At 44.5% G+C, this 72089-nt stretch overlaps 2 pseudogenes; one reads left to right on the top strand and one right to left on the bottom strand.

Moving 5' to 3' along the window:
- Positions 1-711: 711 nt before the first annotated feature.
- On the bottom strand, positions 712-11051 carry LOC123850771 (ARL14 effector protein-like; annotated as a pseudogene).
- A 28701-nt stretch (positions 11052-39752) lies between these two features.
- LOC123850493 (U1 small nuclear ribonucleoprotein C-like) lies at positions 39753-40467 on the top strand (annotated as a pseudogene).
- The last annotated feature ends 31622 nt before the right edge of the window (positions 40468-72089 follow it).

Here is a 72089-nt window from a genome sequence, read left to right on the forward strand (position 1 = left end):
GACATTCGAACTGTGCCGATGAAGGACCGCCTTTACCTACTTGTGGACATTGACCCAGACAGGCTTAAATCTGACTGCTGAGTAATAGCCCATTTAAATTTACATCAACTCATGAATCTTGAAGCACCCTACATGCAACATGAGTGCACACTGAGTGCATGTTGAGGTGGTTCTCAGATTTTCATCATTTGGCAGTCGACTTTAAAATGTTAGAATGACAGTTTTAGAAATACAGAAGGGACCTTTGGGGAGCCTGGGTGGCTCTGTCAGTTGGGTGTCTGACTCTTGGTTTCAGCTCAGGTCGTGATCTTGAGGTGGTGGGATAGAGCCCACATCGGGCTTACAGTCGGTGGGAAGTCTGCTTGAGATTCTCTCCCTCTCCCTCTGCCCCTCTCCTCGCTCTCTCTCTCTAAAATAAATAAAGAAAATATAAAAAAAAAAGGGGGGGGCACCTGGGTGGCTCAGTTGGTTAAGCGACTGCCTTCGGCTCAGGTCATGATCCTGGAGTCCCGGGATCAAGTCCCGCATCGGGCTCCCTGCTCAGCAGGGAGCCTGCTTCTCCCTCTGACCCTCCCCCCTCTCATGTGTTCTCTCTTTCTGATTCTCTCTCTCTCAAATAAATAAATAAAATCTTAAAAATATATATATATATATAAAAAGAAAAGAAATAAAGAAGAGATCTTTAAAGATCCGATAATTTGATGCCACAAATTATCCAGCATGTTTGTTATGAATGATTTCTCCTCCTTTGATTTCAATTTGCTCATGTAGTCGCTTGAGGTCTCAGCAGCACGGAGCCCCACATTTGGTGGAACCCCAGGCAGGACAAACATAGAAACATCCTGAAAATCAGGAGACCCTGGCGATCACAGGCCTCACTCTTCGCTGGTATCACTTACCTGTCAGAACCAGCTGTTGCCTTCCTTGTGAGCCTATTTTTTTGTCTTGTTCCAGTTTCTGGAGCAAATTCAGTTTGCTTTCGTGGGTTTGCAAATTGTAATGACCGCAAAGCTTTAGCAGTTCTTCCATCTGAATCAGGTTTTCTTCTCTGCTATTCTTAGAATCAACATCCACACTGCCATTGATTATCTGTGTTCATTTTGGACAAAGTTTCCAGTCAAGTACAAGCTGTCTTCCAAATCTTGCACTCATCTAAGTCAATTACATGCAAATTTTTTTGGCTAATTTTTTATGTATGTTAAATGAGTCACAAACACGACTTCTGCAAATTCTCAAGTCTGCCTATGTGCTAGGTTTCCTGTCTTGCTCAGGAAAGTCTTCCTTTTCTCCTTTAAACTTATAGCCTTAAAACTTATTATAAGACAGTGATAAATAAAGCAATATAAGCAATGTAAGTTCAATATTTTCTTTATTTTACAGTTAATTCCTATGAACGTGTTTTCATGGTCAGGTACCTGGGCATGTGATTAAGTCCGGGCCCCACCACTGTGGACTTTGGGCAGATTACTTAACTTCCCTGGGTCTCAGTTTCCTCATTATTAAAATGAGGGTATTATAGCTGGAAGCTTGTACCTCTTAACCCCCTTCACCTAATTTTGCACAAGTACAGCACAGGGGATACAGTTAATAATATTGTAATAATGGTGTAGGGAGACGGATGGTAGCTACACTTACCTTGGTGAAGATGGTGTAAAGTATAGAATTGAAGTCACTATGTGTGCTCCTGAAACTAATACAACATTGTATGTCAACTATACTTCAATAATAAATTTTTTTAACTTAAAAGTTTTTAATTAAAAAACTCAGAACAATTTTTTAAGCTGTATTTATTTGAGAGAAAGAGAGAGAGAATGTGGGGAGGTGGGGAGGGAGAGGGAGAGAAGCAGACTCCCTGCTGAGCACAGAGCTGGACACAGGGCTCGATCTCACAACCCTGAGATCATGACCTGAGCCGAAATCAAGAGTCAGATACAACCAACTGAGCCACCCAGGCGCCCCCGAACAATTTTTTTAAATGAGGGTATTAACTGTACCTAACTCAGGGAGGTTTTGTGAGGCTTAAATGTATAAATTAATGCATAAAAGCTCTTAGCCCAAAGACTGGCCCATAGCAAATACTCAATAAATAGCTATCCTATTCATTATTATTAGCAATACAAACAATCTACATTACACATCTGTTTGTTTTGTTGGTGTCACCCTCATTGATCCCTGGGAATCGTGCTACATACACAAAGCAAAATCTCACTCAACACAGGTGTGTTGTGAATGCTCCCTGAAACCCATTCACGCTACCATGTCAGGTGTCTGCTCAGGGCACACGGTAGAGATGAGGGGAGCAAGCGTTCACAGGGGAGCTGGGCCAGCCAGGTTTCATCATGTCAGCTGCCTGGGAAGGGCATTCCGACGTGGGCCCCGCGACTCAGCAGTCATTGCACAAGGCACCGGGAACACACCCTCGGGGAGACGCACGTAGTCACAAAGCAGGTATAGTGTGTCTGCCAGGGCCCCCCACCCCTAAACTAGAGGGCAGTAAGAGGTGACAGACACAAAGATGAGACTCAAAGGGCATGTGACAACCTCGTTCCTGAGGGACTCTGGCAGGCCCTCCTCCCTGGGCCCCCACCCCTCCAGCTGGCCCCAGGGTCACCTGCCTCAGAGGGGACAGCTGGGGGTGGGGGGGACAGGTCAAAGCGCTAACTCTTAAAAATTGCTGCTCAGGGGCACCTGGGTGGCTCAGTCGTTAAGCGACTGCCTTCAGCTCAGGTCATGATCCCAGGGTCCTGGGATCGAGCCCCACATCGGGCTCCCTGCTTGGCGGGAAGCCTGCTTCTCCCTCTCCCACTCCCCCCTGCTTGTGTTCCCTCTCTTGCTGTCTCTCTCTCTGTCAAATAAATAAAATCTAAAAAAAAAAAAAATTTAGTGCTTTTTCTGTAGTTAAGTTTATTCCTAGATATTTTATTGTTTTGGTGCAACAGTTGTACATGGGACTTTGTTTTTTAGAGAGAGAGAGAGAATGCGTGTGTTGGGGTGGGGAGGTAGGGGCAGAGGCGGAGGGAGAGAGAGAATCTCAGGCAGAGTCTGTGCTGAGTGCAGAGCCTAACACGGGGCTTGATCCCATGACCCTGAGATCATGACCTGAGCCAAAATCAAGAGTCTAACGTGCTTTTTTTCTTAATTTATTTTTTTTTAAGATTTTATTTATTTATTTGAGAGAGAGCGCGTGCGAGAGAGCACAAGCAGGGAGAGCGGCAGAGGAAGGGGGAGAAGCAGGCTCCCCACCGAGCAGGGAGCCCGATGCGGGGCTTGATCCCAGGACCCTGGGGACATGACCTGAGCCGAAGGCAGACACTTAACCAACTGAGCCACCCAGGCGCCCCTGGGTTTCTAATTTCACTTTCTTAATTTTTTGTATAGCAGGATTGTGACTTTCATTTTCTTCTTTATGCTTTTCTGCATTTTCTGTAGTGTTCTTTTTTATCTCATTTGCCTGTTTCTCACCTAGGTCAGAATTCAGCTTCTGTCCCTCAAAGGCCCCTGCTCCTGGCTCCATCTCCCTGCATCTTCACCCCACCCCCCTGCACTCCTACCCCTAATGCCTCTACCACCAGACTCTGCTTCCCGCTGTGTGTCCTATAGTGCATACGTGCAAGAAACAAAGGGATTTTTTAAAAAAAATTTGGAGTCATGTTTCAGGCTTCTCTTGAGAAATCAGAAGACCTATCATACTGCTCCAGGATTCCCATTTGGCAACAACCACTTGGTGCCATCTATGTTCATTCCGTTTCCAGTTCACGTTCCTAGTACAGCCTGTTGTCCCTGCAACCTGGGAAAGCTGAGTATTAAGTGGTTTATTTTTCAATAGAACGGTTTTTCTTTTTCCATTCCCATAAGAAAAATGAACAATCAGGAGGTCCATCTGCATCAGGAAAAATTCTAGAGAGCAACTTTCCTCATAAAATGAAGGCTATTCCTACATGTTTATTATGCGAAGAGGGGTCTGTTTCACTCATTTACATCAGCTGCCTGACCTCTGACCTAGATGATGGCCAAGGTGCCTTCCCAGCTTGGGTGCTCATGATTTCTGGATGTGCTGGGCACTCTCTGGCTTAAGATAAGAATGAAAGAGAAGCTCCCTGACCCACGCACCAGCTCCTGACCCTCGTCTTCTCCCTCAAGCCAGCCTACGGGCTTGACCTTGGGGAAATCAGAGAAACAAACGGCACCTTCTGTGACCCCATTACTGCAAGCCAGGAAAGAGCCATCCCACCTGCGCTGGGCTACATCTCACCTGCACAATATTTTGGGCTCCTAATAACTGAAGACCCAACTAAAAGTGACCTAAATGAAATCAGGAGGAGCCTCACTGGGCATAAAGGTGAACAAATCACACCACTGCAGCAAGAAATAATGGGGACTAACTATAGGCAGATGACTCATTGAATTTTCCACATTACCTACACACACTTCAAGGCCCACCTCAAGTTCATCTGCCCGTGAAACCCCACCCTGGAAAGTCCCCCAACTCCTTTGAACCAAGAGGACTGATAGCCTGGATGTCTTCTTTGTAACTAATAACTCACAGCCTTGTGGCATTCCTTGAATGTGTTTGGTACAGAGACAAGTCAATTCTCACAGAACATCATATGAATGAATGAATGAATGAATGAATGAATGAATGAATGAATGAAATTATGATTAAATGGATGGGAGGAGGATGTGACTGGAGGAAGCCAGCAGACGGATGCATTCACTCAGGAAAGGAGGAAAGGACTTAGACTAAACCAGGGATAATAAAGATGAAAAAGCGGATCATAGGTCTTGGAGATTTGGTAGGATCTAGCCACTGGGGGAATGTGGAAGTGAGGAGTTGGAAGGAGTTGACAGTGCCTAGGTTTTCTACCTTGGACTCTAAGTCTGTTCATAGGAGAGGGCAGTCCGGGGCTCCCACAGCCTTGACAGCACCTTCCTCTTACTGCATTGTTCACTCCTGCTTTGGGTACAGAGGATGCTTTCTGAGGAATAAGCTAAGAGCCCAGTAATGAGATCAGAGTCAAGACTGTTGCAGCGAAGCAGAGACCGAGAACACACACAAGGAGGGCTGATGTTTGGGTTATATGCCATCATGGAAACTCCCTGAATGCAAAACACTTGCTCAGGTCCTGTGGAGAGAGGGGACCTCTCCGCTGCTGGGCTGAGCTGCTGTCATACTAACTCGGGTGCCAGAGTCAACATCCAGGCAGAGGACATAGCTCCATAAATGAGCCCTGAAAAGTACTGAGACCTCATGCTCCTGGGGAAGGCGGAAGAACAGTTCCAAACACTACAGTACAAAGAGCCCCAAACTTTTCATTAAATGAAATCAGGCTGACCTGACCACTGTATTTGACATTTCTCTAGCTTACAAAAAAAAAAAAAAAAAAAAAAAGGAACACAGAGGTACTTGGAAGATCATACTCCACGATTTGAAGTGGAAGGGGGACAGCATCAAAACTATCTCCCATTGAGCTGAAATGTCGCTGAGAATAGAAATGGAGACAAGGACTGGCACTTGTATTGAGAAAGAACTTCCTTAAACTGAATAAAGCCCACCTATGGAAATTCAGGTTGGTGCGCATTCTGGCAGAAAGAGTACGTACACATCACCCACCCTTCTCGAAAGACTCACCACTCAGAAATTTAAGGCTCTTTCCTTTTCATTGCCCTTTCAGGCTTGTTCTCTGGCCTCAACAATCTCTGTTCATTTTGCTCGTCTAAACCCACTCCTCTAATCAGGTTTGCTCATTTCTGTGGCTTGTTTCCTGTTTCTCCTTTTTTTTAATTGAATTTTATTTTTATTGAAGTACAAGTGACATACAGTGTTGAATTAGTTTCAGGTGTACAACATGATTCAACAATTCCAAGTATTAGTTAGGGCTCACCACAATAAGGGTAGTCACCATGTGTCACCCAACAACAGTATTACAGTGTTACTAACTATGTTCCCTATGCTGGACTTTTCATCGCTGTGACTTATTTATTATGTAACTGGAATTTTGTGCCTCTTAATCCCTTTTATCTAAGTCACCCTCTTCCCCCCACCCACCTCCCCTCTGGCAACTACCAGTTCCCTTTGTTTAAGAGTCTGTTTTTTGTTTGTCTCTTTTTTTCTTTGTTTGTTTTGTTTCTTAAATTCCACATACGAGTGAAATCATATGGTATGTGTCTTTCTCTGATTGACTTATTTCACTTAGCATTATATCCTCTAGATCGATCCATGTTGTCACAAACAACAATATCTCATTATTTTTATGGCGGAATAATATTCCTGTGTGTGTGTGTGTGTATGTATGTGTATGTATATATATATACCACATCTTCTTTATCCATTCATCTGTGTATGGACACAAGTTGCTTCCATATCTTGGCTATTGTAAATAATGCTGCAATAAACATAGGGATGCATATATCTTTTCAAATTAGTGTTTTCATTTTCTTTAGGCAAATACCTAGTAGTGGAATTCCTAGATCACAGGGTAATTCTATTTTCAGTTTTTTGAGGAACCTCCATACTGTTTTCCGCAGTGGCTGCACCAGTTTGTATTCCCACCAACAGTGAGTGAGGATTCCTTTTCCTCCACTGTCTCACCAATGCTTATTTCTTGTCTTTTTGACTTTAGCTATTCTGACAGGTGTAAGATGATATCTCACGTGGTTGTGATGTGCATTTCCCTGATGATGAGTGATGGTGAGCAGCTTTCATGTGTCTGTTGGCCATCTGGATGTCTTCTTTGGCAAAATGTTTATTCAGGTCCTCCACCCATTTTTTACTTGGATTATTTGGGGGTGTTTCTGGTGTTGAGTTGTTTCCTGTTTCTCTTCGGTGGCACCTCCAAAATGCTTCAGCAAGGTGTCAGGAGCCCAAGCTATGCCCAACGCAGTGAAGAAATTGCCATGAATTTTTCTGCCATTCCGAATTCCCTTTCCCTGAAAAACAGGCAAAGGATATAAGCAAGCATATTACAGAAAAAGAAATACAACTGGCTGATAACATACACCCAACTTTACTAATAGAGACATGCAAATTAAAATAACAACATAGAGGTGCCCTGGGTGGCTCAGTCAGTTAAGCCTCCAACTCTTAATTTCAGCTCAGGCCTTGATCTCAGGGTCCAGTTCAAGCCCTGCTTGGGCTCCACACTGGGTGTAGAGCCTACTTTAAAAAAATAAAATAAGGGGTGCCTGGGTGGCTCAGTCGGTTAAGCGTCTGCCTTCGGCTCAGGTCATGATCCCAGGGTTCTGGGATAGAGCCGCGCGTCAGGCTCCCTGCTCTGCAGGAAGCCTGCTTCTCCCTCTCCCGCTCCCCCTGCTTGTGTTCCCTCTCTCGCTGTGTCTCTCTCTGTCAAATAAATAAAATCTTTTTTAAAAATTAAAATAAAATAAAATAACAATATAGCATTTTTCACCTAACAATAAGCAAAGGTAAAAATTACACTGAATATTTGATGTTGATGAAGGATCCTTCAAATTCTACTGGTAGGAATATAATTTAGAACAGTCATATAACATCTGAAGACATGTAATCACTGTCATCCATCTATTCCACTTTGGGGAATTTATCCTTCATAATTGTTAGCACAAATGTGTAAAGATAGATGAAAAGAGCTGTACTATTGTTTGTAGTAGGAAAAAAATGGAAACAATTGAAATATTCAGTAATAGAGACTAGTTAAATAAATAATGGTACAGACATACATGGAAATCTATGCAGCCATTAAAAAGAATGATGTAGGGGCACCTGGGTGGCTCAGTCGGTTAAGCGTCTGCCTTTGGCTCAGGTCATGATCCCAGGGTTCTGGGATCGAGCCCCGCATCGGGCTCCCTGCTCAGCGGGGAGCCTGCTTCTCCCTCTCCCTCTGCAGCTCCCCCTGCTTGTGTGCTCTCTCTCTCTGTCAAAAAAATAAAATCTTTAAAAATAAATAAAATAAAAAGAATGATGTAGATCTTAATCTACAGAGTTGGAATGATGTCCAAGATATTTTGTTAAATAAAAACAAATTTCAGGGCGCCTGGGTGGCTCAGTTGGTTAAGCGACTGCCTTCGGCTCAGGTCATGATCCTGGAGTCCCAGGATCGAGTCCCGCATCGGGCTCCCTGCTCGGCGGGGAGCCTGCTTCTCCCTCTGACCCTCCCCCCTCTCATGCTCTCTCTCTCTCATTCTCTCTGTCTCAAATAAATAAATAAAATCTTTAAAAAAAAAAAAAAAAACAAATTTCAAAAGAGTTAAGTAAATGGGTTCATTTTAAATAACTGTGTTTATATACATGTAGAGCTATAGAGATATACATAGGAAAAATAAAAACACTATAAAACAGTGATTCTTAAAGTGAGGTCCCTGAACCAGCAGCATCAGCATCATTAGGAAATTTATTAGAAACAAAATTCTCAGGCCCCACCCAGACCAGCTGAATCAGAATCTCTAGGGGTGAGGCCCAGCAATCTGGTTTACAAGCCCTCCAGGTGATCATGCTCCCTAAACTTTGAGAATCGCTGTTCTAGTAAGAGCATTTATCTAGTAAAAGGTAGAAAGAGAAGAGACCTAGCTGACTTGTTTATTCATTTCTGTGCTGTTGAAAATTTTAATTATGTTCATGAGGAATGTTTCTCAAAGTCATGTACACATCTTAGGAGGTTGTGCTAACTTATCAGTTGAATCGACCTTACGCTCTCTTGAAGAATATCCAGTGTGTAAAAATTCAGATTTGTGAAAGCCAGTAACATAGGGAAATACTTCCAATACTGCATGGTTTCTGACATCACTGGAGTCAAGTAAAACACACGCATCAGGAATTGAACTTGGCTCTGCTGTGGGAGCTCAGGCTCTCTGAGCCTTGGTGGCCTCCTCTGTCACTGCGGAGTCAACAGCCACCTTGTCCCCTCGCAGGTCATGGGGAAGAGATGACAGGTGGAAAGCACACTACTAATTGTCATATCCTTAGCACCGAGGTGTCTTAAAACACCGAAGCACTCTCAAGAGCTTGATCAACTCATTCCGTTTTGCAGAAACATCATCGTTGCATAAAGCTGTCCCAGAATGACCCTCCCAGTAGCAAGGCTCTGCCAGAGAACCTTGACACAGACCTGCCAAGGTCACTTTTACTAGTGAAATGTGTGAAACCCTGATGAGCCAGTGAATAGGTGCAAATGATTTCTTCCCACCCATTCCCAAGCCCTCCACCCAGGCGCCTCAAGCGTGTGGTGTGTCTCTTTTATGGCCTGTGAAGGTCCTTCCCAGCTCTCTCACCTCCCTGTCCTCAGACAACAAAGCAGGCTTTTCTGTTCACACAAAGTGCTTGTTGCTCTCTTGATCCATGAGAAAACATGGAGCTGAAGAACAATAATGTGCTACTTCTTTTTGCTCCAATAAAAAAAGAGTTATGACACAGAAGCCTGGGGCCAAAGCAGGCTCGCCGTTGTGTGTTTTGACAAAGAAATCTTTTCTGGATGCACAGTCCACGGGCAGATGGCAGTAAGTGAGTTGGTGCGGCATAGATCATGGAGTTGGGAGGCTCCTGCCCGGTCACTGGGACCTTGGTCTCTGGGCCCCGTTATGTGCTCAGAGTAGCAGGGAGGACCCTGGCCTTCCATTTGGAAGGCCCCAAGCCCAGCCACAAGGAAGAGGGTTGCAGAGGGCAGGTGCAGCTGCATGGAATTGGAGGCCCCCGGGGCTGGCCCCAGCTCCCATCCTGTCCCACCAGCCCTGCCGGGGTGTCTGATGACAGGGAAGCTGTTGGGATGAACACAGGGGCATCCTCAGTATTCCCCACTGAGACACTGACCTGACAGGGTTGGGGAGGAGTCCAGGAATCAGCCTTTTTTTTTTTTCTTTTAACCTCTCTGGATGTTTCTGATAGGCAGCCAAATTTAAGAACATGTTTTCGAGCCATCTAAAACATTTCCCCTTTGGTAAAACCCTGACTGTCCCAGGCAAAACTGGTCTCACCACCCACCTTGGCCTTCTCCATTCTTCATGCGGGCCCCTAAGGGAGCCTGGACCAACGTGAAACAGATTACTCCCTTACACTTCTCTCTCACCTGCTAAAATGAATAGGGGTCAGGTCAGCATGGTCCAACTCCAAGCTTTGCCACTGGTGAGGATTATGTTGAAATCCCTAAATACAGGCATGTTCATAGCGGTTTGTCTCAATATGCTAGAAATGAACAAATGAAAACCCGAGGATGTCACCGTCAGCCTTCGGAGTGGTTGTAACCCCCATTCTACCCTCAAGATGCCTCACGTGCCGGGCATAAAGCGGCTAGTTTCCATCAAATACAAGTGTTCTTAATCTCTTCCCTATTTTTTAGATTAGAAAATAAATATAGGGGCGCCTGGGTGGCTCAGTTGGTTAAACGACTGCCTTCGGCTCAGGTCATGATCCTGGAGTCCCGGGATCGAGTCCCGCATCGGGCTCCCTGCTCGGCGGGGAGTCTGCTTCTCCCTCTGACCCTCCTCCCTCTCATGCTCTCTGTCTCTCATTCTCTCTCTCAAATAAATAAATAAAATCTTTAAAAAAAAAAAAAAGAAAGAAAAGAAAAGAAATATAAATAGAAGTTCTAGTATGTTCTTCCTGCTCCCCAGTGGGACATCCTTAGGGATCTCACACCCCACTTTGGAGAGCATTAGTGTAAAACACATAATGGGTGCCTCACACATAGTAGGTGCTGAGTTAATGCAAATTCTCTTCCCTGGGGGGAACATGTTTGGAAAAAAGACACTTGGGATGTCATCCAGTCCTTGTGTCTCTGGGGAGTCTTGGAAGTTTATCTCTGTAGGTAGGGGCCTCAGGGAAGATAAACGAAGGGGCCCAAGTGAGGGGGGCACTTGAGGACTCTTGAGTCTGGCTTGTGTGAGGCCAGACCCTGACAGCAAGGGGTGAAAGTCCCTGAGTCACTCTACTGGGGTCCTCACCAAGGCCATCAGCAGAAGCAGCTCACCCAGATGGTCTTGAATGCCGACTCTCCAGAAAAGACGGGAAGACTGAGAAGAGAGCCCAGGCGCCCAAGCAGGCAATCCGGCCTGCCGAACAGCTCTCTTTGACTGACAGGAGCCATGTCGGGCCCCGCAGACAGGAGCCTCCCTCAGACTCCCAGCCACATACAATGAATGTCCCTGACTCGGGCGCCTGGGTGGCTCAGTCGGTTAAGCGGCTGCCTTCGGCTCAGGTCATGATCCTGGAGTCCCGGGATCGAGTCCCACATCAGGCTCCCTGCTCAACAGGGAGTCTGCTTCTCCCTCTGACCCTCCTCCCTCTCATGCTCTCTGTCTCTCATTCTCTCTCTCGCAAATAAATCTTAAAAAATTAAAAAAAAAAAAAAAAAAAACAATGTCCCTGACTCAAAAATGCAGCTCTCCTCTTTGCTAAGGGTCGTCTTAAATACAAAGTAGATGGAGACACTGCAGCCAAAGACACCAGCTTGCACATCCCCAGGTGTGACCGTGAATATCGCGGGTCTTGCCTGCTGCTTGTGGGACCTGGACAAACGCCACAGGCCCCTTTCTCCTCCTGCATCTTCCTCCCCATGTAGGGGACGGAAGCCAGCCCTGTGGCTCCTTCGAGGGGCAGCCTGACGAGGCGTCTGTGCCCACACAGGAACAGCTCTGTGTGCCTAGCTGCCGGCCTGTGGTCTTTGATAAAGCCACACAGGGAAAAGCTCTTTCAGGCAACAGGCCTGGCTAACAGAGCGTTGCCGGGCCCGCAGCTGTCCTGTGATGGCAAGTCACGGCCCCTCCCTCCAGCCCACTTCAGAAGCACCACTTAAATAACAGCTTTCATGTGAAGTTCTGAAGCGAGCCAAGGTTTGGGAAGCTCCGGGCTTTTTAAGATGTGGCTTTCCTCCTGCTTTGAATGGTCTCCTTTGACTAACCCTAAACCAAGCTCTCAATCAACAAAAATTTATTGAGCACTTACTATATTTTATTTCACTGCAACAAAACTTTTTTAAACATGCCCAAGTGTACCCAGCTATAAGCAAAGCTTCAAATAAAGAGAGACAAGGTGGAAAACAGAGGCACGGTCCCAGAGATGTCATGCACAGCATGATGACTCTAGTTAACAGTCCTGTGGTGTGCGTTTGAAAGTTGCTGAGAGAGTAGATCTTAAAAGCTTTCCTTGCAAGAAAGAAAAACTTGCAACTATGTGTGGTGATGGGTGTTCACTGAGCTTATTCCAATAATCATCTCACAAGACACATATGTCAAATCATTATGTTGTACACCTAAGACTGAAACAGTGTTATATGTCAATTTTATCTCAATTTGTAAAATAAAAATTTTAATAAAATAAAACATTTTAAAAAGAAAAGAAAGGCATGGGACTCCAGAGCTAAGAGAGACTATAGCTTAACTTCTGTTTTAGAGATGACAAAACAGGGACGCTTGGGTGGCTCCCTCGGTTAAGCATCTGACTCTTGATTTTGGCTCAGGTCATGATCTCAGGACCGTGATCTCGGGATTGTGAGATTGAGCCCCGAGTCGGGCTCCCTGCTCAGCAGGGAGTCTGCTTCTCTCCCTCTCCCTCTCCCTCTGCCCCTCCCCTCACTCATGCGTGCTCGCTCGTGCGTGCTCTCTCTTTCAAATAAATAAATCTTTAAAAAAAGAAAAGAAATGACGGAACAGAGGCTCAAATAGTTAACTAACATGCTCAAGGGCTTCCAGCTGGTCCCAGTTAGTAAACGGCATTAGAAGTTGAATCATGGACTCCTAGAGTAGGGGTGGACATCCTAGTATGTTTTATCCAGCCAGGTTTCAACTTCAACTTGCTGATTCCTAGATCCTTCCCCAAGATACGCTGATGCAGGCGGTCTGGGAAAGGCCCAGAGGTCTGCATTTCTAACAGCCTCTCCACAAAGGCGCCCTCACACGCGTAGCTGATTCGGCTGCGGACAGCATTCTTTGAGAAACATGGGTCTAGTCCAAATTTCCAGGAAAAGCAAATTTCCAGCAAGCTATGCCACCTGAGCGAGCTCAGTGATTAGACTCTACACCCTTCCTGAGAGGCCGGCATACTCCACTGCTGGACGGCTCTCCGCATTCGAGAGTGTTTCCTCCTATAACAGTGTTCAGGAGGTGCTTTCGGGTCCTAGGAAGACATGTGCTCAGGTGACCCTCAGTGATAAGGCCACGTGCAGAAGGAAGGAGGGAGAACTTCCAAGAAAGGATTGGGAACAGGACTGTAGGGGTCCCCCATGGGGAACTGAAACAAGAGCCAATTGCCATCAGGTGCAGGAAGAATTCTCAGGGACCCAGCGGGTTGTCTACCGTCAGAAGTGGGCTTTCATTCTTCCCAAGAGAGAAAATTTGGGTTAACTTGTCGTCATCCTTGATTAATATGCATGCAATTTGTAAATAAGGATGCATTTACTAAAAAGATGCTGAAAATATTTTACTGATACAGATGAACAATTTTTAAAATTGTGCAGAGTAGAGCTTTAGAGCAATGATGAATGAAACAAATCCCTCTTTCACATGATATTTCTTAATATTTAAAGACCATAGACCATTTCTTAATATTTAAGACATAGCCTGTCCTTCCTAAGTCATTTCTGAAGATGCACCTTCAGTTACTTCAGTCAGATCGGGCTAACCCTTCACCTTCACCTGGCTAGTTGCCATGAGATGGTATTTACCTAAGAACCAGGGCCATTCACCTCTATCACAGGTTCTTAAAGAACTATGCACAGGAACATGCCAGGAAAATCCTTCTCTTTAATTCAAGTAGTCATTCGAAATAGGTTTATTGAGTACCCTCTATGTGGAGTCCCTGCTTAAGCACTGGAGATACAAGGATAGAGAAGACAGGAAAAGCCCCTGCTCTCTCTCATGAGCTTACTACATTCCAGTAGAGGAAACAGGCAAAAACAAACAAACAAACAACAAATATATAATGTTGTATACAAATGTAAGTGCTATGAGAGAAAAAAATAAAGTAGGATTAGGGGCTATAAAGCCATGGGGATGGGTGGCTATCTTAGATAGGATGGTCAAAGAAGGTCTCACTTGAAAGTTAATTCTTAATATCAGAATGCAGTGAGGGAGAGACATGAGACTATATGAGGCAAGTGTGTTACACATAGAGGAACATCCCATGCAAAGACCCTTAGGAAGGAACTAGCTTGATTTTGAAGATAACAATGAGGCCAGTTTGTTAGGGGGCAGAGCGGGGGAAGGAGATGAGATCGGGCTGCTTGAGGTCACCAACAATGCTTAATGAGAGCAGTGGTGGAGAGACAGACAGTGAGCCAACCACTAAAATCCTAGTGAAGAAGGGGGAATGACTGAAGGTAGGTCAGTGACTTTAAGAAAGAGGGACAGCCTGTGATTAGAGTCTGATGGCTCATGCTTCACCGAAATTGCAGGGTTTTGAGGAAAGAAGGAGAACCTGCCTGGAAGTGGCATGAGGAGCAAGGAGGACCCCTACGCAGCCTCTACACCCTGGTTGGCCTTAAGAAAGGTGCACAAAGGACACTGTCCTCAGGAGATAGCCAGGTTTTCCTGAAGCAAGGTCAAGTTCCATTCAAAACACAGGTTGCAGTCACAAGCAGTTTTTCTGGTGACAGACCAAGAGTTCTAGAAGGCATAGTAGGAGGACTGGGGGCAGAGAGAGGGAGGAGATTGGTCAGATTGGGAATATAGAGAGGCACCTTGCAGAGGTAGGTTTTCTGGGTAGTGATGCCCTGGGAGTCTCAGATTTCTGGTGGAGCCTGCCATAAACAGGAATGAAGACTGATCGGATTGGTCTTCATATGTTTGAGGGAAGGTGAATTTCCATCTTGGGACTGGTCTCTCCTAGACATTGTAGTAGTGAAATAGGCTTGCTAGGCTGTGGAGACAGTGGTCGTCCCCCTTACCAAGAACACACCACTCTGTCAGCCTCCCTCAAATCACCTTATTCACTTTTGCCCCAAGCTCCAGTTCGTCTCCTGCTGAGCTGGACTGAAGTGTGTGTAGCTGTGAGCCTCCAGCTGTGAGCCTGAGGCCCTGTCTTAAAACCAAATGGAAGCTGACTCCTGGGCCCTTATTCCCAAGGCCCACACTTAAACTCAGTCCTTTCCAGAGAGAAGGAGAGGGCTCAGAGTAAAGGTCAGAGTAAAACCGATCCACCTCAGGCTTTCCCAGCTTCCCAGGCAGGCAGAAGCTGCTGGAGCATCTTCTCACACAGACCCCACAAGAGAAGAACAAGCCTCCTCCATAGAGAGGCCAGGCCCCAGCAAGAAGGCCCTGTGAGTTCTTTGCCCATGAGCAACATCCCAGCGGAGGGGAGACCGAGGTGGGGGAGACCAAGAGGGGGGAGAACATCTTGAGCATGCCCTAGGGTAGGAAAGAACTGCCTTTGGCTTGTGTACTTAAAACCCTGGAATGAAATGCAGGGTCCCAGCACACAGGGTGTGGGTTACGTCAGAGCTGCCCTGCCACTGTCCGTTCAGCCCAAGATTATGAGCTGTGGGTATCTCAGTGGCCAAGCTCAAGGGTGCAAGAAGTACCCCCTCTTGATCTTTTATGACTTGGTTTCTGATTCCATGCCCCCTTCCCAACAGCATGGCAGAAAATGTAACTTGGTTATCCTTGGTGTGTTCTCAGTGTGTTATGTCAGAGTTCCAGGATACTATGTAGTCAGCTCCAGGATATCACCGGTATAAGAGTGGAGGGACCCATTGGTCTTCAGCTGTCTGTTCCCACAGGTTCCCCTGAAAGGCTCACTGCCTCCTGTTCCCATGGCTTTCTGGATCCAGGGACTCCATGCTGAGACCATGCCACACAACGGTAAGTGATCCTTTTTTGAGGATCCATGTGCGTGGAGTCCAGCTGTTCTCTGGGGTTCAACTGCTCTCTACTTCTTCCACCCCTGTCAGTCTGGAAAAATCTCTTGCTTGGGGGAGGATACCAATCTTCCCTGACTCTGCCCTGAATTACCCTCCTCCCTTTGAGCTCCTCAGATCAAGTTCTCCTAAAAGATTAGGCTTTCTGAAAACTACGTGCTTAAGTGTACAAATGGGTAGGGGGAATATACAGGGTAAAAATAATTAGTATCTGAGAATATTATCCAGCTACTATCCACTATGTTATATAGCTCACGTTCATCTTGATGTCATCAAAGTCCTTCACATCTTTTTCAAGTGTACTGTTATGAAGAGTGATCCCCCACATCATACTGATTATTTTTTAATACACTATGTGACTTAACATCTCACCCTCTTGAATTGCCTCCTGTCAGTTTCAGTCAGTTATTATCAGGATGGACTTTCAGTTTGATTCTGTGACCCAACATAGTATATAAACCACTGTTCTATTCTTCTGGCTCCATTCTAACATACAGGATTTTTCACATTTCAATGTTGTGGAAATCAAGATAGCATCTTACTATCAATGTCAAAAGAAACCTAACCAGCTACCAAGCAGAGAAATAAATTAGAATGCTGCCTTTATTTGCCGTGCACATGGGAAATTACCCAATGCTGAGAAGTGTTTATTCACCTGACTCTTACTTCAGTTGAACATTTGCATTTTTAGTGCCATTCACTCTTTTAACTGAGGTCTGTATCCCTAAATACCAATCAAAATACCTTTGAAAAATGACCACATCATGATAAAGTACTGACACAGAAAGCTGTGTCATGTAGAACTTTTCCTGCCACATTTAAGATTTTATTTATTTATTTATTTGAGAGAGAGAGAGAGAGAGCGCAAGAAGGGGTAGGGTTAGAGGGAGAAGCAGACTCCCGCCGAGCAGGGAGCCCGATGTGGGACATGATCCCAGCACTCCGGGATCATGACCTGAGCCGAAGGCAGTCGCTTAACCAACTGAGCCACCCAGGCGCCCTTCCTGCCACATTTAAAGCAGCTCGGTTAAATAGTCCCTCGGAATAGACTAGAATGTCCAAAGCTAGGAGAGATTGGGGTGATCAGGTCATACCTGTTGTGAGGAATTATCCATGAGATGATGGATATACATCAGTCAAAAGACATTTTTAATTTCCAGTAATATTAACTCAATAAAACTGAGAGTTTAACTAAACGAGGCAGCTTAATAGGCAGGCAGGTCTTCTATACTGCCCCTCACGCTTATCTTCTTAGACCTCAAGGTCCAAGATCTCCAATTATGAACAACCAGCACCACCGCCACCTTCAGGGTACGTTCTGCTCAGCCTTAAACAATTATGGTGGCCTCCAACCCCAATAGAGATTGGTTTCAGATGGGGCTGGTGACCCCATTTTTGCAATGAAAAAAGAAAAAAAAAAGTCTTGAAGCTTCTCAGAAAATTCCTCCCTCCTAAGAAAAAGACTGAGAGCCCCTTTCTCTCTGGACTTGCGGCGTCTGGATGCAGCACTGGAACTATTTCAGCCCCCTGCCGGCAGCCTGAAGAGGAAGCCGGGAGAGTCTGGATGGCGGAGCAGAAAGATGGACACAAGCTGGGACCTTGATGACATTGTCGGGGGGCTGAATCAACGAGCCCTGAAGTGTGTTTGATCTCCGAACTTCCAAATATGTAAGATAATAAATTTCCTGATTGCTTACGCTGGGGATGGGGAGAAGGAGGGAGCCTGCCACTGGGAATACTGTCCATGGAGAAAAGTGACTTCAAAGAATCATTAAATTCGGAGTGTAACAAAATATTTTGTTTGGGTTTTCAAAAACTCTGTTGTCAAATTAATGATGTGGCACTGATTCCTTTCAAATAATTTGTAAGTTTGTTTTGACACCAGTTGAAATGCACATAGAATTTTCTTGAAACTTGATGTCATGATTTGGAGGCTCAGCTGGAAGGTAACAGAGATAAAATAGCAAAGAAATATTTGAAAATACAATTCATTTAGTATTCACCTTATCAGATATTAAAATAGGCTACAAAAGTAAAAGATCGAACACAGTATAGTATGGTAGAGAAACAGACCAACAAATTGGCAATGCAGGATAGAAAGTCCAGAAACAGGCCCAAATACATACAAAAATTAGATATGTGATTGTAAATCATCTCAAGTAAATGGTATGAGGCACCTGGATAAACCTTTGGGGGCAGAGAGAAGAACTATACCCAGACCTTCTACCATATGTCAACATAAATCACAGACAAAGATTTAGATGTAGAAAATGAATTTATGAAATAGAAAGTAAATATACCTTTATCTTGGTGAAAAGTAAAGCTTTATTAACATGATACCAAAGGCAAAAACCATAAAAAGAAAACACCAATTAAATATGACTAACATCTAAAATATTTAAATGCGCCTGAGTGGCTCAGTGGGTTAAGAGTCTGACTCTGGATTTCAGCTCAGATCATAATCTCCCAGTCACAGAATCAAGCCCCACACTGGATTCCAGATTCTCTCCATTTCCCTCCCCCTCTGTTTCTCCCCCAACTCGTGCCCTTGCCCTCTCACTCTCGCTCTTTCTCAAATAAATAAATAAAATCTTTAAAAATCTCAGGGGCCTGGGTGGCTCAGTCAGTTGAGTGTCCAACTCTGTTTCGGTTTCAGTCGGGATCTCGCAGTTGTGGGATCGAGCCCTGCATAGGGCTCTGTGCTCAGTGCGGAGTCTGCTTCAGATTCTGTCTCCCTCTCCCTCTCACTCACTTTCTTTCCCTCAAATAAATAAATAAAATCTTTAAAAAAAATAAAATGTTTAAGATCTCTTCATAGGGGGAAAAACCCTTAGCTAAAATTAAAAGTTACATAACAAACTGGAGAAAATATTTCCAATATACATGGCAGTCCATCTATAAAATGTTTATACCAATCAATAAGAAAAAACTAGAAAGGGAGCAAAAAATGTAACTGACAAAAGAAAAAAATGCGAATGGTCAATAAACAGCAAACATTCCACTTCATAAATAATGAAAGAGATGCACTTTAGAGCCGTGACCAGGATGGATATGCAGCAGGTGTTTCTGCTAAAGCCATACTCTCTATTCATGCAGCATAATACCTCCAGACTGGTTAATAAAGAGGTGCTGCCCAGAGCCCCCGAGTTCCCCCACCCCGCTGGCTGCCCTGGCACCCCGTTTCACACCCCCATGATTAAGCACCTAAAGGGTAGATGTGTGACCCCCAGGACCCTGCACCCTGCCATGGCTGACATCTGCTCCCTGAGAGCCCACCCCTGCTTCTGACATATTGCATAACGAAATTTGTAAATACAGAATAACAATAGCAGCAGTAATACCGGGTGTTGGTTAGAGTGTGGGGAAATAAGTATTCCCCTACTCCACCTGAGGAAATGTAGTTTGGCACAACCTTCTTGGAGGGCAACTTGGCACCAGAATAAAAGCCATAAAAAGAGGGTATTTCCTTTGACTCTGCAATTCCACTTCTAAGAATTTTCCTGAGGAAATAGTGTAGGGCGTATATGAAAATGTAACTGCAAAGTGAAGACGGACCCAAGTGAAGATTAATCTCCAAAAACTGAAGAAATATATGTTCATTTGACAGGGAGACCGGGATTTTCCACCATCAAGCTGTCAATTTTAGGCAGAAGGCCACCCGTGGTGTGAGAGCGGGGAGCACAGAGCCTCTTACATGAGCTGCTAATAGAAATGGGAATGGACACAAGTTGCCTGAAGAGCATAAGACCTTGTTTTAAATGCACCTTCAGCTATTCCTCTTCTAGAAAGTTATCCTGAGGAAATCATGATGAATGTGGGAGGTATTTCACCGAGGAGGTTGTTTGTCAAAGTGTTTCTAATAATAATAATTTAAAAAGTGTTTCTCGGGGTGCCTGGGTGGCTCAGTCGGTTAAGCATCTGCCTTCGGCTCAGGTCATGATCCCAGGGTCCTGGGATCGAGCCCCGCATCAGGCTCCCTGCTCAGCGGGAAGCCTTCTTCTCCCTCTCCCACTGCCCCCTGCTTGTATTACTTCTCTCACTGTGTCTCTCTCTGTCAAATAAATAAATAAAATCTTAAAAAAAAATTATGAGAGATAAGAATATTTAATGACACAGACAAAATGTGCCAGTTGTTTTCCTAAATGAAAAAACATCTTTCAAAGTATTATGTATTGTACAATTTTACTTTCATAAAATAAATATTTACATGTATACAGATTTTTAAAATGAGATCATGTAAAGGACTTAGAATAATAACTGGCATGTGGTAAGAATTCAATGAATTCAACAAATGGTAGCCATTATTTTTTAATCCTCACATTCACCCTATAAGGGAGATATTATTACTACACCCATTTTACAAATGCAGAAACAGAGGCACGAAGAGATGAAGCCCTTGCTCAGGGTCACACAGCTTGCAAGTGGTGGAGAGTTAACATATTTGATGTACTGAGGATGACAGGAACATATTAAGTACCCCCATTACTTTATAAATATCGTTGGAATCCTATTTAAAAAAACACTACAGGGGCGCCTGAGTGGCTCAGTCAGTTAAGCGTCTGCCTTTGGCTCAGGTCATGATCCCAGGGTCCTGAGATCGAGCCCCACATCGGGCTGCCTGCTCAGTGGGAAGCCTGCTTCTCCCTCTCCCACTCCCCCTGCTTGTGTTCCCACTCTCGCTGTCTCTCTCTCTCTGTCAAATAAATAAATAAAATCTTAAAAAACAAAAAAAAACAAAAAAACACTACAGATGTAACTGGGTATTACCTTTTTGTGGGAATTTATGAAAATATTTTTTAACAAAAAAGCATCCCTACACTTGACCATGGAGGAACCTACCTATAATTCCTTTATTTCTTTTTTTTTAAGATTTTATTTATTTATTTATTTGAGAAACAAAGTGAGAATGAGTACTGGTAGGGGGAAGGGCAGAGGGAGAAGCAGACTCCTCACTGAGTGGGGAGCCCAACACGGGGCTCAATCCCAGGACCCTGAGATCATGACCTGAGCCTAAGTCAGATGCTGACTGAGCAACCCAGGCACCCCTATATTCCTTTTCTTTTAAGATTGATTGATTGATTGATTGATTGATTGATTGAATTAAGAGGGAGAGCATGAGTGCAAGTGGGGGGAGGGACAGAGGGAGAGGATCTCAAGCAGACTCCCCACTGAGCTCAGAGCCAGACTTGGGGCTCCACTGAGATCATGAACTGAGTGGAAACCAAGAGTCACCCAGGTGCCCCTCTTTTGTTTATTCCTGAGCCCTATATCCTCTCTCTAAACTCTCCCCAGTGCCAAGGTGACCTTTATTTTTCAGTCTTCAGAACAGAACCTCGTTAAGAATCATCTTTGAGAGTCCAGAGCCAGGTACTAGCTAACTCCAGCAGATGGGTCATCTTCTCCTCCAGTACCTGTTGCCTGGCCCAGAGCCCAGGGTTGCTTTCTGGGGACAGTTAACTTTTCCCACAGGATCCAAGCTAAATGAAAACCTACCCACTGGTGTTTCTTTATCCTCACTAATGCCTTCTTTGGGGCATCCTATGGGAATAGGATCTTAGAAGTTTCTCAGCCATCAAAAGTCTCTTTCATATTTAAAAAGCAAATATGGATGATTTAGGGGCACTTGGGTGGCTCAGTCAGTTGATTTTGGCTCAGGTCATGATCTCGGGGCCATGAGATCAAGCCCCGAGTGGGGCTCCATGCTCAGCATGGAGTCTGCTTGTCCCTCTCCCTCTGCTCCTCTCCCTCCCCTCACTCGCTCTCTCTCTCACTCTCTAAAATAAATAAATAAAACCTTAAAAAAAAAGCAAATATGGATGGTTTAAACAGAAAGTCAATCAGGAACACTCAAATGAAATAAACCAAATTAGAATATTTAAAGGAGAGGCTTATTCAACACAAATGAGTGTTTAATTTTTATAATCTAGTTCTTAAAATGGAAGATGAGGGAGAGACACTTGGAAACCTTGGATTTCTCACATTGATGCTGACTTTTTTCAGGCCAGACCTTAAAGATCAAAACCCTGCAATCTTCCAATGGGATGTGCAGGATGATACACTCAAGACACTGCGCCACTGTCTCTCTCCCTGCAGCTAGAGCTGAGTGTTGTAAGCACATTGTTGCCAAGGGCCTCCCCTACACTCAGAAAGAAATTACACAGACTTATGTATATCAGCTATATGTGTATTTATACAAATCAGCAAATAATATATACATATCACATAATGTAGTCCATGGATCTTAGGCCATCGCAGCTTGAGATCACAATAATGGATGAACCACCCCTACCTAGACAACCACTTAACCCTCCTTAGCTTCCTTTCTGGTTGGAGGCAAGCCTGTCTTCTACAGCACTCTCAGTGGTCACGTATCCCCCAGTGTCTCTTACTGTCCCTGAGGGGGCATCACTCCTGTTCTTTTGAGTTCCTTGGTATCAGCCATCCTGACTGAAAAGGACTGTTGTCACTTTTTGATGATACCCAAGTGTGTGAGGGCCTGCACCCCAACCTGTTGGTCCAGGGAAACACTCTCCTGTCCTCCAGATCAGACTCTGGTGACCTTGGACTCTCATCTATGGCAGCCTTAACTAGAACACTCTTAGGTTCACTTGATCTTCCTGTTTTAGGGCTTTATTCCCAGGGGTCTAGCCTTTGACTCTCCCCCTTAGGTGAGATTCATCAGGCCTTCATAGCAGACTAGCTCTGCCAGTCTAAAAATTATACTTACCTTCAAATTCTCTGGGCATATTGAGTTTAGGTCCTAATTTAGGAAGACTTGCTATTCAACACATCCTAAACAATGCCCATTACTTTTGAGCCAAATATTGGTTTCCAGGACCTCCTGGACATGGCTTACCATCCCATTTAGCTGAACCCAAACATCAATCTCCCTTGAGACTAATTAGGTCTGCCAGATCAAGTTGATTTGTTTAGCATTTTTACCTTTAGGAATTCACTCTCCCTCTATACTGCTTGCTTCTTTTTCTTCAATATTGTTACGCAGGTGACATGGAAAACTTCCTTGTCACTAGTATCTGATTTTTGGTGATATTGGTTTCACTGTAGCAATGCTTAAGTTGTAGGAAAAGGGGTTGGGTTTATCGTGTTTAAAGGAATGCTGATGAAAGAGACATTCCTTACTGTCTTGATGATTGCAGCTTTGTAACATAGCTTGAAGTCGGATGCCACCTGCTTTGGTTTTCTTTTTAAACATTCCTCTGGCACAAAAACAGACACATAGATCAATGGAACAGAATAGCGAACCCAGAAATGGACCCTCAACTCTATGGTCAACGAATCTTTGACAAAGCAGGAAAGAATGTCCAGTGGAAAAAAGACAGTCTCTTCAACAAATGGTGTTGGGAAAATTGGACAGCCACATGCAGAAGAATGAAACTGTACCATTTTCTTATACCATACACAAAGATAAACTCAAAATGGATGAAAGATCTAAATGTGAGACAGGAATCCATCAAAATCCTTGAGGAGAACACAGGCAGCAACCTTTTCGACCTCGGCTGCAGCAACTTCTTGCTAGACGCGTTTCCAAAGGCAAGGGAAACAAAAGCAAAAATGAACTATTGGGACTTCATCAAGATAAAAAGCTTTTGCACAGCAAAGGAAACAGTCAACAAAACTAAAAGGCAACCAACTGAATGGGAGAAGATATTTGCAAATGACATATCAGATAAAGGGCTAGTATCCAAAATCTATAAAGAACTTACAAATTCAACACCCCCCCAAAAAAAAAAAATCCAGTCAAGAAATGGGCAGAAGACATGGACAGACATTTCTCCAAAGAAGACATACAAATGGTCAACAGACACATGAAAAAATGTTCAACATCACTCGGCATCAGAGAAATACAAATCAAAACCACAATGAGATACCACCTCACACCAGTCAGAACGGCTAAATTTAACAAGTCAGGAAACAACAAATGTTGGCAAGGATGTGGAGAAAGGGGAACCCTCTTATACTCTTACACTGTTGGTGGGAATGCAAGCTGGTACAGCCACACTGGAAAACAGTATGGAGGTTCCTCAAGAAGTTAAAAATAGAACTAACCTACCACCCAGCAATTGCACTACTAGGTATTTCCCCAAAGATACAACTCTAGTGATCCGAAGGGGCACATGCATCCCAATGTTTATAGCAGCAGTGTCCACAATAGCCAAACTATGGAAAGAGCCCAGATGTCCATTGACAGATGAATGGGTAAAGAAGATGTGAGATACACACACACACACACACACACACACACGAATATTACTCAGCTATCAAAAAGGATGAAATCTTACCATTTACATTGAAGTGGATGGAACTGGAGGGTATTACGCTGAGTGAATTAAGTCAATCAGAGAAAGACAATTATCATATGGTTTCACTCATAATGGAATATAAGGAACAGTGCAGAGGATCACAGGGGAAGGGAGGGAAAACTGAGAAGAAATCAGAGAGGGAAACAAACCACGAGACACTCTTTTTTTTAAAGATTTTATTTATTTGACAGAAAGAGACACAGCAAGAGAGGGAATACAAGCAGGGGGAGTGGGAGAGGGAGAAGCAGGCTTCCCACTGAGCAGGGAGCCCGATGCGGGGCTCGATCCCAGGACCCTGGTATCATGACCTGAGCCAAAGGTAGACGCTTAAGGACTGAGCCACCCAGGTGCCCCAAACCATGAGACACTCTTAACTCTAGGAAACAAACTGAGAATTGCTGGAGGGGTGGGAGTACGGGAAGGGATGACTGAGTGATGGGCATTAGGAAGGCATGTGATGTGATGAGCACTGGGTGTTATATGCAACTGATGAATTACTAAACTCTACTAATTTTGTACTCTATGTTGGCTAATTGAATTTAAATAATAAAAAAAAGAGAGACATTCCTTTTCCTCTTCAAGACATACAGCTTCTTCTCTCTAGCATCACTGTTTTGACTTGGGTGTAATCTGTTTGCATTTCTGCTCTCTGCTCCCCATGGGAAGCACAGTCAGGTTCTGCACCCCCCTCCTAAAAGCACACTGGGACAGCTCCCTGCCTCGGCCACCAGCCTCATCCCTCCCGGGCTCCAGCCCCACCTTCACCACTCCGGCCCCACCACCACTCAGCTTCCTCTACCTGGCAGCTTCCTCTTCCTCTCATCTCTGTGTTTCCAGTAACTGATTGCTTGCTTAGTGAGCTGAAATGAACTTCAAATGCTTGTTTAAAATGATCTGTCAATAAAACATGTAGCTTGAAGTGCTTCATAAACTCTAAAAATTCCTGCATGGGCAGCATCAGCCTGTTGATTCATTTTTTGGCCTCTTAACAACCACTCCAATCTGTGGCAACAACTGAAAGATAGAAGACTCCAGTCACCAAGCACCAGGGCTTCCTCTGGGTTTGACTTCAGCCTGAGCTCTCTTGAGCTACAGAGATCTGCATCCCTTTCACTGAGGCAAGAACCTGAAGGAACTTTCTCAGTAAATTATTAAGAACCCCTCCAAGCTCCACTGGGGACAAACCAGTTTGAGAGCAGGCATCTTGTTACACGGAGACAGACTGACAGAGGTGTCAGCTGTAGGGCAGACCTACTTTATATTTCTTTGCCTTCACCTCCTGGAAACCCCACAGGCCCTAGAGAGACGGTGAATGTCCAGGATGGAGCATGAACCAGTTCATACCCCATGCCGCATATTCTTCTTACAATGTAAGATAATGTTGACACTCCTCCATCAAGAAATGGAGTCTGTATTCCCTCCCCTTGAACTTGGGCAGAACTTTGAACTCCTTGAGCAATAGAATGGGGTGGACTGATGCTACATAAATGTTGACGCTAGGTCGTAAAAGTCACCATGGTTTCCATCTGGCTCTCTCACTCTCTCCAGACCTACACCTTGGAGTCCTGAGCCGACATGTAAGAAGCCCACCTACCCTGAAGCTGCCCTACTGGAGAGACCAGACGGAGAGACCATAAGGAGAGAGAGGTTAGAGAAACCACAGCTCCTTGAATCTTCTCAGCAGCAACCACCAGGCCTGTGAGTGGGCGAGTGAGGGACGTTTCAAATGATTCTAGCCCCAAGCTTCTAAATGCCCCACTGAGGTGAGTTGGCCCCGCTGTGCCCTGAGTTCCTGACTCACAAAATCTGTGATCATAATAAATGGCAGTTTACACCACTAAGTTTTGGAGTAATTTGTTAGGCAGCCAAAGCAATTGGAACTCAACTGTATCTCAAACTATAAAGTAGAACCTACTGTTACAAGGTGACTACGAATGTCTGATTGATCCATTGTGTGTTGATTTTCTCAGTCCTTCTCTCAGAGTTATGGGATTCTCAGAAAATGCTGCATTCACCAGCAAAGCCTTGGTTACCAGCCTGGGTCAGTTCATAGTCTATATGCTCTTTAGCTGAAATGGGCTTGGGGCCTCCTAATTATTATTATATGTCACTAAGACTTCAAATAAAATAAACTGCAGATGGGTATCCTGCCAGAGATGCTGGAAGAGGGTGACCCTTTTTCAGAGGGACTTCTTTATAAATAGTTGTTTTGCTAGATAATAATTGGATGCATGCATTTTAAATGGTTCCCTTAATCAATCAACTAGGGACCCATTATGTGCCCAGTATTGGATGCTGTGGAGATGAATCATTCCAGACCTCTCTATGAGTTTTAATGTTTTCAGCTGTAAGAAATAGAAACCCCTATTAAAAATGACTTTAAACAATAGGGAAATTTGGCTTACACAACAAGAAGTCCAGCACAGGGCAGCTCCAGAGTTGATTCATTCAGTGGCACAACAATGTCATCAGAGACCCAAGTTGCTTCCACCTTTCTGCTCTATCATCCTTGGCGGGTCCTACTCAGACTAACCCCCCTCACGGTCCCAACATAGCTCCCACAGTTCCAAGCATCAACATACAGGCATCAACAGGCATCCAGACAAAGACCAGAAGGAGAAAAGGGACTATTTCTTTGGTATCTATTTCTTGACTTGGACTACTTATGGTTTACCCTGTGGAGCTGGACATGGGGCCCCTCTGAAGACATGGAAGCTGGACAGCAAGAAGTAGGACATAGGCATCATCCAACAGTGTCTGCTCCAAACTCTAAATCTGATTAGAGAAGATAGGATTAACAAATGAGACAACTAGACTCTAGTTACTCTCTCTCTCTCACAGCACTTAAGGTTTCTCTCTTGCTGCTTACTCCTTCCTAACTGTGAGGATTGCATAAGGAAGAGTGTCTGTTCAAAGTTCTTCCGACAATGTCCTCAGCTCCTTGGAGAAAATGCATGACTCAAAGAGCTAAAATCTAAGCTTTATCTTTTCTAAAGATCACCTGCTTGAGTACACTTGAACTCTCGTTCAGGATGAAGTGCATAGGTAAATAAAGTAGGATTCCTCTCTTGATTGACACTCCTTATAGGAAGAGCTGGTTTGCTGACCATTTTCAATGGAGAAATGGGAAAGCCCAGAGAGAGGAAGTGGGAAGGCCTTTGCCATTTATCAAGCTGTGAAGAGTGGCTGCCACTCGTCTCTTAGAGCAGGGAACTGGAAGGCTAAATCCAGGCCACCACTTTTTTGCATATGGTGCACAAACTAAGAATGGTTTTTACATTTTTTAATGGCTGACACAAAAAAAGACTTTCATGACATGTGAAAATTGTATAAAATGCAAATTTCAGTGTCCATAAATGAAGTTTTTTGGAATACAGCTATGCTCATGCATTTACATATTGCATATGGCTGTTTTCCCACTACAATAGCAAAATTAAGTAGCTATGACTCAGACCAAATGGCCCCTGAAACCAACATATTTCCTGTCTGGCCCTTTGCATGAAAAGTGTGCTGGCCCCTGTCTTGGAGGAAAAGTCCTGATGGGACATCCAGGCATAGGTTGGGGGGTGGGGGGGACCATGCCTAAAGCCTCCAGAGCAGCCAGCCCTCTGCCCCTTTGCAGACAAGGCTCTTCTTTCCCAACTGAGGGAGAAAGGAACATTCCATCTAATCCATTTAGAACAGGGTTCTCAGACGGGCTACACACTGGAATCACCTAGGAGCTTTTTAAAAATACCAATCATGGTCCCCACCCAGACCAATTAAAGCAAAATCCCCAGGATGGGCCCAGGTATCCGTGTCTCTCAAAAGCTCCCAGGTGATCATGAAGTGCAATCAAGCTGGAGAACCACTGCTAGAGGCTTGTTTGCCAAAATCAGGCCTGGTCTCTGGAGCTTATTCTAGGCACACACCATCACCACACTTGGGCATGTGTTTGGGGAACAGCACAGGAGCTCCACCCGAGGGTGGAGCAAGGCAGGAAGACATGGTGAAGCAAGATGTGGTTAACCCCAAATGACTTCACCTGTGTACAGGTGAGTCCCACAGTTTTCCCAGCTGAGGAGCCCTTGCTACCAGAGATCTCCTCATGTAACAGAAAACAGTGTCTCACCCTAACTGCCACTCACTCGCTTACTTTCCTTCACACAAGAGGGGACAAATAAGAGCCTGGTCTCTGCCTCACCCAGGGACAGTGTGGATGAATGTCTTTCTCCGTAACACCAGAGATCTCCCTTCTCCTTGGCATGGAGTTGAAGATGAACCTCGTGTCTTCCTTCCTTCATCCCCTCACTCAACAGATATTTGCTGAGCACCAACACTTACCACACACTGAGGATTTTTAAAATACAATGATGAATAAGCGCCCCCAAAGGAGCTCACAGACTAGGGGAAGAGACAGCCAAATTAACCCAAAGTAGGAAATGCTGGAGAAGAACCGGTTTTGGGAGGAGTCCTTAGTTCTGTTCTAGAAAGTTAACATTTGAGATGGCTTATGGATATCCTGGTGAAGACATTTCGTGTGTGTTTGTATATTCGAATCAAGTTCAATGAAGAAGTCAAAGCTGAAGATATTAATTAGGGAGTCATCAGCACATTGGTGACCCTGGGTAACAGGCGGATGAGACCAAGGGGACTGGGAAGGGGTTGCCAGAAGGTTTAAAAGCAAACCAGAAGAGGGCACATCAGGGAATCTAAACGGGATGGCTTTTTCCAGCAGGAGGCAGGAGGTAATCCTATTGGATGCTGATAGTCCAGTAAGAGGACAACAAAAGAGCATGGAGGTGACCGGTCACCCAGACAGAGCTGCTTCAGTGAAACAGGAGAGGCAGAATCCAGACAGGGGTAGCGAATGTGAGGTGACCAAGTGAAGGCAGGGAGTGTAGACAACTCTCTAGAAGGTTTTCACGGACAGGGAGCAAAGAACTGGGATGGCAGGAGGATGCAGGGTCAAAAGTAAATGTATTTTGTTTTGTGTTAAGGTGGGAGACATTACAGCACATTTATACGTGGGGAAACAGATCCAGGAGAGAGAAGATGGATGCATGAAAGAAGGTGAGTTAACCACAGGAGTGAAGTTGCTGAGAAGGGGAGGAATTCTGGGCAAAAATGGGCAGATTTCCCTCTGTGGTGAAAGGAAGATGGAGAATGTGAATCCAGGTATGGAGAGGCTGGTAGATTGGATGGTGGAAAGATAGAAAGATGTTGGTGTTTCTGTCCAAATCTTTCAATTCTCTTTGCATTATGGGGTAAGGTTCATCAGCGGTGGCAGGCAGGGGAAGACAGAAGAGTTTTAAGAAAGGAGAAGAGAGTATAAAATAGCCTCTTCGGGCACCTGGGTGGCTCAGTTGGTTAAGCGACTGCCTTCGGCTCAGGTCATGATCCTGGAGTCCCGGGATCGAGTCCCGCATCGGGCTCCCTTCTCGGCAGGGAGTCTGCTTCTCCCTCTGACCTTCCTCCCTCTCATGCTCTCTGTCTCTCATTCTCTCTGTCTCAAATAAATAAATAAAATCTAACAAAAAATAAAAATAAAAAAAATAATAAAATAGCCTCTTTGTTGAATTGCCAAGCAACCTTACTAGGGAAACATAATGGTGTAGCTAGGCTGTGGTGAATGCTTATTTAAGGTAAGGGGTCATGACATTTAAATGGGAAAAAAATAGCCCCATTGTGTGATTTTCCCCAACTACGTTCAGCTGCAACAACCTGAATAGTTGGGTTCAACTACAGGTGTGCCAAGAAAATGTAGCAGGGAGAAGAGGGCGTGGTCATGATAAGGCACTGATTATAGGGGCGCCTGGGTGGCTCAGTCGTTAAGCGTCTGCCTTCGGCTCAGGTCATGATCCCAGGGTCCTGGGATCGAGCCCTGCATCGGGCTCCCTGCTCTGCGGGAAGCCTGCTTCTCCCTCTCCCACTCCCCCTGCTTGTGTTCCCTCTCTCGCTGTGTCTCTCTCTGTCAAATAAATAAATAAAATCTTAAAAAAAAAAAAAAAAAGCACTGATTCTAGAGTAGACAAAGAAAGTGAGGCCAAAGGGAGAGAGGGATAATGACAGAGGTGCAGGGGCAATGGATGGGTGGTCCCAAGGGCATCAGGGAATTCTGCAGTGTGGGGGCCAGGGAGCCAGAAGAATAGATCATTCTCAGAGGAGGGAATCCTTGAAACTAAATTTTAGAGATAAGAGCAGTTGCTGATGACTAGGTGTAACCAAGAGAGTGGAAGGCTGAGCTGGGTTGCAGAAAGAGATTTTCCGGAGGTGAGGTCAAGAAACAAAGAAGCCAGGGTGTTGGATGGATCGTGCAAATAGATGCACTACCTTATTTTACCGCCCACAACAACTCTTGAATTGTCCCACTTGACAGACGAGGAAAGAGCCCCAGAGATATTCAGCGATTTGCCCAATGTAACATGACTAATAACTTCCAGAGAACTTGGGCTCCCCTGACCTCCAGCTCAGGGCCCGCTCAGCTTCCTGTGTCACAGATCCGAAGTACAGGAGAGCCAGCTCCCTAATTTTCACTTTGGATGAAAATCCAACTTTAAAGGTTTGGCAGGTATCTCTTTTCCTGACTCGCAGGCATTTGGCATTGGTTGGTATATGTTTCCAGAGATACTTTTCTACATGGAGGACAAAAAAGGGAACATATTTCTGTTTGACTAAGAAACATGTAATCCTGAGGACTCTACACATTTTTTAAACTTCCAAATAACAGAGATCTGTGCAAATGGGAGAGACAGGAAAGTACTGAGTTGGTTGAAAACATGAATTTTATTGCAAAGGCGCATTTTAGGATATAAGACCTATTAACATAATCTCAGGAGGAGGGGGAAAGGATTTTCCAAGGCTCTCCCACACTGAGTGGAGCTCTGTATTTCAGAGGACCTGGGGACCCTTATGTCTCATAAGTCAGAAGCTTTGCCCTGGAGTCCTATGTGTGCATAGGTAGGCACAGGGGAATCAGCCCTGGAGGCCTTGAAAGCCACATTCAACATCAGCAGGAGTGTTTGCTATGGCAAGGCCTCTATCATATGGGTTTAGAGGAAAAGAAGATATTCCCACAGCCCTTATCACTATCAGAAATGACCTTGTTCATTGTGTACATGTAGGTACTTCTATGTATGTGCCATGGGGTCAAGGACATTGGCCACTGCTGAATCCCCAGCTCTTACAACAGTGTCTGCCATACAGCAGGAGATCAGTGTATATTCTTTGAGTGGATATATTTAGTTTCCAACTCAGACTTATTACGTTAGCCCCCAGCAAGACAAAGCGTACTGTACTCTCATACGTCATGGGGTAGGGAAAGCTAGGTAGCCAGCCTCAGTCAGCTGCCCAGTGGTCAAAGGTTATTGCCATGTGGTCATAGAGGAGGTCAAGGGCATCTGTCCTATTTATATCTCTTCCCAGTGTTTTGGACATTTATTTGTTTGTTTTTAATTTTTTTTTAAGCAGGCTTCATGCCCAGTGTGGAACCCAAGGCGGGCTTGAACTCATGACCCTGAGACCAAGACCTGAGCTGAGATGAAGAGTCAGACACTTAACTGACTGAGCCACCCAGGTGACCCTATTTGTTTGTTTTTAATAATGAGTATTATAATGAACTTCTTGGCCAAATGGCCCATCTCATTGAATCTACCAAATAGCTACCCTATCCAAATCTTCTATAAGTAATAATTATTACTACTGGCTATCATTTACCAGTTGTATCAGCGTGGGCCACACATATATTATCTCATTGAATTCTTAAAGGAACTTTTATGTCTGGATTTACTTAGATAGCATTATTGTCCCTCTTTCACTGATGAAGAAACTGAGGCCTGGAGAAGGTAGGGAACTTAGTCTAGGGCATACAGCTCTTAAGCAAGGGACACAAGATATGAATCAAGTGAATTCAAAGCCCATGCTCTTAACCACCACAATATACTGCCTCTCACAAGGTAACAAAGTCCATGAATGGCCTGTTTTTTCCTCTTATATCAAAATTTCACAAGAAAGGACACCTAGCCCAAATTCTATCAGACCCAGATTGTTCAGTTATTTGCTGGGAAGCAGCAAAACTGCCTTTCTGAGTTAACTGGGCCATGAAGGTCATCTCTTCCTAGTATATGCTCTCACAGTCAGACCAGAACTCAAGTGGTAACCAGCCATGCCAACCCTTAACTGCCCCAAAATAACGCAGATGGAAGCAGAATAGTAAAAGGAAAGTGTGTTTTCTATCCACCTGTGGTCTTGTCTCTCTGGGTCTGCCATCCCTCTCTCTCACTTGTCTTGGGAGGAGATGGGCATAGGTGAATTAATTTACAGGAATGTTCCAGCCCTCCAGGAAGGTACCATTTCCAAGGTCCCTGAAACAATGATCCCAATCATCTTAAACCCTCATTAGGTCATGTGTCCATTCCTCCACCTAGGAAAGACCAAGGCCCAGCCCCAAATTCTTCTTGACGATATTTTAAATAACAAAGTTACCTGTTACCAATGGCTCCTGGCATGCTCCAAGGAGGTAGCTGACCTGTCAGGATGAAAAAGAATCTGTTCTCTTTTGTTAGATTTGTAGTTTCCCATAATAGCTTGGTAGGGGCCCTTGCCTCATCCAGCATCCCTCTCTTCCCTGGAGCCCTCAGACCTTCCCAGGTAAGCCATCACATTAACTCCCACCACAATGCCATCCCTGTCCCACTGGATGGAAATAAACCCTGGAACTCCATCTAAAGGGGGTCAGAATCCAGGTTGATTTAGAAAGGAAGGAGGTCTCCCAGTGCCCATTGTTTAGAAAAGATTTGTGCAAATTCTACCCTCTCAGAAGACCCACCCCACCCCATTTTTCAGTGGCCAGCTCAGAGAAAGCCATGCAGTAGCCCGCAGCTTTCCATGAAGGCTGACAGTCCGAAATCAATCTCTCAGCCGCTCCACTGGCAGTGCACTCCATTTTGGGTGCCAAGAAAGTGGTACTTGAGCTGAGGGGGTTCGGGCGGAAAGGAAAAGATACATAACTGCAGCTGTGCTGAGTCATGACATCAGGATCTGGAAAGTGAAAAAGGTATGGGATGGAGAAAGGGGAGGGTGTTTGCTTGGAAACCATCTCGCACAGTCCAAATTAAACAGGCTGTTTCTTCAAGTCCACTTTCCATCACGGGCCCTTCTCTCTACTAATTCTTACCTCTCCTAAGATCCCTCAACCCAACGTCTCACTTCCATCAGAATCTAGGGGATTCTTCTGATTCTCCAGGGCCTGAAATGCCCATAAACTGGTATCACCTGGCTCATTCTAAAAATGACAAAACAGATCAAGGCCCACATTTTCTCTTTCCTAAAATTTCGGCCATCTCTAATTTCTCTCCTTTCTCACCAGTCCTGGAACTTACTGACTCAATTATCCATTTGAGCACTCGGGCCTCTCATCAGCCCAACAGGGACTATAGCTCTTTCCTCTTGACAGTTCTCAGATTGTTTCGTGTACATATCTTATCTTCCTGGGAAGACTGTAAGCTCTCCGGAATCTAGGACTGGATCATGTAGTCCTTTTATATATGACACTGTGTATCCTTATGGTTCTGAATACATCAGGAAGTACTTAAATTTATGAAGCTGCACTGAGCTAAACAGAATTGAAGAGGGACACACAGCAAAACATGAAGCCACTGGGCACTCATCAGGACAATGGTTGGTGGCCTCCAATTTCAGGTGAACAAATCCTAGGATGGGCTCAAAGTGTGTGCCAGGATGACACATGAGCCTGCACCTGTTACAGTAGGTAAGCTGACAAAGCGTTCGAGGCTGGATTTAGGGGCTGCACGTGGAATGGGGAAAAGGAGGCAGACCCATACTTCGTTTGGACCCAGACTCAACACCAAACCACAGGCCGAACCATGCTGCCAAAATGGCAAAGCTTCCCTAGAATAGGTGGCAGATTCACAGGACTGGCTGCTCATCAATTCATTTTTGCACTATTTTACATCTCCATGATCATCCAGTTTTCAGAACATTTAACCTCAACCACTGCCTATGTTGAAACAAAAAGTAATTCATTAACTTGTCTCACTGAACAAAGGAGGTCAGAGGCAGCACTGGGAATTTAACTGACAGCTCTAGAATTTCAGGTCTACTCCCAGGAATTGGAACTATGCTTCCTGGTTTTCTCACTAGCACATGGGAGCTCTGAGAGGAACTTCTTTCTGCTGGCCTCCCTTACAGATATTAGCAATAAGGAATTTCCTAGCTACTTTATGAACGGGAGAAATCAGCAACGTGAGGAAAGATAGAACTCACTAGAGTGTCCAGTGAGAGGTTAATGGCAGACTCAGGAGTATCTGTCAGAGCTGGGGAGGGGCTTCGGGAGAGCCTCCCGCTCCACCACTGGTTTTACAGGCCAGGAGTCCCGAGGCCCAGGAGCTTTTGTGACCTCCCCAAGGTCACACAGCTTGATAACAATGTTCTTGGCTTCAGCCTCTTAACTTCCGGTCCCAGGTTTTCCCAGCACACCAGGAGGAAAAGAATGCAAAGAATAAAAACTCTGTGAAACTCTGTGTTAAAATTTGATTGGCATTGGGGTCCCTGGGTGGGTCATTTAGTTAAGTGTCAGACTCTTGGTCTGAAAGACCTCTTTCAGCTCAGGTCATGATCCCTGGGTCGTGAGATTGAGCCCGTCACTGGGCTCTGTACTCAGCGCAGAGTCTGCTTGTCCCTCTCCCTCCCACTCTGTTCCTCCCCCTGCTCCTGCTCTCCGTCTCTCTTTCTCTCTCAAATAAATAATTAAATCTTTAAAAAAAAAATTTTTATTGGTGAGACAAGATTTCACTTATATGTGGAATCTAAAAAAACAAAACTTTTTTTTTTGAGAGAGACAACATGAGCGGCAGATGAGGGACAGAGGGAGAGGGAGAGAAAGAATCCCAAGCAGGCTCCGTGCTCAGCTCAGAGCCTGACATGGGGCTCTACCTCATGACCCTGAGACCATGATCTGAGCCCAAATCAAGAGTCAGACACTTAACCGAATGAACCACCCAGGCACCCCCCAAACAAATACAGAGAACAGATGGTTGCCAGAGGGGAGGTGCATGGGGGTGAAATAAAGGGGATTAGGAGGCATAAACTTCCAGTTACAAAATAAATAAGTCACGAGATGAAAAGAATAGCATAGGGAATATAGTCAATAATATTGTAATAATGTTGTTTGGTGACAGATGGTGACTACACATATGGTGAGCACTGAGTACTTTATAGAATTGTCGAATCACGATGTTGTATACCTACAACTAATATAACATTGTATGTCAATTATACTTCAATAATTAAGGGGGAAAAAAGAAAAACTGATGGGGAGGAAGGACACTGTCCTTTGAGAGCTCACTAAGACCTGCAAAAGAGAAGTCCCACAGAACATCTAGAATTGGTTGAGAAGCTCATAATTGCCAGAAAAATAAGGAGCGCTAGACCCAGTGTATTACTTTGTTAGGGCTGCTGTAACCAATACCACAGACTAGGTGTCTTAAACAACAGAAATTTAATTCCTCATGGTTCTAGAGGCTAGAAGTCTGAGACCAAAGTCCATGTGTGGAAAACAAATCATACGGATGGAAAATGTGGTCTTCTCATTTGTTAGTACTTAGCAGATGTACAACGAAAAGTGAGTGAATGAATGCTCCTGACTAGCTTGTCCCACCCCTCCCACTCCTCAGTGGGAAGGAGAAATGTCCATGGGGCCTTCGTTCCCTTGCAGCGGGGTTCCCAGTGGCCACTCCACAGACTGCCCAGGAAAGTGCAGGAAGTAAACACCCTATTTCTTGAATGTGTGTTTTTTCTGCTAGAAATAATTAATATCCACATTAGTTTAATGAAAAGGGTTTGGGGCGCCAAGGTGGCTCAGTCAGTTGAGCATCTGACTCTTGATTCCAGCTCAGGTCATGATCTCAGGATTGTGAGATGGAGCCCTGCACTGGGCTTCACGCACATCGGGAGTCTGCTTGTCCCTCTCCCTCCGTTCCTCCCCTGCACTCACGCTCACTCACTCTCTCTCTTTCTCTCAAATAAACTTAAAATAAATAAATAAATAAAGTAAAAAAGGGTTAGTTTTCCCCCATATAATCACAATAAAAGTTGATACCAAAGTAAAGAGAATCAAAAGTGCTCCAGTGTGTAAATGCAATTAGACATCCCCATGACACTCATGGCTTTCCTGGCAACAGAATGTTAATTATTCTGCAAAAAGAGAACAAGGCAGATAAGCACTCGTTTGTGGTGACAACACAGTTCATTTTCTTTATTCACTAAGGAAAGGCTGCCACGAGCCAAACCCTGATGTTGTTATTCTGATCAGGGAAAAAGTCCAGCCCTGACATACTACAGCCTTGAGGAAAGAGCAGGGCAGGATGAATCAACCCACCCACTAGGATAACAAATCGAAAAAGAGATCTGGGTGTAGGAGAGGTTTAAATGTAGCCTCCAGAGCCTGGATGAGATGGGAAGTCCCAGCCCTATAACTGGCTGGAGGCGGGTGAGGAGAACCTTCTACCAGGCCCCCACCTCCTGCTGTGCCCAGTGCCAGCCCAAACCTGCAGGGCATGCAGATGAGGTAGACAGCACAGCCCTGCCCTACCCTTGTGGAAATGACAGTCCTTCTGGGAAGAGGAGACTAATGCCCACAGAACTATCAGAAAACAATCCAGACCAGGTGTGAGGAAGTGCTGGGTTAGAGGCTCCAACCACACGGAAAAGGGAGTGATGGGTGGCCTGTGTTAGCCAGAGTAGGTTCTCAAAGGAGAAGGACTTAAGCTGGTGTTTAGGGAGACAAATGAGGGAAAGCATCTGGAATGGGGGGGAAGAAAAAAAGAGGGGAGAAAGAGATTTCTTTATAAGATGGAGTTACATCTAAAGAGTTGGTGGGAGTTTTCTATGTAATGGGTTATTAAATATGGAAAACTCTTGAGAGCCTGGTTCATTCTCTCTCTCTCTCTCTCTCTCTCTCTCTCTCCTTTTCTCCCTCTCTCTCCCTATCTATTAGTGTGCATTTTGTCCAGTTATGAAACCAGAGGACATCATTCTGTAATCAGCACTTTCAGGAGAGTAGAGGCAGACCTCTGAGGTCTCAGAGTCATTTAAAATGGCTCAGAGTCATTTAAAAATTATCATTAGCAAATAAGGGTGACTCTTCACAACCCCCTGTAGGCAGGTAGATCAGGTAGGAGTGGGTTGTGATTCATTCTTCCTCACACCAGAAACCAGGCTCCCTGGTGGGGTAGGACACAGCCCCTTCCTTCTCCACAGCCATTGACAGAGACTTTCAGGTGGGTTGGATGAGCTTGCTCATGCCACCCTCTTCTGAAGGCTGCTGGGACTTACTGTTAAGGGCGCAGCTCAGGAAGGGAACACCTCATCAAATCTGGGGAACTCAAGAATGAGGCTTCAGAGCTGGAAGTCACTGCACACTTCACCCCCCTTCCACAGAACTTCTTTCTATAAGTATCCCATAGGTTCAAAACATAGGTCCCAGAAGTTTGGCCACATGGATGGGCCTTACTGTACATCATTTACTTGTTTCACAAGCAAGGACATAAATCCTGAGGAGTCGTGTGATCTGCCCGAAGTCACAGAGCTAATGCTTATCAGACTGGAGGCCAGGCTTCCTGGCTCTGAGTCAGGACTCCTTCAACTGCACTTGGTAATATTAACAGGAGCAGGAATCAGCAAACTATTTCTATGAAGGACCAGAAACTGTTTTAAGCTAGGCAGCTATTGCAACTACTCAACTCCTCCTCAGCGCCCCTTGCAGGGGCTGAGCAGACACGGGCTGGCACGCCCTGGCCGCGCACCAGCAAGGCCCTGCTCTCCCTTGGGAGGCAGGACGCCTGGGCTTCCCACGGAGAGGGGCTGATAAGCCTTTATAGCTTGAAAGGAGTCATGGATGATGCGTGAACACAGGGATGTGGCTCCAGTAAAACTTTATTTATAATAACAGGAGACTGATTGGATTTGGCCCACTGTCTTCAGTTTGCTGACCTCTGAACAAGAATAGTGATTATTTATCGATCCCTTATGACGTTCCAGATCCTGTGCCGAGCACTTTGCAGGCATTCTCTCAATTAATTCTCAACAGTCCTATGAAATCAGTGTTATTCCTACCCTTCCACAGATGTGAAAAGTGGGACTCAGAATGACAGATAACTGGCCCAAACCCTGGAAACTATAACTGGCAGAGCTGAAAGGCTATCCTAGTTCTTAACCTCAGAGTCTTAACTAATCATTAATAGATGATAGTACCTCCCAGATGCGTTAAAACCTTTGATTTCCGATGTTGAATGAAACGCCTTTGAAGATTGCTCCTGTCTAGACATACTGAGAGAGTGATTAACCATTCCAGTTTGCCTCGGACTGAGGGGCTTCCCAGGATGCAGGACTTTCCATGGTAAAACTGGGATACTCTCAAGCAAACCAGCATGGTTGGCCACCCTAAAATCAGGCATTTTGATGGTACATTTGTGGCCTATTCAACTGAACAAAATAAAGTAGACATTTGTGGCTACCTAAGGCAGGATTTGAACTGAGGCCCCTTGCCCTGAGTAGAGCAGAATGCCAGAGAACAAAGTCATATTACAGGCCAAGGGAAGAGGGTTGCTGGGAAGAGAATGATAACAGGATGAGTAATTTCTCTCAAGAAGTCAAGAGGAAGTCATATTTATGCTTCCTGGTTGATCTCAACCATTCTTTCTATTTCTCCTTTCTTAGACTTACTCAGCCCTCCAGGGTCCTCGTAGGACTCCCACTGGGGGTCTACACACTCCTATTTGCACACTAATCAAATAGGGAAGGAGAAATCACTGGAGAATTGGCCCTGGTGGAGGGCCAGTTGGGGTTTTGTGTATCTGAAACACACTTGGGCCCCTTGCCTACTTTTCAAGATGTCCCAATCCAATCTGCTTTCATTGAGAATCTTTTTCCCTTTCCCCTTTCCTATGCTCCCATATCACTCTGTACATCCCTCCCATAAACTGTGTTGTTCTCATGAGGGTATAATTATCAGTTTGGCTTGTCTAGCTCCCTGGTTAGACTTTGAGCTAGGTGTTGGCCACTCCTGTTCAGCATCATATCCTGGATACCTAGAAAATATGTCAAAAAGAAGTTCTCAATAAGTGTCCACTGAAAAGGAAACATGTTAGCCCAAGAGGAGAAGAATGAAAAGAACACTCCCATTAGACTTTTAGGGCACCATGAATACTCACATATGTTTTATTTTGTTTTCAATAAATAGATACAAACATGATCACCAAGTAGGATGCTGAGCATACAGTGGGTACACTTTCGAGTTTCTCTCCAGAGATTGGTCCAGTACATTTTAGTCTTTCCGAACCCTTAAGACCATTCCTTAGGACAAAGGGTAAGAAAAAGGAATAAAAAGTATCCAGACTGAAAGGAAGAAGTAAAACTCTCTATTCACAGATGATATGATCTTGTATATTAAAAACCCTAAGAAATCCACTAAAAAATACTATTAGAACTAATAAACTAGGTCAGCAAGATTGCAGGATACAAGATCAAAATACAAAAAAATCAATTGTATTTCTCCACACTTGCAATGAATAATCCAAAAATCAAATTAAGGAAACAGATCAGGGACAGAATGGCCAATGGCCTGCAGAGCAACATGCCTAAGTTTTATTGTGATTACTGCGACACGTACCTCACCCATGACTCTCCATCTGTGAGAAAGCCACACTGCAGTGGTAGGAAGCACAAAGAGAATATGAAAGACTACTATCAGAAATGGACAGAAGAGGGGCGCCTGAGTGGCTCAGTCGTTAAGCGTCTGCCTTCGGCTCAGGTCATGATCCCAGGGTCCTGGGATCGAGCTCCGCATCGGGCTCCCTGCTCTGCGGGAAGCCTGCTTCTCCCTCTCCCACTCCCTCTGCTTATGTTCCCTCTTTCGCTGTGTCTCTCTCTGTCAAATAAATAAATAAAATCTTAAAAAAAAAAAAAAAGAAATGGACAGAAGAGCAGGCTCAGAGCCTGATCGACAAAATAACCACTGCATTTCAACAAGGAAAGATACCTCCTACTCCATTCTTTGATCCTTCTCCTGAAGGGGTAATGATCCCACCTCCCCCCCAGTCTCCCAGGTCCTTATTGCCCTGGTATGATGCCAGCACCCCATATGGAGGGGCCCTCCCATGATGCCTGTGTTGGGCCCTCCTCCTCCTGGGATGATGCCAGTGGGACCTGCTCCTGGCATGAGGCCACCTATGGGAGGCCACATGCCAATGATGCTTGCACCCCCTGTGATGAAACCTCCCGCCTGTCCCATGATGGTGGCCACTCAGCCAGGAATGTCTCAACCAGACAGATAAGGAGAGAGGGAACCTCTTGATATCCATTTTACATTACTTGTACTTCGCCAGGATATCATGGTGCTGTGAGCCTAGGTGTTTTCTAACAGGATAACCAGAAAGACTTGCTCCCCCTTCCTATCAAAGCAAGAATAGTTTTTGCAGGGGAGTAGTGGGACCAAAAAAAAAAAAAAAAAGCAATTTTCATTTGTATTGTGAAAGGTGAAAATAAAATAGCCATCTGTTTTAGTTAACAAAAAAAAAAAGAAAGAAATGAAAAATCCATTCACAATAGTATCAAAGAATAAAATATTTAGGAATAAACTTAATAAAAGAAGCGCAAAATTTATACTCTATTCTAAAAACTACAAAATGGTCTTGAAAGAAATTAAAGAATGTAAATAAGTGGAAAAACATCCCATGTTCATGGATCAGTAGACTTAACATTGGTAAGATGGCAAAACTCCCCAAACTGATCTAAAAACTCGACAAAAAACCTATCAGAATTCAGCTAACTACTGTATAGGAATGGATCAGACAATTGTAAAATTCATATGGAATTTCAAGGGACCAAAATAGCCAAAACAATCCTGAAAAAGAACAAAGTAAGGTTCACACCTCCCGATTTCAAAATTTACTACAAAACAAAAGTAATCGGGGCGCCTGGGTGGCTCAGTCGTTAAGCGTCTGCCTTCGGCTCAGGTCATGATCCCAGGGTCCTGGGATCGAGCCCCACATTGGGCTCCCTGCTCAGCGGGGAGTCTGCTTCTCCCTCTCCCACTCCCCCTGCTTGTGTTCCTGCTCTCGCTATCTCTCTCTCTCTGTCAAATAAATAAATAAAATCTTAAAAAACAACAACAACAGTAATCAATACAGTGTGATACTGGCACAAGGATAGACATATAAATCAATGGAGTAAAAATAAGAGTCCATAAATAAACCCATACATATATGGTCAAAAAGAACAACAGGGGTGCCCAAAGCATTCAATGGGGAAGAACACTGTTTTCAACAAATGATGCTGGATAGCCACTTGCAAAAGAACCAAGTGGGAACCTTATCCCATACCATACGCAAAAATTAGCTCAAAACTGGTCATTAAGGAAATGCAAATCAAAATCACAATGAGATACCACTTAATAACCACAAGAATAGCTACTACAATATTTTTTTTTTTAAATAATAATAAGTTTTTGCAAGGACGTGGAGAAATTGGAATTCTTTTGCATTGCTGGTAATGCAAAAGGTAGAAACAACCCAAATGTCCATAAACTGATGAATGTATAAACAAAAAGCAGCATAACCATACAATAGAATATTATTCAACCATTAAAAGGAATGAAATATTGACACATGCTACAACATGGATGAACTTGGAAAACATAATGCCGATTGAAAGAAGCCAATTATAAAAGACCACATATTACAGGATTCCATTCATATGAAAGTCCAGAATAGGGGAATCTATAGCGGCAAAAAGTACGGCAAAAAGTACGTAGTTGTTTAGGCCTAGGGGTAGGGCGGGAAGTTGGGGGTGGGAGGGTTGCTAAAGGGCACAGGGTTTCTTTTGAAGTGATAAATATTCTAAAATGGACTTTAGTGATGGTTGCACAAATCTGTGTGTATACTACAGACCAGTGAATTGTACACCTTAAATGGGTAAATTGTATGGTATGGGAATTATATCTCAATCAAGCCGTTTTTTAAAAAAATGAAACTCTATTCCTGCCCCACACTTCCATACACCCACACAAAGCCATGCTGTTTCCAGATCTATGCCTGGAACTTTTTAAAAGTGGGTCAGCTCATTCCCTGACTTTAGGAAACTGATCCTTATTTGGGACTTCTGGGCCCTTTTGACAGTTTGAGATAATTGGCCATTTACGCACAGGGGCAAAGTGGTGCTTGGATAATTACTAAAGCCACAATCCTGAATCACGGGAGTTTGGAGTTTGGAAAAACACATCAACCAACCCAACAGCCAGGTTTCCATGAAAGGAGGCCTCAGCTCCTGATAACTCTCAAGTACGTTCCTTGCTCACTCCACCCTTCTCTAGCTCCTCCTTTCCCATTTTGGCAAATTTCCCTCTCCCTCCCCACTTCTCCCACCCCAACAAACTCTTGACTGAGGAAAAGCAAGAACATTCCTAACATCCCCTTTCCAACCGAATTCAACTGCCTCCAGCCCCCGGCTCACAGGCTCACACATAAAGGCCAACTGAACTCTCTGATCTGAGTTAAAAGCTTTGTGTTGTGTGTGCTAACAAGCTGGGGGGGTTTGCCTTTTTCCTCTAGCTTGGATTACCTAGTTTCCAAGTGGGCCAACTCTGGGAGAAACCCTCCCAATCAATGCCTTCAGTTGAGATCTAAATGTCCATGCCTCTTACTCCAGAGGAATAAGAAACAGACCAGAGGAAAAACACGTTGCAACACAATTACTGCATTATTTCTTTATAACCACCCGTCTCCAGGTGGGGGGTGGGGTGGGGGATGAAAGGTTTTCATACTTAATGAATAAATGCCTTGTAGTCCACTTGGCTTTTCTTTAAAGAACTCTGAATACATTGCAAATGCTCTCTCAGTTCTCTATATGCCACCACCTCATCAAGGAGGGAGCTGGAGAAATAAAACCCATTTCACAGATCCAGAAATGAAGGCAGCAAGTATCCTGATAACTTTACTGATCCCCAAACAAGTTCTCAGGCTACAACTTTCACCCTCAAATTTATTTCCCACCTTTCTTCAAATGTTCCTCCTAGATTCCCACTACTTGCTTTTCCAGTCCAAACCCCCTTCATCCATGATGTCCCTACCAAAACCCAATCCATGTTGATCCTTGCTTTTCTGGAACATGCAAAATAAAGTCACTAGTTATATTGTATCGCATTCTCTAGTCTTTCGCATATGTATGGACTGCCCTAGCAGAGTGGTGCCCTGTCAGAGATTAAATTCATCCGGGGAGAGGGGAGGGGGGCTTGGGTTGTTTGTTTGTTTCATCATTTTCTTTTTCATAAATGGAGAATTCCCTGCTTTTTAAAGGCATTGGCCATGACAGGAGGTAAAATAGCCTAGAAAATTTTTATATAAAAGAAACAAATATATAAGATTTTTAAGACATGACAAAGGAAGAACATCTGTTGAGCTAAAACAAAAGGAACTGAAACCCAATTCAATAGAAATGGAAAGGAATAACCAATATAGAGTGTTGGGATGGTTGGTTGGTTATTAATAAAATAAATCAATTTAGATCCTTACCTTACACCATATATCAAAATCAAGTCCAGAGCTAAATGGAAAAAAATCAAATCATACCTGGTGTGATGGTTAGTTTTATGTGTCACCTTGACTGGGGCACAGGATGCCCAGATATTTGGTCAAACATCATTCTGGTTGTTTCCGTGAGGATGTTTTTGGATGAGATTCGCATTTAAATTGATAGATTGAGTAAAGCAGATTGCCTTCATAACATATCTAGGCCCCAGAAAATGACTTCTTAAATGTTCCCGTATCAAGAAAGGAAAATGAGGGGTGCCTGGGTGGCTCAGTCATTAAGCGTCTGCCTTCGGCTCAGGTCATGATCCCGGGGTCCTGGGATCAAGCCCCCTATCGGGCTCCTTGCTCAGCGGGAAGCCTGCTTCTCCCTCTCCCTCTGTCTGCTGCTCCCCCTGCTTGTGCTTTCTCTCTCTCTGTGTGTGTCAAATAAATAAATAAAATCTTAAAAAAAAAGAAAAAGAAAAGAAAGGAAAATGAGTCTCGCTTTGATCATAGGATAAAGTACTAAAAACCTCAGAGCCCCTCCATGATTTAACCCTGCAGCACCCCTCACCCCGGGGACCCTCACAGACTCCAACACTAGCCAGGCAGAGATCCTCTCGGCTCGTCCCACATGCCAAGCTCTCCCCTGTCTCCCCTCCTTCATCAGTTCTTCTCTGTCCCTGGAACCATCTCTCCACCCCCGGCTCCTACTTGTTCAAAATGGACCAGAAGCAAAGACACATCGCTACCTCTGTGGTAGAACGTAGAGAAAGTTTAAGCAGTGGTTCTTAGAAAACAGAACTTTGCGTGTCTAACTTCTACACATCTTTCAGCTCTCAGCCACTGGGAAGCTTACTCTGTCCTCTCTCCCTTACCCCTCAGAGCACCTTCTCTGAGGTATCACCCAGCGACTTCTCCGCACGCAAGGAAAGGAGCTCCTCCTACTACACCTGAAGTTTCCTGGGGGAAGTTGCATAGGCTCTTGTTTTCCTCTCAGTTATGAATACCTATATACTCTAACGTACATGTCAGGAGAGCCACGGAGGATGGTGGGGAAAGGCTGGGGCAGATGGAGGGAGCCACCTCACAGCCTTCTGGACGCTGCAGCAGAAACAGTGGTAAAGGCCCAGAGAAACCTATTGCCCATCCCACTGGTTCTCATGGATGCAGAGAAGTCGTTCCAAGGACGGAAGTGGCCCTGTGAAGGAAGAAGGAAGGACCTTCGGGTATCTGGTTACTGCCAGCCTCACTATGAAGCCCTTGGGTTCAGTGAGACAAAAAGCAACAGAAAGTAAGCGACAAGCTCTGATCACTAAAGGGACTCAAGACTCCATCAAGAATATTGTCTTCACTTTTTCTTTTTTTGACAATTTAGTTTTCTAAATTTTTCAAAAAATATTACTTTGGGGGAGGCTATTTATCTATCTTTGTTGTGGTAAAATACACATGACATATAATTTACCATTTTAACCATTTCACATCATCCATCTCAGTGGCATTTAGTAAGTTCACAGTATTGTGCAACCATCACCACTATCTAGTTCCAAAACATTTTCATCACCCTGAAAGGAGACCTCGTACTTACTCAGCAGTCATTTCTCATTCACCCTTCCTACCAGCGCCCTGGCAGGCATTCATCTATTTTCTATCTCTGTGATTTTGCCTATTCTGTATTTGAATTTTGTATACATGGAATCACACAATATTTTTCCTTTTGTGTCCAGCTTCTCTCACTTGGCGTGTTTTCTAGGTTCATGGTGTAGCATGTATCAGTACTTCATTCCTTTTTATGGTCCAATAATATTCATCTTCATTTTATTTATCCAATTCATCAGGTAAGTTTCTTCTAACAAGTATGACTTTTGCAATCAGGAAAAAAAATAATACAGTTTCGGATTGGTGTTTGTTTTGTTCTATTTGGGTTACCAAATCCCTTCTATACATGAGGCAGGAGGAGGTTCATGTTCTAGTTCTTTCTCCAGCCACTGACCAAAGGCACATACGGTATTTTCTTAATTCTAAGGCTCCTGGTTTTGTTTGTTTCTTGGTTTCGATTTTTTTTTTAATGTTTCTGAAATGTGAATGCATCTTGTAACCTTTTTTTTTTTTAAGATTTTTTAAAATTTGTTTATTTGACAGAGAGAGACACAGCGAGAGAGGGAACACAAGCAGGGGGAGTGGGAGAGGGAGAAGCAGGCTTCCTGCGGAGCAGGGAGCCCGATGTGGGGCTTGATCCCAGGACTCTAGGATCATGACCTGAGCCGAAGGCAGACGCTTACCAACTGAGCCACCCAGGCGCCCCTGCATCTTGTAATCAACTTACTTTTTCAGTGGTGTTTCTTTCTCCTGTCTGTAAAGCTATTACTCATTTCCTCAATTTGAAAACACCATCAGGGGCACCTGGGTGGCTCAGTCAGTTGAGTCGGTCTGCCTTCGGCTGGGGTCAGGGTCTATGATCCCAGAGTCCCTGGATCAAGCCCTAGGTCGGGCTTCCTGCTCAGTAGGGAATCTGCTTCTCCCTCTGCCTCTGCTCCTCCCTCCCTGTCCCTCCCCGCAGTGTGCTCTCTGTCTGTCTCTCTCTCAGATAAATAAATAATCTTTTAAAAATAAATAAATAAAAAATAAAAACACCATCAATGGTAAAAAGCACCATTATCTTATGTACTATGAAGAAAGCAAAAAGAATGGCAATTCTTTGCTACTCTGATAATGTATCCGAACTTATTAAAAGAGGGGGTTCTTTTAAAGACTAACTGAAGTGGGTTTTTGTCTCATTTCATCGTTGGGCTTACATTTGAAAGGAAAAATAAGTGAAAACCATCAATTAAGATTTTCCTAAACTTTCTCCACATTCAGAGTCCAACCCTTCAGAATTGCTTTTCAGCTCTGAGTCCTCAATGTCCATACTGTCACGTACATATTCTCTTCTACGGTCCCTAGACTGTTGGTGATGCAATACTCCTTAAAAGAGAGTTTCATTATCTTCCAAGCCATTGCCACCCATTCTGCAAGGTTTAAGGCTGACCTTCCCGGAAGTTAACATAAGGTTTTCAGACAATAACCAAAGGTTCTTCTTCCTTCCTTAAGTGATTATCTAACTGAAAATCAAAGTAGAAGCTGTCCAGTCACACACACATGCACAGTCCTTGAAGAGGAAAAAATAAAACATATTCTATACTCAAAACAAGACCTGAGACACTGAGAAACAGGTAGAACAGGGATTAGGAAACGAACAGCACCTGCAAGACAGTGAATGACCCAATGCTGCCATAGGGGGAATGGAGCTGGCACTTGGCCAAGAACCTGAAGGGCCTCTTGCATTTCGTGGATATTTTATTTTCCTTTTTTACAATGGAAATATGCATGGCACCATGTTTGCTCCTAAGAAAACAACTTCTAGACTAATCAGTATAAAATAAATAAAGATTTAAATTTAAATTATATGTATGGCCTGGAAAAACACCTACCCAACCTTTAATCTCCACCAAGATGCTCATTAGGCAGGTTAGTGAATGCTTATTACCTGTCCCTCTCAGAGACAGTACCAGGCCTTTTTACCTTTTTTTCTTTTTCCATTGGGATACTTACCAGAACCACATTCTGGACCCTTCCAGAATTACCTAAACCAGAAAAACGTTCCAAAACTTCGTGCTTCGCAAATGTCAGTCACTGGTACAAACAACACATGCCACGTAAAGATGAAGTTGAATGCTCAAATAAGGTAATGAGTTTGTTTAGACCCATTTTTAATAACAGTATATTTGTAGGTTTATCAGGTGCTTTTCTTAGGCCAAAGCTCAGCTCCCTCCCACTTCCCCACTTTCCCTAGGTCTGGTCTGGTCCCAGTTGTCACCACATGGAGAGAGAAGGAGAGAAGGCAACGGTAAAGGTGACCCTGTGAATTCACTGGTAGCTCAAGCACTCCGTTTGCCCCCAGTCCCTCTGCCTCTAGGAAGGGAGAGGAGGTCAGCAATGGAATCCACTGTGATCCATCTGTGGACAATGAAAGTGACTCCTCCCCACTCTTGCCTGAGTAAAAATTAATTCACAGAGTGAAGGAGAGGATTCGAGGTGGGGAGTGCAGTAAGGAGGCTTGGGGAGCAAGGGATTTGCAAGAATGGGCAGCACAGAGTAATGCCCCTGGTTGCTGAGAGAAAGGGTTCATCCTATTTCCCATTTGGGGCTACGCTTGGGATATTCATGTTTATTATCTACACCACCTGCTATGGACTAAATTGTGTCCCCCCAAAATTCATTATGTTGAAGCCCTAAGTGTGACTGTATGTAGAGATGGGGCCTTTAGGAGATAATTAAGGTTGAATGAGGTCATAAGAGTGGGGCCCTGATTCTACAGGATTGGTGTTCTTGTAGGAAAAGACACTGGAGATTGCACTTTCTCTCTCCTTGTAGTACTCAGAGGGAAGGCCTAGGAAGAAGAGAGCAGCCATCTACCAGCTGGGAAGAGAGGCCCCATCAGAAGCCCACCATGCTAGACCTTGATCTTGGAATTCTCAACCTCCAGAGCAGTGAGAAAATTAATTTCTGTTGTTTAAGTCATACCGTCTGTAGCATTTTGTTATGGCAGCCAGAGTAGACTAAGACCACCACCCCTCGTATTCTTAAAGAACCTGTAACTTTTACTTTAAAAATTGTACATCCATCCTTATTTCATTTAAAAACATTATATAGGTCCTTTAAAGAGAAAGAGTTTTGAATTATTTTATTTTACAAAATCAAATAAACTAAGACACTTTATTAAACACTTACCATGTGCCAGATACGTTATGCTAAGCTCTGAAGACGTAAAGATAAAGAAGACACAGCCTTTGGCCCAGGGAGCTTATTGTCTGGTGCTGGGAGGACCTGTTTTCTTTTTCCTCTTGCAAATTGAAGCTAAATTTATTTAAATAAGTTGCCCAACTACATTCTGCTAGTCTAAATCCAAATTTCTTAGACAAAATTTCCATGGTATTTCTACTACCCTATACAGATTATCATCTAAAGACAGGGTTTATATGGCTTCTGGATCAAAACACATGATCAAATACAGATATTTCTTAACTTTTTTTTTTAAAGTTTTAGGCATTTTCTTTTTCTTTCTTTTTTTTTTATTATGTTATGTTAGTCACCATACAGTACATCATTAGTTTTTGATGTAGTGTTCCATGATTCATTGTTTGTGTATAACACCCAGTACTCCATGCAATACGTGCCCTCCTTAATACCCATCACCAAGTTCACCCATCCCCCCACACCCCTCCCCTCTAAAACACTGTTTGGTTCCTGGAGTCCATAGTCTCTCATGGTTCATCTCCCCCTCTGATTTTCCCCCCTTCATTTTTCCCTTCCTTCTCCTAATGTCCTCCGTGCTATTCCTTATGTTCCACAAATAAGTGAAGCCATATGATAATTGACTTTCTCTGCTTGACTTATTTTACTTAGCATAATCTCCTCCAGTTCCGTCCATGTTGATGCAAAAGTTGAGTATTCATCCTTTCTGATGGCTGAGTAATATTCCATTGTATATATGGACCGCATCTTCTTTATCCATTCATCTGTTGAAGGGCATCTCAGGTCTTTCCACAGTTTGGCTATTGCGGACACTGCTGCTATGAACATTGGGGTGCATGTGGCCCTTCTTTTCACTACATCTGTATCTTTGGGGTAAATACCCAGTAGCGTAATTGCTGAGGACCCATTTTCTTAAACAGGAGCTAATGCCTGAGCTAAGTCCTAGGCTGACCCAGCCAAAGTCTGGGGAGCTGCAGCTCAGCGAAGTGAGTCTTGATTTAGAATAGTTTGGGGACTCAGTTCCTGAGGATTCTGCTCCTAGCAATGTCACAGCAGCTCTGTGAGCCTCCATTGGTAGGTTTGGAAGATGTGGAGCCCAGGAACGGAGGAGAGGGCAATCGTGGCCATCAAAGATTTAGAAAACCTTTCTGCTTCTTACACATTCATCCACCCTGTGCAGGTGAGCAGGCCTGCCCACACTCTCACCCACCCAGCGCCTTCCTCCGGCTTCCTCCCTTCAACCCCCCCCAAGAAATCAGCTGTGCCCAGCAGCACCACACCATGGGATTTTTAAACCCAGTTTGCATTTCAAGAGGAAGTTAAGTTGCATTCCTCGATTAACTTTATATTTACCTCTTCCACTGGCTGGTGCCAAGCTGCTGAAGCCCTCTGGACAATAAGCCTCTTCTCTTTGAAACAGGAAGTATCACTTGGCCCAGCCTAAAAGAGTGGTGCTTCTTGTAGCCTCCTGGAGGAGTGCCTCCCAGGATTGGCTCCTGTGCTTCCTTCTGCCCCCTCCTTGGGCTGAGGGGGCTGTAGGATGGGATCAAGCAGCCTCTGAGGAAGCAGGAGATGGGGTCCCAGGAGTGACCCTTACTTAAAGCTTCCCTGTAGCTAGAACTGGAAGAACTGGGTCATATTTGCTGGGGAAAGATCGGTGTCCTGGTCTCTACCACTTTTAATTGAAAATAAAGTGAATGATAAAATTACTGTAATATAATTCTAGATTGTCTGTTTCCCAAGCTGTGAGTTTTTCAAGGGTAGCAAGCAGGTCTTATCCATCTTTGAATCTCTGAGGACTTCTGAGTGCCCTGGAGAATGAATGTAGGAAGGCAGGAAGGAAAGATGGAAGGAAGGGAGGAAGGGAGGGAGGAAAGATTCAGTAGGGCAAGAACCCTCCATTATCTTCACTTCTATCCACGTCTCTAAATAATTTTAAGTTCTGATAGGTTAAGAATTTAGACATTCTTCTATCTGATCCTGGCTACACTATACCCTAGGACATACATGCAAAGTAACTTGGCTAAAGCACAGAATATTTGGGGGCACCTGGGTGGCTCAGTCAGTTGAGCATCCGACTCTTAATTCTTGTTGTAGTGGTAAATGTTTAATAACCAGCTTGGGTAGGATGGCCTTTGGCATGTAAATTTTACTTATATAAGGAATGTCCAGTACATAATTTACAAACAATAATAAAATATACAATACTCTTTATTGTAAATACCATAGATCCAATTAATCAATAAGCCAAAGGCTTTCGCTGATTTTTGCCAACCTCTTGTATGGATAGACAACCTAAGGTCGCAATTGGCAAATGAGTATGGTTCTGACATGAATGTGGGTTGGTATTTCATTTATAGTAACAAGTGACTTGCTCATGATAATACTGGAAGAATATTTCCTCACTTTTGTGCTATTCCCAATATAACAGCTACAGATACAACACACTCATAAATTCAATCTTCATTATTAATATTTTCTCCATCACCTCAAGCAAGTTCCAGTCATTGATTGTACTTGTATCTTCACTGAGAATCTGAGCTTTCCTCAGATATTCACATGGCCAGCTCCCTCACTTCCTTTACATCTTTACTCAAAAGTCACTTTTTGAAGGCACCTGGGTGGCTCAGTTAAGCGTCTGCCTTCAGCTCAGGTCATGATCCTGGGGTGCTGGGATCGAGCCCCACATCAGGCTCACTGCTCAGCAGGGAATCTGCTTCTCCCTCTCCCTCTGCCCTGCTCATGCTCTCTCTCACTCTCCCTCTCTCTCAAAGAAATAAATAAAATATATTTTTTTAAAAGTCACTTTTTTAATATGGCTTTCACTGACCACCCTACTAAGATTGCAACATCCACACTCATGCCCACACATTCAATCCTCCTCCTACGCCTTATTGTTCTTCTTAGCATGTATCTTAGCATGTATCGTTTTCTAACATTCTGTGTATTTCACTTGCAATATTTGTTATTCTGTCTCCCTTCCTATAATATAAGCTCCCCAAGGGTAAGGATTTTTGTCTGTTTTGTTCACTGTTGAATCCTCAGTGCCTTGAACAGTGCCTGGTACATAATAGGTCTCAGTAAATGTTTGCCGAGCAAATGGAGGAATTTATGAACTCCCACAGCTAATCAGTCTAATGAATCATCTGGCCCCACTGGTTCTGTCTTCTCATAGCATTCCTATTCATCCTCTGGTCTCTCTCTCGGTGCCCCCACACTCCTCCAGCAAGCTAGACGTGGAGATGCACCATGCACACCCCTCTCCAGGAAAGAACTTGTCTGGCTATCCGCTCCCATATTAACTGCAGAGAACCACTGTCCTATGGCAGCCCAAACCCAAAAGCTGATCGAGACACGGGTATAAATGCCTGGCCTTTCAGTGCTAATGAAGGATATCTGTCAGACCAAATACACTGCGGAGCGTCCAGTGGAGCTGGCCATGGCTTTGTCATGCCCGTAGAGGGGAGGAAAACTTTTCCCTTCTTCCCTTCTTCTGTCTTTGGCTGGTCTAATAATTAAATTGACAGAAGATTAACAGAAGAAAAAGAAATTTAATTTCCTAGGAACAGGAACCCCAGCGATATGAGGTTCAAAGATAGTGAGGCAGCGAGGCTTATATGCTATCCTGAGCTAAGGAGAAGGGGGTAGGGGTCTGGAACTTCAAAAAGGGTGGAAGGCAATTCACAGGAAGTTGGGAAGAACAAATGTTTGGTAAATAAATATTTGCCATACCAGGGCGATAAGTCTTTCTGATATAAAAAGTTATCTCTGGTATTAGCTCTCTTCCTGGTACAGGCCCCCTCCATCTAAATTCTTTTAGGCAATTAAGGGAGAGGTAAAAAAAAAAAAATTAAAAAACTCTTCCTGAGTCTGCTGGGCCTTGATAACCTTCAGCTCAAAATACCCACGTGCCACAGAGGCATATTTTGGGTCACGTATTTGCTCCCCTTCACCTGCATTGCAATTTGGCTTCTCTCCCTGCCCACTCCTGCTTTCCCCCCTCCCTTCCATAGGAAAGAATAAATGTCCTGCCCACCCAACTCCATCCCAGAGTTTGCTCCTGGGAACCCAAAAGGCAACAAGCAATTATCTCTCACCAGCATTAGGCCATTAATTGCCTCTCTGGTCTCCCCAGTATTAATCCTCCCCTCCAACCTATCCCCCCAGTGCAGCCAAAGAGATCTTTCCTAAACTAAACTCAACCCCATGCTTAAAACCTTCAATAGTTTCCTGTCGCTCTCAGCACACAGAAACAAAACCTTCGACGTAACCCAGAGGGCCTAGTGTGGCCCAGCCCCTGCCTACCTTGTCTGCTGCAAGCCCCACCACTGCCCTGGCAGTTGGCGGTCCACCCAGAGAAGCCAATCTCTGATGTATCACAGCACTTCCCATTTCTGGGTTGTTGTTGTTGTTTGTTTTTGTTTGTTTGTTTTTGTTTTTTAAGATTTTATTTATCTGTCAGAGAGAGAGAGAGAGTGCACAAGCAAGGGGAGCCAGCAGGCAGAGGGAGAAGCAGGCTCCCAGCTGAGCAAGGAGCCTGATGAAGGACTCCATCCCAGGACCCTGGGATCATGACCTGATCCAAAGGCGGACGCTTAACCGACTGAGCCACCCAGGCGCCCCTCACTTCTGGGTTTTACTCACGTTATGAACCCTGCCCAGACCAAGGGTTTTCAACTCTGACTGCACATTAAATCCCTCGGGGAGTTTTGTCTGTCTTTAAATCTCAATGCCCAGGCCACATCCAAGACCAAGCAAATCAGAGTCTCTGGAAGTGGCATCCAGGCATCAGTATTTTTCAAACCTCCCAGATGATTTAAGAAAGCAGCCGTACCTGAGAACCACTGGCCTAGATCCTTGCTGTTCAAAGGCTGTCTGAGTTCCCTAGTAGAAGGTGAGTTTCATTAAGGCAGGCATCAGTTCCACTCTGTCCATTACTGTGCCCCCAGCATCAAGAAAGATGCCTGGGGCGCCTGGGTGGCTCAGTCGTTAAGCGTCTGCCTTCGGCTCAGGTCAAGATCCCAGCGTCCTGGGATCGAGCCCCGCATCGGGCTCCCTGCTCCGCGGGAAGCCTGCTTCTCCCTCTCCCACTCCCCCTGCTTGTGTTCCCTCTCTCGCTGTGTCTCTCTGTCAAATAAATAAAATCTTAAAAAAAAAAAAAAAAAGAAAGAAAGAAAGATGCCTGACACATAGTAACTCTTTAGTAAATATTTGTTAAATCCTGGGGCTCAGTCGGTTAAGCATCTACCTTCGGCTCAGGTCATGATCTCAGGATCCTGGGATCGAGCCCCGCATCGGGCTCCCTGCTCAGCGGGGAGTCTGCGTCTCTCTCTCCAGTGCCCCCTGCTTGTGTTCTCTCTCTCTCTCTCTCTCTGTTAAATAAATAAATAAAATCTTTAAAAAATATATTTGTTAAACTTGAAGGGATTCCAAGTGGCCTGGAAACCTCCCAAGTATTGCCCACTGCGGAAGGAGTAGGTGAAGAGGTGGCAGGGATGAAAGCTTTGCTATGAATAGAGGTGTGCTGAGAGTGTGTGAGAAGCTACTAGGCAGCCCCTGGAGACTGAGAATCTCAATTATAAATAGGTTGGTGCCAGAGCCTGAAGGACACAGGAGCTGTAAAGGATGTAACGTGTCATCTGCATGAGGCAGAATAGAACTGGGTAAAAGAAGGGACACCTGGGTGGCTCAGTCAGGTTAAGCATCTGCTTCGACTCAGGTCATGATCCCCGGGTCCTGGGATCAAGCCCTGAGTAGTCATCATCCTTGGGCTCCCTGCTCAGCGGGGAGTTATCTTCTCCCTCTCCCTCTACCCCTCCCCCTACTCATGGGCTATCTTTCACTCGCTCTCTCTCTCAAATAAATAAATAAAATCTTAAAAAAAAAAAAAAACTGGGTAAAAGAGGAAAGAGATGAAATCTAGAATGGTGGAGGATCAAGGGTGTTCAGTGACTAAAAGTAGATGCAGCACAAATACTGGTAGATGTTAGACACACCAGACGACTCCTTCTCGGTAGATCTGGTGATCTCAGAGTTTGATTCCCAGACACACACACACACATCCTCTTGCACTGATAGCGTTCATCATCCTCATCTCTCTCGGGGTAGAAAGCTCTGGTTTTAGCAAAACTTCAGTCCAACTGCAGAAATGCCCCGAGCTGAGACAGGGAAGACCCTGTGTCATAGTGAAGAACTGTCATGGGGCATGCGCTGGTCTCAGGCATAGATGGAGGACTGAGCTCCCCAGCCTGGAGTCCCCAGCTCCTTGGATGTCAGCAGAGTGGTGGGTACAGGGAGTGAGCCAAAGGGGTCCCCTAGGCTATCAGTGGTGACCTTGAGAAGGTGATAATGGGCTCCAAATGAGCTTCTCTTCTCCAGTGAGGATTATTAGTTTGGAAAAGCTGAGATGTTGGCAGCATAGTTGGCTATATCAAGCAGGGCTTCCCAAAACCATGTCCAATGATCAGTTCATCTCACTCAAACTTCTAGGCAAGAGGCTGGAATCCCACAGCATAGTGGCCGCTGACTTCATCTCCCCCCTCCCAGTCACCCTCAGTTTAAAGATTCATTCATGATTCATTCACTTACTCAGCAAATATTTGCTCAGTGTCTATTATGCATACTATACTAAACTTTGATGGTACAGTGGTGAAATAAAGGATATTCCCCATTGTCTCAGAACTCAGAGTCTAAGGGAGATGGTTTTCAGACATTACTGAGAAGAGTCATCAACCACATCACTCATATATATATTCATATATTCATTCACATTATATATATATATATAATGTTGGTTTGTTTTTATTCATATAGCTGTGATCATATGTACATATTGCCATATATACAAATATGCTTTTACACTTACTATTATTATATATTATAATATGCATATCCTTTGTTATTTTAAATTTTTATGAATGTCACTTTTATGACGCAATTTGCATACAATGGACATTTTATTTAGCCATCCTCTGAGTACAAGACATTGTGTCCATTTCAATTTATCAATATTATATATAACACCTATAAAATATCTTTGTGCATAAAACTTCACTTAAATGTCCAGATTTGGGTTTGGGGGGGGGGGGCGTCAAAGGAGGTGGAAGAAAAAAGGGAACATTTGGGGGGAGCTCACGTTATTCTTACTTCTGCTTACATACTTTAGAAGACAGCACAATTCCTCAGATTTTAGAAGACCGCACCTTTGTAGGAGACACATTCCAATCCCTGACCTGCCCCTGGAGTTTCTGGAAGAATTGCCACACCCAAGGCGTGCCTGGGTGGCTCAGTCGGTTAAGTGTCTGCCTTTGGTTCAGGTCATGATCCCAGTGTCCTGGAATGGAGCCCCACATCGGGTTCCCGCTCAGCGGGGAGCCTGCTTCTCCCTCGCCCTCTGCGCCCCCCCCCCCCCCCCGTGCACGCACACACTCTCCCACTCTCTGTCACGAAGGAAGGAAAGAAGGAATAAGAATTGCCACACCCATAGACACTGGAAGGGGCAGGTCTGTCCTTTACCTCAGGCAGTCTGATTGGATCAGGTTTGAACACATCACTCAAAATTAGCCAGTCCATTGGCTGGCCAGAAACCAATCATATTTTTTTCATTTTATTTTTTATTTTTTATTTATTTATTTGAGAGAGAGAGAAACAGCATGAGAGGGGATAGGGCCAGAGGAAGAAGCAGGCTCCCCGCTGAGCCGGGAGCCCGATGTGGGACTCGATCCCAGGACTCCGGGATCATGACCTGAGGTGAAGACAGTCGCTTAACCAACTGAGCCACCCAGGCGCCCAGAAACCAATCATATTTTTATCCTCATAAAAATTGAACTAGGAAACCCAGACCTCATGGGAAATAGATGGTGGATACTTAGAGAGAAAAGACATTAAATCAAAGTGAAGATGGCCAGCCTAGGCCATATGCAAGATATATGAGCAGAAGCACTTGGTCAGAATGAAAAGGGAAAAAAAGAGGGAGACGTGCCTAGGAAAACAGAGAGGATGAGAGAGAGAATGACCTTTGTTTCTGCCAGCATTCCAGTTATCCCATCCCAGCTCTATTTTCCACCTTGCATTCTGGAAGATACCCCCTGCTTTCCCCCTCCACCCCCAAATAAATCCCGCTTATCACTTGATCTAGCTTGAGTAGGTCTCTGTTCTTTTCAACCAAAAGATCATTGATTAAGCAAACAATGTCAGTACTTCTTGCAGTCAGAGAGTATCAGAACTGGAAAGGGTCATTGCACAATGAACAAAGCCCTCCTCTACTGAGCAGTAGTCATGAGGACCGTGGGATTGACCTAGTCCCCAGCTCCAGGAGCAGTCAGGAAGCCAGTCAGGGGAAGCCCACTTACCTTCTGGCAGTGGTAGATTCTTCTGTCTCCTAGCAGTGATGGGCTCAGAAATGGGCATTTGACTTCGGGTGATCCAACTAGAGCCAATAGTCCTCATCTATGTGCTTGGGGTTTCTTTAACAACGACAAGGAGGAGGAAGACTAAGAGAAGAAGAGAACTTCTTTCATATTACGAAAGTAGCAATGTTTCCTGAGGAAAAAATTAAACGCAGGAAAGGATGAAGAAATAAATAAAAATAGCCTCACTGGTAATCGGGGAAATGCCAAAAAAAACCAATGAGACATCACTTTTCATTCATCAGACCGGCAATTTTTTCCTTATGATCAAGTGTTGACAAAGTTGAGGGAAATGGATACTTTAATAGTGTAATGGGAATATCAATTATTACAGCTCCTATGAAGGGCAAGTTGCCCGTATCTATTGAAACTGAAATTCTTAGGACCCACTGTTCTTCATATCTGCCTTGAGGAGACCCTTGTACTGTGCCCAAGGAGTTGTGTTTAAGGATGTTGACCGAAGCATTGCTTACAAAAGTGAAAAGATTGGAAACAACCTACATGTCCATGAAAATGGGAATAGCTAAATCAATATAATAAAGCCATACTATTGACTAGCATGTGGGTAATTAAGAGGCAAGCAGATCAATGTGTCATAATACCCAAGACATGTTGACTGAAAAATACAAGTTGAGGAAAGAAATGTGCAGTCCGATGTCACTTACATTTTTAAATAAGCCACCCACACAAAACAATCTGATTCTCATCTGTGTGTTTCTATATATGTGTATGAATGCATAGAAAAAGTCCCAAAAGGAGCAATGACCAAAGGGGACTTAGTTTCCTCTTACCATAAAGTAGTAATTTTGTTCAAGAATGCAATAACATGTTAATTGTGTGATTTTACATTAATAAAATTAAGGTTTTAAAAATATATATGCATATATATATACATGTATATATGTGTATATATATACACACACACACACAAAAGAAAATCTGGAAAACACACAATGAACAAAGAAGCAAATAAAATCATCTCTAATCCCACTTGAACTGCTAACCCTCTGGAGCCCCTTTGGAAAGCGTCAGGCTCAGGGCCACTCAAAGCATGCCCAGCAGGCCATCAGCTGCCCTTCTGCCCACAAGGGAGTCTGGCACCCTTCAATCCAGACCTCCTAATCCAAATAGCATCCTAGCCTCTGCAAAGGTCACGGTGCCCACCCACCATTTGTGATTCAAATACATAACACTAAACAAAATTCTGAATTTTCTCATGACTACTTCAATGCTTTTCTTTTAAAGCAGTGAATATCAAGATCTCTCCTACCCCATGCTCTCCCCTCCCTTTCTTTGTTTGGCTATATGTTTTGTTGTGCTTTGTACTGTCAGGGGTCTTTGTGTCTCTGCTTCTTGGTGTCCTAAACCCCCACACAGTGGGCCCCGTTGACTAATCCCGCACTGCTTCTCTCCCCACCCCAAGAAGGCTGTGTTTGCAAAGACACACCCAGGTTGCCTGCCCCCACCCTGCCCCACATCTAGCCCTCCTGCCTCAGTCTTGCCATTGTGTCCCAGGCAAGTTGCAGAACAATGAAGTCTTAGCAGATGATGATGTTGCCCTGTCTCCACGTTCTGAGCCAACCCCAGTTATGCCTGGCATCCGGGAGTCAGCATTTTGTAGGCTTCTGTGACATTTGAGAACTCACATCCCACTTCTTCCAGCATTTGGAGAAGAAAAGGAAGGACAGAGGGCTGCTCTTGTCACCACCAATGAGCTCATCCTTCTCAGAGAGGCAATATGAAAGCTAAATTTCACCCTATGAATCAGGAAGCTTGAACTCAGGAAAAAGCACACATTCCCCAGCTGCCTGACCCACCCAGCTGACCTTGCTATAAAAAGGAGCACTAGACAGAGGCCTCAACCCTAGAACGAGGTAAATGATTAAACAAAGACAGTTTTTAGTGAAACAAACCCTTCATGCCATCTACCTGAGTCCTTTGATTTCTGTGTTCCCTCCAACATCGTTCTTTGGCTTATGTGGCTCAAGCCACATATGTCTGGGACCCCTTCCAAACTTCAATGTTGAGGGCAGTCTAACCCTGTGCAAGTCACTTCAACACTTGGGGTTTCAGTTTCTCAGTCTGCAACTTTGTGATCCTAGGGCAAAATGCCCCTGGGCATCACCATCTCAAAATAGTGGCTCACCAACAAACTGGTAGATAAATGGTGCCAGGGGATTGGATTTGACCCCTCATTGATATTTGCTTCAGACTGAAGCCATTGAGCCACCATCCCCAGTCTTACAGGACAGTGGCCTGCTTCTCCTTCCTACCATAGACTCCTCAGAACGCAGAAGTCTTGGTGATGTGAGCCATCTGGTCTTTCAAACTCAGCTCGCCATTACAAGCCTTCAGGTCAGCTGTCCTCCAGAACCTTTAACTATGGGGCCAGTCTGCCCTTGCTCTCTTTCTAAATTACTGCTTTACATTTGTTCAGGCATATCTCAGACTTCCCTTTTACTTTGCTCCGTGGGAATTTTGAAGGCTTTGGCATCAGTATCTACCGGTTCTTCTCTCTCCCTTGGCCCGCAGCCATGGCCCTCCCCTCTCTGCAAGGTGTCTGATTCATCTTTTGAGCCTCCAGTCTTTCCTGAGTCAGTCCTGAAGATTATGCACTGATTCAGGTGCTGAGTTTGGTCCGGGCTTCAAGTATGCACCCCCGAGTGCAGTAGCCTCTTTGCAGCTTTATAATAAATGGTCTGTGTTGTTGTAAAGCATGGCATTGGTACACACTAATTCTAAGTCATCCTTTGATTCTTCTATGGACTGGTGGTCGTTATTCTAGATCTCCTCTTTTATGGTACTAAAGTCACTAATGTTTAATAATTTTAGAGTATTCAGAAATCTCAGGAAATGAAAAGAAGGTTCTTGGGTTCTTTCTCTGCAATTGATCCCACTGATTTAAACCTTCTGGAAGGAGGGGCGCCTGGGTGGCTCAGTTGTTAAGCATGTGCCTTCGGCTCAGGTCATGATCCCAGGTTCCTGGGATCAAGCCCCGCATCAGGCTCCCTGCTCAGTGGAAAGCTGCTTCTCCCTTTGACACTCCCCCTGCTTGTGTTCTCTCTCTCTCTCTGTCAAATAAATAAATAAAATCTTTAAAAAAATAAATAAATAAAGCTTCTGGAAGGACAGGTAAAACTATGGAGACAATGAAAAGATCAGGGGTTGCCCAGGGTGTTGGAGGGGGCAGAGATGAACAAGCAGAGCAAAGAGAATGTTCAGGGCAGTGCAAATACTCTGTATGATAATATAATGCTGGATATACATCACTGTACATTTGTCCAAACCCTTCAAATGTCCAGCACCGAGAGTGAACCTTAATGTAAACTCTGGACTTTGAGTGATAATGATGAGTCAAAGTAGGCTCATCCTTGGTTAACAAATGTACTACTCTGGTGAGTGGTGTTGATAATGGAGGAGCTATGCCCGAGTGAGTGCAGTGATATATGGGAAATCGCTACATTCCTCTCAATTTTATTGTAAACCTAAAACTGCCCTAAAGAATTAAGTCTTAAAAAAAAAAAAAAAAGCTCTGGAAGGGATGTCTGTTGTCCTTCTTGCTTAGCTAAAGAGCTTCCAGGAGGCTGCTCAGAAGTACTCAAACTTCTAGAAGCCTGACCTCAGAGGCATTCGGCTTCATTCTCCATAAGGTCTTCATTTTGCTTCTTTTAATCCCCCTTTACTCTTCTTTGATTCCCTCCACCATTTTTTCTTTATCTGGGACCTGCTTTTCTCCTTTCTTTCTTTTTTCCTTCTTCTGTCCTTGTTTGTCATGAATGTTTTTGTCCTCAAAGAGGCTTAAATTGGGGTGCCTGGGTGGGTCAGTCAGTTAAGTGTCTGCTTTCAGCTCAGGTCTTGATCCCAGGGTCCTGGGATCAAGCCTGACATCAGGCTCCCTGCTCAGCAGAGAGTCTGTTTCTCCCTTTTTCTCTCCCTCTGCCTCTCCCCTGCTCATGCTCTCTCTCTCTCTCTCAAATAAATAAAAATAAAAATCTTAAAAAAAAAAAGGCTTAAATTATGTCCCAGCCTATATACTAGATTAGGATGGACCCTAGATCCAATAACAAGTATCCTCATGAGAAGAGGAGAGAACACACAGAGACACACGGAAGAGAAGGCCATGTGAACATGGAGGCAGACATTGGAGGGCTGCAGCCATGAGCCAAGGATACCAAGGACAGTTAGCAGCTACCAGAAGGTAGGAGAGATATATGGGACAGATTCTTCCTCGGGGCTTCCAGATGGAAACAACCCTGTCATCGCCTTGATTTCTGACTTCTAGCCTCTCTATAAAAGAATAGATTTCTGTTGTTTTTGAGCCCCCCCAAAAATCAAATAAAGTCAACAGTGATTGATTATGGTAATGGTTGCACAACTCTGTGAGCATACTAAAAAACATTGAAATGTATACTTCAAATGGGTGAATTATATGGTATGTGAATTATATCTCAAAGCTGGGCTTGGGGGGGGGGGGCTGTTGTTGTTTTTAGCCAGTGGCCTCGTTTTCTCCCACTTTCAGGACCAGCGTCAGAGGCTTCTGTACACATTCCTCATAGACTCATGCTTCTTGGGCTTCTTGCCTACATGGATCCCAGTGCTGGGGCCTTCCCACCACACCCACCCAGCCCCCACCAGGGCCAGGCAGACAGAGAAAGAGAGAGGAGGAAGTGGTAGAGGAAACTGTTCAAACAAAGAGGAAGTAGAGAGAATAATATAGCACATACCCACTGAGGAACATTTAGCTTCCCACTTCTCCCCTCTACAAAGAAATGCAGTGGCCATTCTTGTGCACTAGTGTGAGTTTCTCTAGGGGATAGACTAGAGTGGAAACGCCGGGTTGTAAGGCATATATATATATATATATATATTCAACTCCCCTAGACATTGACAAATTATTCTTCAAAACAGCTGAAATATCTTACATTCCTACCAGTAATATGTAAGAGTTCCCATTTACACCTATACTCATCGGCCCTGAGTAGATCAGATTTCTTTTTTTTTTTTTTTTTTTCAGTTTGATGATTATAAAATGTTATCTTATTTTAGGGACACCTGGCTGACTCAGTCAGGTAGAGCATGTGACTCTTGATCTCAGGGTCATGAGTTCAAGCCCCACGTTGGGCATGGAGTCTACTTAAAAAAATTTTTTTTAATAAAATAAAATGTTAGCTTGTTCCAGTGGGTATTTCTCTGGTTAAGCATCTGTCCATAAGTTTGCAGATATTCAGGTTCTTTCTCTATGAGTCACCCATTGATATCCATTGCCAATTTTCTGCTGGATTATTTGTCTTTTACTTATTGATTTGCAATTCTGTATATATCCTGGGTACTAATTATTTGTCAGTTATATGCATTGCCAACATCTTCACTCAGTCTATAGCTTGTCTTTTTAACTTTGGTTATGAAATGTTATAGTATTTGCCAGGTTTAATCTTAATATTTGTCAGATTGGTTCATGAGAGTTTTTGGATTTATTTGAGATGTCTATCTCTACAAAAATATTCTTCAGTGTTTTATTTAAAAGTTTTACACTTTTCTACATTTGATCTTTAATCTATATGGGATTTTCATTGTATGTGCTATGAGAGAAGTATTTAATTTTATTTTTCTCTATGGAAAGCCATCATAGAGTTTCAGCATATTTATTGAATTATTCCCTATAATTCATAATGCCTCACCATTAAATTCAAGGTCCCATATACAAAGGGTGACCTCAGAAAATCATCCCTCTACAAAACTTGCAATTTTAATTTTTTTTTAAGAGAGAAAGAGAAAACGTGCCTGCATGCACATGAGCAGTGGCGGTGGGGGAGGGGGGCTGTGGCAGAGGGAGAGGGAGAGAATCTTAAGTCCAAAATCTGCAGGGCAGGCCAGCTGGAAATTCCAGCAGGAGTTAATGTTGCAGTCTTGAGTCCTAAGGCAGCCTAAGGACAGAATTCCTTCCTCCACTGGGGACCTCAGTCTCTTCTGTCTCTCTCTCTCTCTTTTTTTTTTTTTTTTATTTATTTGACAGAGAGAGAGAGAGACAGCTAGAGAGGGAACACAAGCAGGGGGAGTGGGAGAGGGAGAAGCAGGCTCCCGGCCGAGCAGAGAGCCCGATGCGGGACTCGATCCTGGGACTCCAGGATCATGACCTGAGCTGAAGGCAGTCGCTTAACCAACTGAGCCACCCAGGCGCCCCAGTACAATATATTTTGTGAGAGAGAGACCACATTCGTGCAACTTTTATTACAGTACATTGTTAATAAGTGTTCTGTTTTATTATTAGTGTTGTTAATCTCTTACCCTAATTTGTACACAGAACTTTACAGAGTTTATGCGTAGCCGGCCTTACTGTCCGAGGATTGGGCATCCATTGGCGGTCTGGCATGTATCCCCCTAGTGATAAGGGGCCACTCTTGTAGTAGTGAGGCTAGGAAGTGAGTCCACTGGGGGACTGCACCTTCACCGCTGTGTTCGCCCTCAGCTTTGTTACCGGTTGAGGAACCTCATGCAGAGGAGGCTTGGGGGAGACAACCTGGCTCAGTCATGGATGCTGTTTGCTGATTGGCCAGATTTGCTCTGAATTTTCTTTTTTCTTTCTTTCTTTCTTTTTTTTTTTTTTTTAAAGATTTTATTTATTTATTTGACAGAGAGAGACACAGCAAGAGAGGGGAACACAAGCAGGGGGAGTGGGAGAGGGAGAAGCAGTCTCCCGGCCGACCAGAGAGCCCGATGCAGGGCTCGATCCCAGGACCCCGGGATCATGACCTGAGCTGAAGGCAGACGCTTAACAACTGAGCCACCCAGGCGCCCCTCTCTTTTTTTTTTAAGTAAGCTCTACACCCAAAGTGAGGCTTGAATTCATGACTCTGAGATTAAGAATTGCAGCTATGCTTTACTCAAAGTCTACCGATTTAAATGTTAATCTCATCTTAAAAACACCTTCGCAGCAATATCTAGACTGCTGTTTGGCCAAACAACTAGGTACCATAGTCTAGCCAAGTTGACACATAAAATTAACCATTTGGTATTTTATGCTCTCCATAAAGGTTTTGCGTATCTGCTTAAGCCTATTCCTGGATTCACAGTTTTTGTTGCTGTTGGAAATAGCATAAATGTCTTTTGAACCTTGAACTGAAGCACAGCATCCATATGATAGCAAGCACACACCATAATGTACAACTTGGTGAATCTTCACAAACTTAATACAGGTGTACAACTAGCAAACAGAGAACACAGAACTTTATCAGCATCCTAGAAGCCCCCTTGTGCCCTCTCCCAGGAGCTATCCACCCTCTCCCCACCACCATTCTGACTTCTTTTTTATTTTTTATTTAAGTATAATTAACATAGTATTAGTTTCAGGTATACAATATGATTCAACAATTCTATACATTACTCAGTGCTCATCACAACAAATACACTCTTTTTTTTATTATGTTATGTTAATCACCATACATCACATCATTAGTTTTTGATGTAGTGGTCCATGATTCATTGTTTGCATATAACACCCAACAGATGTACTCTTAATCCCCTTCACCCACCCCCCTACCCACCCTCCCTCTGGCAACCATCAGTGTGTTCTCTATATTTAAGAGTCTGGTTTTTTGGGAGGCACCTGGGTGGCTCAGTCGTTAAGTGTCTGCCTTCGGCTCAGGTCATGATCCCAGGGTCCTGGGATCGAGCCCCGCATCGGGCTCCCTGCTCGGCAGGAAGCCTGCTTCTCCCTCTCCCAGTCCCCCTGTGTTCCCTCTCTCGCTGTGTCTCTCTCTGTCAAATAAATAAATAAATAATAAGATTAAAAATTAAAATTAAGAAGAGTTGGGGTTTTTTTGTCTCTTTTTTAATTTGTTCATTTTTTTAATGTAAATTCTATGCCCAACATTGGGCTTGAACTCACCACTCCAAGATCATGAATCACATACTCTACCAACTGAGTCAGCCAGCACCCCATTTTGTTTTTTAAATTCCATGTATGAATGAAATCATGTAGTGTTTGTCTTTCTTTGACTTATTTCACTTAACGTTATACCCTCTGGATCTTTCCAGGTTGTTACAAATGGCAAAATTTATTCTTTTTCTATGGCCGAGTAATATATAATTTTCTTTATCCGTTGATCTGTCAGTGGTCCAGTGTGCTGACTTATAACACCACAATTAGTTTTACCTGGTTTGAGGCTTTATCTAATCATATAACATATGCTTTTTTTGTAACTGATATCTTTATCTTAAAATTATATCCTATCGTGATTCTTGTTCTAAATGGCCTTGGGCCCTCAGAACAGACTGGAACACCTATTCATCACCTTCTCGGTCCAGAACATATCCCTAGGCTTCTTGAGGAAGACCCTCTAAAGACAGGGTTTTAGGGGTTGGAGTGGGGCGGGGGGGGGTGGAATAAGGGGCAAAGGGGGTAATAAGAGGGCTGCATAATTGCTTACAAAACCTTATTCTTCCAGTCTCATGTAGCTAGGGAAGGACCTCAGGGAAGGAATTCTTGGAAAACCCAGTAACATCTGAGGGACCCTCCAGGACTCCTAAAGCTGAGCAAGATGTTTATGAAACTAAGACTGGGGCACTAAGGACTCAAGAGAAGAGTCTGAACTTAAAAGCAGGGGCACACCCAGCAGCATAAATGAGGAGAGTGTAATAAAGAGATGAGTTACAATGATGTGAACAGATGTGGGAGTGCTGACAATACAGACTCCATCTTGGGCCCTCCATCTTGTTCATGTCCACAAAATGACCTCCCTCAGCGCTACATGTCCAGGCCCCATGGAGGTTAATGTATGCCCTGACCAGAACATACATTGTTCTGATCTTCCCTAAAGTGGCTCACAGAAGGCTCCATTTTAGATAACCAGTAGAGATGATTGGTGCACAGAGGGCCCCACTTTAGATAACTACCCCATGATTCCACCACCATGCCCCTTGCTCTATAAAAGCTGAGGCTTAAGATCCGGACTCGGTGGAGAATAGCTACGCACCATCTGAATTGCTTACCCCATCTCCCCCATCAGTAAGATAAAACTGTGTATATGGTATAGAGGAGCTTGCTTCGCTTTTCAGTCTTAAAGTGTCTTCTCAGCCTGGAGGATACTTTACTGACCCTCCTCTACCTTCTAACAGGAAGAAAGGAAAACAACAATCCTGTGCTGAACCCTGCAACTAGCAATCGTGGGAGCTGTTACTGTCTCTAGACCTGGTGGGGAACAGGAGGGAGTGGTTGCTGGAACCAGAGAGACCCACTGTCCAATGGGAGCCATGGCCTGCCGTAGAGAGAGGCACCCATGGCCAGCCCAAGGCCCAGCCAGTCCCATTAAGCATTTAGCATCCTGCTTCTTACAGCAGAGGTCCACTGATTGGGATAAACAAAGTAAAAATCACTAAGTGGCCCTCTACTCCTTGCCCTCATCCCTTGGCCCTAGGGTTGGTTGGGTACTTTTCACAGCCAGGGCAATCTGCGGGCTTATGTTCATAGGCCCATAGAGCTGCTTCGGTCGTTTATCCGGAGCAAGGCAAGGAAGAGCTGGACTGGGTCTGACCTTGGTGTTCCTGGATCAGATGAGAGAGGCCACCAAAATCTCCCCACCTGTCCCAACTCAAGCAGCTCCCGCCTGGTGAGTGATGCAGGTAAGGTGAGTATAGAGGGCTTCGTACTGTGATCAAGGTAAATGCAGGAGGGACAAGGAAACACAGAACCAAAGGATCAGGGCGGCCATCCAGCCTCCAGGCAGTGTAGGTGGCTCAGTGAAAGGAAGTGGCAAGGAAGCCTTCCCTTCGCATATGATCTACCATGAGTGGGAGAGTCCCCTCGCCTGAGTCCCCTCCCAGGCCTGCCTTTGAGCTGGGCGCCAACGCCCCTCCCAGATGCTGACGGTCCCCTTCCCGCCCATGGCAAGCCCTCTCCCTGCAGCTGAACCACACTAGCCTCTGGGTCTTCCCCCAGCTCTCCCAGTTCAAGTGGCGGAGTCAGATACTGTCTCCCCACCTCCCTTTTTTTTTTTTTTAATTTTTTAATTTATTTATTTGACAGAGAGAGAGAGAGCGAGAAAGGGAACACAAGCCGGGGGAGTGGGAGAGGGAGAAGCAGGCTTCCCGCGGAGCAGGGAGCCCGATGTGGGGCTCGATCCCAGGACTCTGGGATCATGACCTGAGCGGAAGGCAGATGCTTAACGACTGAGCCACCCAGGCGCCCCCCACCTCCCTTTTTGTGTTATCCCCCAGAGATGAAGTACCCAGGAATCTCTGTTTTAAGAATTGTTAATCATGAGGCACCTGGGTGGCTCAGTCGTTAAGCATCTGCCTTCCGCTCAGGTCATGATCCCAGAGTCCTGGGATCGAGCCCCACATCGGGCTCCCTGCTCCGCGGGAAGCCTGCTTCTCCCTCTCCCACTCCCCCGGCTTGTGTTCCCTTTCTCGCTCTCTCTCTCTCTGTCAAATAAATAAGTAAAAAATCTTAAAAAAAAAAAATTCCTAATCATTATGGGATAAGAGGGAATGTTAAAAAAAGGATAAAATGGGTAGATGTTACAAATATTCGGACGTTTTACCACGTTCTTGCAGTCCTGGTGTTGAGACAGGAGCTCCTGACTGTCTCTGAGACGGTAAATGAAATAAAATAACAACATAGCAGCTCTGGGGTGGTTAGGATTTGCAGGTACTTTGCATTCCACAAATGCGTAGAGTCAGGAGAATTAACCCCTTCTGGTGGATGAAAAACCAGAGGCTCAGTGTTCTGTGCCTTGTTTAAGAGTACAAAGCTAGGAAGAACCGAGCAGAGGGGCCATGCTGCTTGTACACCCCGCCTGCCTCGGTGGACCTCGTCTTCCACATTTATTCCTTTTTTTTTTTTAAGATTTTATTTATTTATTTGACAGAGAGACACAGAGAGAGAAAGAGCACAAGCAGGGGGAGTGGGGGAGGGAGAAGCAGGCTCCCCACCGAGCAGGGAGCCCGATGCGGGGCTCGATCCCAGGACCCTGGGATCATAACCCGAGCTGAAGGCAGATGCTTAACGACTGAGCCACCCAGGCGCCCCGCATGAGTGCTTTTTAAAGTATATATGTTGGAAGAAGGATGTATAGGGTAATCAAGTTAGTAGACTATAGTCTAACAATTCTAAATCATCTTACATAATTTAAACTATTCTTTGTCCTTTTTTCACAAAAAGTTCTCCTTTTTTTTTTTTTTAAACTTTATTTATTTATTTGACAGAGAGAGACACAGTGAGAGAGGGAACACAAGCAGGGGGAGCAGGAGAGGGAGAAGCAGGCTTTCCACTGAGCAGGGAGCCTAATGCGGGGCTCGATCCCAGGACCCCGGGATCATGACCTGAGCCGAAGGCAGACGCTTAACCACTGAGCCACCCAGGTGCCCCTTCCACATTTATTCCTGAAGGCAGACTTCAACAGCTCCTCCTCTTCCCTTTACCTAGACCCTGAACAAATGTCCTAAGAACGCTTTCCTCCACACTCAAAACAGAAACAGGGTTGCTCTCTCTTGTCTCAAAGAGGCAGTCTGCCTCGCCAAGGGTCCCTGAGCTAGATGATACCCCTTCCGTGAGCTCTCGGACTGACCTGGAACAAGCACGCCGCTTGTATCCTCACAGCCATATTCTCTTCATGCGTAAGTGAAGCAAGGACCTCACCAAAGAAGAGCATAAAGCCTGCAAGTAGGGATGCTTTCTGTGTTACCATATTGTTGGAAGGATAAAGTAATTTCTGTGAAAACTCTTAGCACAGAGTGGGTCCTAAATATGTGTAAGTTGAAACTAAAGCTTTTCACTCATCTGACTGACTGAAAATTCCTCCAAGCCATCTACCCCTTCCTCACTGCTCACTCTGGAAACAGAAGCTGCTTGAACTAGTTCAGCCGACCACCCTTCCTTCTCCCTCAACCTTGACCTCTTTCCTGTTTTATTGGTTTCTCTCCTTCTCTCTCTCTCTCTCTCTCTCTCACTAGAAAGGGCCACCTTGCTCTTCCAAGGCTAAGCCTCCATTCTCCATCTGGACCTGGAACCCCATCCCCTCTGGGCCAGATATATCAATCAATCCTTTTTAGCCTGGTTTCTCCTCCCCTGTCTCCTTTCCCCACCTATGCACAAACTTTGTCTTGCCCAAGATTAAAAATAAATAAATAAATAAATAAAAACCTTGACCTTGTCTCCCTCTCAAATTTCTATGCTTTACTCCTCCCTCTCATGACCACTGAACTCCCAATAAGGTCCTGCCCACCTGGCTTCCTGCCAATGTCATCATAAAAGTCACCAAGAGTTGCCATGTTGCCAGATCTGATGGTCTCTTCTAAGTCTTGAGTTTGCTGCCACACTTGACCCTCAGTGCCACTCCCTCTTCCTAGAAAGCCTGTCCCAGCCCCTGTCACCATGCTCTCCAGTTCTCCTCCTGTCTCCCTTACCATCCTTCACCTTCTGAGTCTCCTTTGCCACCTCTTCTTCTCTTTAAATGCTTAAGTTGCTCAGTTTTCTCTCCTTGAGCCCTTTCTCTTCTCACTTTATACACTGTCCCTGGACAAGCTCACAATATTCTTCAATATTCTTCCAAATCATCATTTCTAGTCCCTGAGTACAAGAAGCATGGAGGCAGCCGTGCTTTCTTGGGAATCATGGGTTCCATGAGGGTGTTGGGACGCCACTGTCCTACCCATAGCTTGGACTTCTGCCTGGTGATATGCAGGCACTTTATACTTCACTGTCAAAGCAGACCATGTGCAAGGCCTTCTGCTAGGTCCTGGGGGAAATGCACATAGACCTAAAGCCTGCACGCAGGTCAGCAGCCCTCCTCCTCCTTTGCTGGGTTCCTTTCCCCTAGGGTATCCACAAAGCCATACGCACCCAGCCCAGCCATCACGTGTCCTATGCAACAGAAAGAATGATCCGTTCAAAAAGGATGAGCTGCTCCACTTTCGCCAATACTCAAATTCCTTTTCCTCTCTTCCCCACATCCTACCCATCACCCGGCCCCGTCCCCCAGAGAAATGGATCCAACGTCACATGACAACAGCGCCCTCTAGAGGAGTGTTTTTTAAATTGCAATGGTGCCAAGAAGAAGAAGAAGGTAGTGGGAGGGGAAGAATGAAGCGGGGGAGATCGGAGGGGTAGACGAACCATGAGAGACGATGGACTCTGAAAAACAAACAGGGTTCTAGAGGGGAGGGGGGTGGGAGGATGGGTTAGCCTGGTGGTGGGTATTGAGGAGGGCACATTCTGCATGGAGCACTGGGTGTTATGCACAAACAATGAATCATGGAACACTTCATCTAAAACTAATGATGTAATGTATGGGGATTAACATAAGAATTAAAAAAAAGGAAAAAGAAAAGTTTCAGGGGTACCTGAGACTTCGGCTCAGGTCATGATCCCGGGGTCTTTGGGATCCAGCCCCGCAATGGGCTCCCTGCTCAGCAGAGAGTCTGCTTCTCCCTTTCCCACTCTTCCTGCTTGTGTTCCCTCTCTTACTCTTTCTCTATCAACTAAATAAATAAAATCTTTAAAAAAAAGAAATAAAAGTTTTAAAAGAGAAAAAATAAAAAAATAAAAAATAAATTGCAATGGTGCCCTCTACATGGGTTATGGCCTCATCAGTACCTGCCCTTACCCTGGCACTTCTTCCAATGCGACTTTGTCACTCCACCCATGGGAAGGCGGAGTTCCTGCACCAGCAGTTGGGGTGGGCTTGTGATGACGGAAGACGTGATGTTGTGTGACTAAGCTATCTTCTTCCTGGTTCTCAGCTCTGGAACCCTGAGCCACCTGTAATGTAATCAATCCAACTGCCCTGGGGCTGCCATACCGTGAGGAAGCCCACACGATCCCACGGGGAGACTACGGGAGAGACAGCTGATTCCGCCCCACCCTGCCCCGGTCCAGTCACTAACTGACTACAACCGCTTAGAGACCGAAGTCCCAACAGCCCTGCCGAGCCCCTCCCAAACTCCTGTGCCGCAGAAAACATGAGGTAATAAAATTATTGGTGCTGTTTTAAGACACTCAGTTTTGGGGTGATCTGTTATGCAACGAGATAAACTAGAACAGTGGGTCATGAAGTCAATCTAGTGTATCATGACCAGTATGTTTTTAACAACTAAGTAGAAGAGGGGTGCCTGGGTGGCTCAGTGGGTTAAGCTTCTGCCTTGCGCTCAGGTCATGATCCCAGGGCTCCCTGCTCAGCGGGGAGTCTGCTTGTCCCTCCCCCTCTGCCCTTCACCCCACCCCCTGATCGTTCTCTCTCTCTGCTTTCTCTCACTCTCAAATAAATAAATAAAATCTTTTTTAAAAATAAATTTTAAAAAAATTTTAAGGGGCGCCTGGGTGGCTCAGTCATTAAGCGTCTGCCTTCGGCTGGGGTCATGACCCCAGGGTCCTGGGATCGAGCCCCGCATCGGGCTCCCTGCTCTGAGGGGAGCCTGCTTCTCCCTCTGCCACTCCCCCTGCTTGTGTTCCCTCTCTCGCTGTGACTCTCTCTGTCAAATAAATAAAAAATCTTTAAAAAAAATTTTTTTTTAAATAAAAACTGAGTAGAACAGAATGGAAAATGTAATCATAAAGGCTTAAGTATTGAGAAACTTGTTTCAATAAATGTGTGTGTTTGTATGCTACACTGGATCAAGAAATAAAATGTGTTTGTTCCTGAGTCATATAAAATGTTTAAAGTTTTGAGAAGCCAGACTATTATTGCAATCCCAGAAGTTACGGGAAAAACAAAGCCAGCTGAAGCCAATATAATTGCAGTGAGTCAAGAACCTGGGAATTCTAGTACCTTGTGAACACCTTACAGGTGGGCCCACTTAGCTTTATCATCCAGACTAGAAAGAGGAGCAGAGAAGCCTTCTGCTTGTGAGAGCAAGAAAAAAAGGTGATTCCCAAGAAAGAGGTGTTCTAGGTGGTTCGTGCATGTTTTTTCTAGAACACTTAGTACCTTGATTCTCTCAGTAAACATTCTGTTACATTAATGGGATTTCTGAGACAGTTTGATGCCATGTTTCTCCATGAAACTCCTGCATCAGAATCACTTGAGGGCTTGTGAAATTGCAGATCCCTAGGCCTCTATTTCAACCTACTGTATCAGAGGCATGTGGCCCAACACTGCATCTCAACCCAGCCTCCCAGAGAATCATCTGCATACTAAAGTTTGAGAATTACTAAATCACTGGGAGGCTTGTCAGCAGCATGTTTGAAATTCAAAT

This window comes from Mirounga angustirostris, unplaced genomic scaffold (genome assembly GCF_029215605.1).
Source record: "Mirounga angustirostris isolate CCGP_5_RB_7025 unplaced genomic scaffold, mMirAng1.0.hap1 SCAF_10, whole genome shotgun sequence".
In the NCBI taxonomy this organism is placed as follows: Eukaryota; Metazoa; Chordata; class Mammalia; order Carnivora; family Phocidae; genus Mirounga; species Mirounga angustirostris.